Source organism: Brassica napus, chromosome A7 (genome assembly GCF_020379485.1).
Source record: "Brassica napus cultivar Da-Ae chromosome A7, Da-Ae, whole genome shotgun sequence".
NCBI classification, from domain to species: Eukaryota; Viridiplantae; Streptophyta; class Magnoliopsida; order Brassicales; family Brassicaceae; genus Brassica; species Brassica napus.
The window spans coordinates 8,750,612-8,822,700 of NC_063440.1; the positions used below are offsets into that span (position 1 = coordinate 8,750,612).

General features: G+C 33.8%; 5 protein-coding genes and 1 long non-coding RNA gene across 6 annotated transcripts; 5 read left to right on the forward strand and 1 right to left on the reverse strand.

Annotated features, from left to right (window-relative positions):
• Window positions 1–7,392: 7,392 nt before the first annotated feature.
• Window positions 7,393–7,946, forward strand: LOC125576441. Its single transcript, XR_007314798.1, has 2 exons — window positions 7,393–7,449; window positions 7,723–7,946. It is a non-coding gene; the product is annotated as an uncharacterized LOC125576441 (long non-coding RNA).
• A 7,852-nt stretch (window positions 7,947–15,798) lies between these two features.
• LOC106357863 (30S ribosomal protein S1-like) lies at window positions 15,799–18,376 on the forward strand. The gene is made up of 10 exons (XM_013797573.3): window positions 15,799–16,154; window positions 16,262–16,421; window positions 16,515–16,576; window positions 16,663–16,822; window positions 16,903–17,023; window positions 17,113–17,194; window positions 17,266–17,369; window positions 17,680–17,758; window positions 17,861–17,911; window positions 18,026–18,376. The coding sequence occupies exons 1-10, from the start codon at window positions 15,909–15,911 to the stop codon at window positions 18,107–18,109; spliced, it is 1,149 nt and encodes a 382-aa protein (XP_013653027.1). The 5' UTR covers window positions 15,799–15,908; the 3' UTR covers window positions 18,110–18,376.
• Window positions 18,377–18,730: 354 nt separating this feature from the next.
• On the forward strand, window positions 18,731–20,870 carry LOC106357864 (transcription factor bHLH77). Its single transcript, XM_013797574.3, has 7 exons — window positions 18,731–19,459; window positions 19,565–19,720; window positions 19,792–19,926; window positions 19,990–20,061; window positions 20,151–20,303; window positions 20,381–20,465; window positions 20,554–20,870. Exons 1-7 carry the CDS (start codon window positions 19,109–19,111, stop codon window positions 20,589–20,591), a joined length of 990 nt encoding a protein of 329 aa, XP_013653028.1. The 5' UTR covers window positions 18,731–19,108; the 3' UTR covers window positions 20,592–20,870.
• An 8,770-nt stretch (window positions 20,871–29,640) lies between these two features.
• Window positions 29,641–31,788, forward strand: LOC106356239 (transcription factor ORG3). The gene is made up of 2 exons (XM_013796028.3): window positions 29,641–30,929; window positions 31,073–31,788. Exons 1-2 carry the CDS (start codon window positions 30,618–30,620, stop codon window positions 31,499–31,501), a joined length of 741 nt encoding a protein of 246 aa, XP_013651482.1. The 5' UTR covers window positions 29,641–30,617; the 3' UTR covers window positions 31,502–31,788.
• Window positions 31,789–42,380: 10,592 nt separating this feature from the next.
• Window positions 42,381–45,947, forward strand: LOC125576442 (transcription factor ORG3-like). Its single transcript, XM_048736558.1, has 2 exons — window positions 42,381–44,984; window positions 45,149–45,947. The coding sequence occupies exons 1-2, from the start codon at window positions 44,655–44,657 to the stop codon at window positions 45,566–45,568; spliced, it is 750 nt and encodes a 249-aa protein (XP_048592515.1). The 5' UTR covers window positions 42,381–44,654; the 3' UTR covers window positions 45,569–45,947.
• A 1,983-nt stretch (window positions 45,948–47,930) lies between these two features.
• On the reverse strand, window positions 47,931–54,066 carry LOC125576443 (kinesin-like protein KIN-12B). Its single transcript, XM_048736559.1, has 16 exons — window positions 53,507–54,066; window positions 53,302–53,436; window positions 53,140–53,223; window positions 52,943–53,068; window positions 52,814–52,873; window positions 52,662–52,715; window positions 52,481–52,573; window positions 52,071–52,166; window positions 51,765–51,910; window positions 51,401–51,550; window positions 51,188–51,317; window positions 49,855–51,093; window positions 49,629–49,727; window positions 49,387–49,539; window positions 48,508–49,314; window positions 47,931–48,428 (listed from the first exon to the last, which is right to left on the reverse strand). The coding sequence occupies exons 1-16, from the start codon at window positions 53,807–53,809 to the stop codon at window positions 48,105–48,107; spliced, it is 3,999 nt and encodes a 1,332-aa protein (XP_048592516.1). The 5' UTR covers window positions 53,810–54,066; the 3' UTR covers window positions 47,931–48,104.
• Between the last annotated feature and the right edge of the window lie 18,023 nt (window positions 54,067–72,089).

Consider the following 72,089-nt stretch of genomic DNA (forward strand, 5'->3'; position numbering starts at 1 on the left):
AAATTTTTTGCTTGCATTTAATTATTTTTTCGTTTAAAATTGTAATGCTCTTTAGTTTTTGATTAAAAGGGAACATAATTACAGTCACAAATATGGATAGCACAGGAAAATGCTGTATTTTCTCTATTCAGTTTTATCTGTATTTGTTTTCTAAATAAGTCTTTTAAAAAAAAATATATATATATATATATATATATATATTTAGAATAGATATAGTAAAAATAAAACACAGAAATTAAACAAGGTCTATAAAATAGTCAACTTATATATAATAGACTAAATCATTTCTATAGCTCGTACAGTTCACAAGAACATCTTGTACAGACTACTTGCTCTAAAAAATGACTCACCAGAAACCATATGATGTTACACGGATGAAATGCTCTCTCTCATTTGCCCTGAAACTTAAATCTTCGCTTCCTGCACTACGCTTTCTCAGTCTTCTGTTTATTTTTTTCTGTTTTCAAACTTTTTTCTTGTTAATGAGAGCATTCGTATGTGCTCTAAGCCTATACTCGCTCTCATATTCTATTGCTGAGCAAAAGTTTGTAATACTCTTTTTTTTGTTGGTGTAAATTTAACATTTCAACAAAAAAAAAAGATTTGTAAGATAGTGTGCTATGTGAAATAGACAAACCAAACAACTTTTTACCAATTTGCACCATTATAGTTGTTTTGTTGTCTTTCTCATTTTTGATCATTATTTGTTAGCTGTGGGATAGGCTACACAAAACATTAAAGAGGAACGTAAGGGAATGAATCAGAGAAAAAAAATACGTATACTTGTTTTCAGATTATGTACCAGTCTTCTCTTTTACTATGGTTGTTATAGAGAACGCTATTTTGTTTTGTTTTGTTTGTAGTTTGAGATTTTTTTTTTCTTGATCTGTCTGTTTACAGGATAATGATTCGTTGTCTTTTGTCTTCTTCCTTCTTCAAATCTGTTTTTGTTAGATGCAACGCACTGCAAGTAATATAATATAGAAAGAATAGATTTGTAAATACCAGTTTTGTAGATATATAGTTGAACATACCTATAGGTATCCTTGTTGCTGTTAAAGCTTTGAAATAATATGCTCAAGTGCCATTTTTAACTTGAAATAAACAATTAAGAGATTGTTAATAGAAAATAAGAAGAAACCAATTTTTTTAAGTCCGTCGGGAATCATCCGGAAATTCCTAATGGTTTTCGACGGATTTAAATAAATATTTACTTTTATAAATTGCGTAGGAAATTCACGACGAATTCTCGATAAATTTAGGGTTTAGGGTATAAAAATATGTATAAAATAGGTAAAATCCTATTCGTTAAAGATCTCTGAATTCTATAATAACATTTAAAACTCCATATGATATAACATATCCTCAATATATGAATATTACAAAATTACAAAAATTAAATCAAAAGAATCAACTTGAACGTTAACATGTCATATACTTACATTAATTATTTTGGGAACTCGTCCATAGAACCATATGCTATATTACAGCGCACCTGAAACTCTCATAATCTCAAATCAATCCAAAAGTCCTTCTCTTCTACCTCAACTCCCACTACAAGAAAACAGCGGTATTCTGACGGACGTTCTGACGGAAAATGAAATCCTCGGAAAATCCCGAGGAATTTCCGAGGATATTCCGAGGAAACACAAAATTTGGTTTCCTCGGAATTTCCTCGGAATATACCGACGGAATTCCGAGGAAATATCATTCCGTCGGAATATTCTTATGGAATACCGAGGAAAATTGTATTCCTCGGAAAAAACCGATGAATTCCGAGGAAATATTATAGACGTTAGAGAGCCGTTGGGGGATTTTAAAAATTCCGAGGAAATTCCGACGAACTAGCCGTTGGCATCGGAATTCCGTCGGAATTTCCTCGGTCTGTCGGAAAGATTTCAACTATAAATACAAGCACCCCTCTTCCTCTTCATTCACTCCATATCTTCATCCTCCCTCTCACTCTCTTTACACACGAATTTGATTCATAAAAAACATGTCTTCTTCAAATTATTTTCGTTCTTGGATCGATCGACCTCATTTGGATCTGAACACGAGATTGCTTACGGAAGAATACCAACGAGGTATAACCGAATTCATGGGGTTAGTTCACCGACAACCGGAAGCAAAAACAGGTATGTTAAGATGTCCTTGTTCTAATTGTAAAAATAAAAAGGTTATTAAAGAGTGGGATGTTTGGACTCATCTATATTTGAGTGGGTTTACACGAAGTTACAAAATTTGGTATCATCATGGGGAAACTGATTATGAACATGGTAGTACTAGCGAACCTCAGCCAGCTGTTAGATTAGAAGAACCAATTAGAACAGATGTAAATTATGGTGTAGGTACTGAGCAGATGGTAAATGATCATTTTAGAGGGGAAGATTTACCCAATGCCGAAGCTAGGAGATTTTATGATATGTTGGATGCTTGAAAGCAACCATTGTACGAAGGTTGCAGAGATGGTCATTCAGCTTTATCATCTGCTACAAGATTGATGGGCATTAAGACGGATTATAATTTGGCGGAAGACTGTGTGGATGCGCTTGCTGATTATGTAAACGGTATTCTACCCGAAGATAATGTAGCTCCTGGCTCATACTACGAGGTTCAGAATCTCGTAGCTGGTCTTGGTTTATCGTATCAGGTAATAGATATATGCATAGACAACTGCATGATTTATTGGAGGACGGATGAACAGCGGGTTTCATGCAAATTTTGTGGGAAGCCTCGTTATAAAGATACGAGTGGAAGAGTTCCAGTGCCATATAAAAGGATGTGATATTTGCCTTTGACGGAAATGTTGCAGAGGTTGTATATGTCTGAACGCACAGCGCAACCAATAAGATGGCACGCGGAGCACTCAACAGATGGTGAGATCAGACATCCTTCAGATGCAAAAGCGTGGAAGCATTTCCAATCAAAGTATCCCGACTTTGCGTATGAGAGAAGAAATGTCTACCTTGGATTATGTACTGATGGTTTCAGCCCGTTTGGCAAGAGTGGAAGACAGTATTCTCTATGGCCAGTCATTCTTACACCATACAACCTACCCCTAAACTTGTGCTTGCGACGAGAGTTTTTGTTTCTCTCGATTCTCGTTCCCGGACCAGAGAATCCTAAGAGATCACTTGATGTGTTTCTTCAGCCACTAATATATGAGTTGCAACAACTATGGGCTCAAGGTGCTGAAACATACGATGTTTCGTATAAAGAAAACTTTCAAATGCGGGCAGTACTAATGTGGACAATAAGTGATTTTCCAGCATATGGTATGTTATCTGGATGGACAACGCATGGAAGGCTATCATGTCCATATTGTCAAGATAACACTGATGCTTTCCAACTAAAACACGGAAGGAAAACGTGTTGGTTTGACTGTCACAGGAGATTTCTACCACCAGATCATCCATATCGTAGAAGTAGGAATTTGTTTACGAAGAACAATAGGGTGTTTGACAGTCCACCTCCGGAAATTCGTGGGAAAGATTTGAAGACACAACTTAGAGATTTTGGTGCAGAAAGGACGCCATACGTCGGTGGACATGAGCGTTTTCCGGTAGATGGTGTTGGAAACCTACATAACTGGCACAAAAAAGTATTTTCTGGAATCTGCCATACTAGGAGGATCATCTACTAAGGCATAATTTAGATGTCATGCATATTGAGAAGAACTTTTTTGACAATCTCATGAACACGATCCTTAATGTTCAAGGTAAAACAAAGGATAATTTGAAGTCAAGACTGGATTTAGTCGATATATGTGCTCGTTCAGAACTTCATGTTGATGAGAATGGTAGGGCTCCTTTTCCCATATACCGACTTGATGCAGCGGGAAATGATGCGTTCTTTGATTGGATTTCAAACGATGTGGAATTTCCAGACGGTTACGCATCTAATTTGCGTAACTGTATCGACAGAAATGAAGGAAAGTTTACTGGCTTGAAAAGCCACGATTGCCATGTAATGATGCAGCGCCTCCTTCCGTTTGCCTTCAAGGAACTATTACCACGAAATGTTCATGAAGCAATTGCAGGGATAAGTGGTTTCTTCCGCGATTTATGCACGAGATCAGTGACTCTTGAAGGTATTGAAAATTTGAAGACTAACATAGCCGTGATTCAGTGCAACCTTGAGAAGATATTTCCTCCCTCATTTTTTGATGTTATGGAGCATCTTGTTATTCACCTGGTAAGAGAATTGGAACTTGGTGGTCCTGTGCAGTATAGATGAATGTATCTGTATGAGCGGTATATGTTCCATTTGAAGAAGATGGTGAAAAATTTAAGTAGGGTGGAAGGTTCTATAGTCGCACAGATGATCAATGAAGAAACTTCAAATTTTGCCGAGTACTACTTTCCAGCAGAAGTTCAGACCAAAAACAGAAGACCTGCTCGGCATGATGATAGACGCGAACGGGCAACATATCATTGGAAGGTTCCAGACATTTTCACAGACGTTGGACGACTTAGCGGAAAACCAAAGGACCGTCGACTTACTGATCAGGAGCGCAGTCATTTGCAAACATATTTACTCACCAACTGCGAAGATGTTCTTCAATATTATAGGATTTTCATGGCAGAAAAGCGGTTCGAATTTAGATACGCCACAGAGGACGAACTAGAAGAAATGAAGCAGAGAATTTGGTGGATGGATGTTTACTTATGTGAGTGCTGGTTTGGCCAGAGGTGAAACATTTGACGATTGGATACGCGAGATGGTCGTTGGACCAAACTTTGTTGTGAAGTCATATCCGAGATTTTGTACTCGAGGATATGCATTCACAACTCAGAAGAGGAGACGTTCGAGTACGACTTATGATGCTGGTGTTTGTTCTGCATCAGGAGATGATGTATACTACGGACACATACATGAGATTTTGGAAATCAAGTATTTGGGCATGGTTGGATTGCGCTGTACTGTTTTCTATTGTGATTGGCACGACAACACTCCAGATCGAGGTTTGAGAACAGATGCATTTGGTGTTACATCAGTAAATTCGAGACGGAAGCTGCAATATTATGATCATTTCATTCTTGCTTCTCAGGCCGATCAGGTTTGTTATATCAAATATCCCCGGGTAAGGAACAGAGATGATTCATGGGTTACTGTTACAAGACTCAACCCGAGAGGCCGAGTTCACGAAAGTTCTAAGCTGGAAGACCCACAACAACCAAGCACATCCGGCAACTTAAGTGCAGCAGAAGATTTAGGTGGAGTTGGCCTTGTAGTCGATTTAACCGACTTCAGAGAGGAAGCCGCCGTTCACGTAGAGGATGAACCAGTGATTGGAGAGTTTCACCAAGATCCAGATTCAGATTCATCTGGTGATGACGACTCGGAAACAGACTAGCGTCGACCTTTTTTTTTTAAAAAAAAAAAATATAAATACCGAGGAAATTCCGAGGGCAGATAGGTTTTCCTCGGAATTTCCTCGGAATAGATCTTGTCGATTTAGGGATTTGATTATACATTCCTTTTCCTCGGAATCTCCTCGGAATTTTCCGAGGAAATTCCGACGAAGATAAGGTTTTCCTCGGAATTCCCTCGGAAAATTCCGAGGAAATTCCGAGGAACTTGGGGTTTTAAACCGAAAACAACTTTTTACGGATTGAGTAACACGTATATAACCTTCATTAAGTGTCTTAACCAGATTATGATGTTTGGAACTAGGAACTTTGGTGTTTTACCCAATAACAAACACTTTTACGATTGCATGAACGAAAACCACACAACATAAGAGAAACACTTATACACTTTAATAAACGGTAAAGGGAATACTTACAATTATTTTTGAAATTTTGTTATTTCATGGTTTATGATCATCTATAAAAAGAATCCTCAATGGTATGCATTATAATTGTATAAGAAATGAAATACGGCGAAAATAATCGATGTTTTAAAACCCCAAACCCTGGTTCCTCAGAATTTCCTCGGTAATTACCGAGGGTATTCCGAGGAATCCTGATTCCTCGGAATATTTTCATTTAACCGGGTAAACCAAGCCGCCAAATACTTCGCGAAAATTGAATTAAAGAATCCCGAGGAAATTCTGACGGAAATATAAAATATTTCTGAGGAAATTCCGACGGATAGTTTCCGTCGGACGCCTCATAATATTAGGGCGAGCCCGATCTTCTTCCCCATTTCTCTCTTCCTCTCCGCGCCGCACAGTCTCTCCCTCTCGCGATTTCCGGCGTCTCCACCCTTCTCTCTCGCGATTTCTGGCGAATCTGCCCTAATCCTCCCCCATAATCATGTATGAACCCTATCCCACTCTCTTAGGGTAGATTTGTATAGTTTTTAAGTAGATTTGATGATTTTGGAATGAGATTTATAGTTTTTGTTAGGTTGAATGGTAGGATTGTGTAAAATCGAGTTTGATTATGTATTTCACTTGATTTAGAATTTTTTTTTTGGTTTTTATTGATTTTGTGGTTATAAAAATCGAATTTGTAATTATATATATATATATATATTCAAAACGTTTTTTGTATATAAAATCTATTTTTTGCATTTTAAAATCATTTATATATTTATTAATGATTTTTAAAATCTATAAAACTTTTTTTGTGATTAAAAATCATATATATAATATTTAAAATCATTTTTTGTGGTAATAAAACGTTTTATGTATTTTATATATAAAATATAAATTTCTATATTTATTAAACATTTTTAATATTATTAAAACTATTTTTTGTAATTATTAAACATTTTAAATATTTTTAAAACTATTTTTTGTAATGATTAAACTGTTTTTGGGATTTATTAAAACTATTTTTTTAATTTTTAAACTATTTTTTATTTATTAAAACTTTTTTTGTTAATTATTAAACTATTTATATTTTTGTCATTAAAAACTATTTTTTTTAACTATTTTTTATTTAAACTGTTTTTTTATTAAAATTATTAGAACTAATTTTTAAATATGTTTTTTTTTAATTTACAGGTCTAATGATGATCAGATCCGGCCTCGCCAGCGTCAGAGCCGGGGTGGTATGGGGAGCCAGTCTCGGGGTTCGTCCAGCCATATTCAGGATTCCGTTTCGCCCCACAGCTCTTACCATACATCTCCCTCTCCATTACCCGCTCCTGCTGCTCCCGCTCCCGCTACTGCACCCGCTCCTGCTCCTCCGGGTCCTCCGGGAGTGATGAGTGTTGTGAAGTTGGTTCGACAGCCCGGTCGTGACCATCTTCCCTATCTCACTGAGTATCCACATGGACATGGTCAAACATAGTAATTAAACTTTTATTTTTTTAACTATTTTTTATTTAAACTGTTTTTTTTATTAATAATTTGTTCTTTTTATTAGGTTCAACCGATCCGGAAACGGGATCAGCGCATGGATCAACCGTATGATGTACTCGGCCCTCGACAAGGGACATCCGACTTTCACTGACTTCCCTCCCGAGAAGCAGCATCTGTGGTTTCGTCAGTTTGCGGTAAGTATTCAAATTTTTTACTTATATTTTTTATTTATTAAAACTATTTTTTGTAATTATTAAACTATTTTCTATATTTATTAAACATTTTAAATATTATTAAAACTATTTTTTTAATTATTAAACTATTTTTTATTTATTAAAACTTTTTTTTGTAATTATTAAACTATTTTCTATATTTATTAAACTATTTTTTATTTATTAAAACTTTTTTTTGTAATTATTAAACTATTTATATTTTTGTGCTTAAAAACTATTTTTAAACTATTTCAGCAAGAATTCAACTGGAATTCTGATGATTCGCTCTCTATCTATCACCATTTTGTCCATAAAGTTATGGACAACTATGGGAAGCAGATGTACGAGTGGAAGAAGAAGTGGGAAGTAAACAAGGTAGTTTTTAATTTATTAACAATTTTTAATTTATTAAACTATTTTTTAAATTATTAAACTTTTTTTTTTTTTAAATTAAAAGGTCCCAAAGTCGATGAACGACACGGTCTGGAAGGAGTTGTGTGCGCATTGGGATAAGGAAGAGACGAAAGAAACTTCTTCCACCAACTTCAACAACCGCAGGAGCGACCGTAAAGGGAAGGGCATCTACAAGCATAACTTGGGTGCTCAATCTATTGCCACTCTGGCGGATCGCATGGTAAGTTCAACCGCTTTTTCTTCAATTATTTAAGTTTCGGAATTTTATTTTTTGTGCATTTTTTAAAATTTCTAATGTTTGTTTAATTTATTTTTTTTCAAGGCGGAAGAAAATGAGGGCGACCCGGTTGATGATCTCGCCCTAATGAAAAGGGCGTATACCAACAAGAAGACCGGCCAGATTGATGATGGTCTTGTGAGGGACGTGGTCGACCTGGTCCAAACTCAGGTGTATGACGAAGTGTCTCAGCTTCAAACCGATGATGACGATTCGACGGCTTCGACCAACTTGTCCCGGGTTCGAATCAACGAAATCGTTGAATCGGTAAGTTTTTTTTTTTTAAAGTTCAATTTAATTATTTCTTGATTTTTATTTTATCATCAATTTATATTATCTAAATTTGGTTATTTATATTTCAGTCGGTTCCAAAGAAAAAGGGACGTTTGGTTGGTTTGGGTCGTCGCTCCCGGTCGGCTGCTCCTTCTTCTGCACCACCGCCATATGTTGATCCAGAAGTTCTTACAGCTCAGCTGAAGGACAAGGATGATCGGATATCTGCGTTGGAGACCCAGATGGCAGCTCAACAGGCGGGCTATGAGACCCATAAGAGGCTGAACGAGCAGATGATGGAGATGATGAAGAGGATGTACCCGAACGAGGTGTTCCCGAACATTCAAGACCCGTAGTTTTTTTTTTTTTACCAAAAACTCGGAATGTTTTATTTAACTTTGAATATTATCTACTATGTTTTAATGTTTTATGTTTTATTCAATTTTAATTTTAATTTTAAATTTTCGAATTTAAATTTTAAAAATTTTAATTTTTTTAAAAAAATTAATTTTTTAAAAAAATTAATTTTTTCGAAATTCCGAGGGAAGAAAGTTCCTCGGAATTTTCCGAGGGACTGAAATTCCTCGGAATTTTCCGAGGGAAGAAAGTTCCTCGGAATTTTCCGAGGAACTGCTATCCCTCGGAATTTCCCGATAAACATTCCGAGGAATATTTCGTCGAAACTTCCGAGGATTGGACCATCGGAATTCCATCGAAATATTCCGAGGAAGGCGTCCCTCGGTATATTCCGAGGAACCTTCCGACGAACTTTGTGTCCTCGGAGTTTCCTCGGAATTCCGTCGGAAATTTCCGACGGAATTCCGAGGAAATATGAATTTCCGAGGAGATATTTCCGAGGACTTTTTTCGTCGGTATGTCCTCGGAATAGCGTTATTCTGACGACATACCGACGATTTTTCCCTCAGTATGCCGATGTTTTCTTGTAGTGTCCTTTTTAATCTTGTTGCTATCCAGCTACTATAGTTCCAAAGCTGTCAACAGAGCTACAATCGAATACAAACCATTTAGGGTAACCAAAATGCTCATGCATTTGATAGAGCATAATGTATTCAATACATATAATACAAAATGTATCAATACTATTAAAACAGAAGACCCTTTTTTGAGGTGCCCTCCTGTTTTGAAAATAATTACAATATACTGCCACTCACTTTATCTAAACATATGCTTTTAATTAAATTTAGTATTTTCCTAATTCTTTTTATTTATACCAATATTAATAAAGGAACACGTTACTTTGGCATAACTAAAAGCTATCCATGAGTTTAGCAATCTGTTACAAGAGATCACCACAGATTTAGATTTCAATTTTCAAGGATGATTTCTAATATACTATAAAGGTGATGAGGCATACTTTTTTTTTACCGAGTATTTCTGAGTGTTTAACGAAGATGAAGATGACGTTTTGCTTGAGGTCGTGTTCTGGTAAATCAAAGGAGGTTTCAAGAAGGTTCGCATAGTTCCGCGATAAACTTCCTCCTCCATTACTCAAAGGTACTTTTACGGGGTTTTGCTTGAGGTTTCTATTCACAGGGTTCGAGATACTTTGATAATCAGTTCTTTGGTTTAACTGTGGGGGCTGATGGTGATTTTCGACATTCAATATTCAACAACTTGATCCAATCATAGATTATACGAATAATTTAGTAGACATAAATTGAAAACTAACGTTCATGAACTAAAAATTATTTCTTCCCATAAGATGTTTTGGATCGAATAAATATGTACTTTTACCATTATCTACCAAGCACGGGAAAGCATAATGAGACACTAAACCCAGAAAAATATTCCGATCACCTACCATATATTTTACTAAATAGTTATCTTACATCGTATTGTTATTTTTACATTATGATAGGATATTGCAAAACTTTATTCCTTTTTATAGACATAATAAAATATCAATAAATAATTTGAACAATATATGGATCTTTTTTTTTGTAATCAAAACAAAATATGAATCTATAACTACCCAGTCCCTACTTAGACTCCAAATATAAACCATGTTAACAAATATTACAAAATAACTTATCTATAAATTATTCCACGATTTGGTTTTATTTATTATATATAATAATTAATTTAAACAACATATCGATCTATAATAAAAAGATAGCTACCCAATCCCTTTTTAGACTAAAAAAATATTAACCATGTTAACAAATATTCCAAAACTTAGCTATCTATAAAACCTTTTCTTTTTGAACAAAAGTATCTATAAAACTATTCCAAGAATTTATTTTTTGAACAAAAATATCTATAATATCCTTTGTTTCATATATTTTTTTATTCAGTTATGTTTAGTTTATGTTTAGTTTGTTCCAAATCTTCTATTTCCTATATATGCTGTGAAAACAAAAATTCGGTTTGTAAATCTAACCTAATACAGTAGAACCTCTATTCATTAATAATGTTGAGAATTTAAAATTTTATTAATTTATAGAAATATTAATTTACGGAAGGTTCTTTATTTAGATTTTTTTATTTTAAGGTATATTTAGTCTTTTTTTTTAACGCTGATTTATTATGATCTTACAATTATGATATAAGAAATATTACATAGACGATTCGACAACCGACAATACTACCTGCCTTATGAAGACCTACGCCTAACTGCATCACCTGAGCCGTCCTATGAAGATCCACGTCTGGCCAGATTTACTTGCACTATGTTGAAGATCCCTTGCAAGCCTTTCCTCTGTAGTCTGCATAATTGTTTAATAAACCGTTTTCTCCGGGACTTGAAACCTGGATTTCCTGTAATCTGCAATAAATTGCATAGTCTGGGATTTGAACCCCAGACCTGGGTGTAGAAGCCTTTAAACCTTAACCAATAGGCTACGGTGCTTCCACAAGGTATATTTAGTCTAAGATAAGAATAATATTTGATTTTAGTGTAAAGACATTAATTGTTATTTTTTAAAATTTGAAATTTATATTAATTTATTATATTATATTGTGTATATAATATATATTGTATAACTTTTTTTTGAACACATATTGTATATAACTTAAATGTGGTTTTAGATATAATATTACTAAATTTCACCAAAAAATATTAAGTGTTAAGAAAATATAAAGATAATTCCATTGTGAACATAAAATAAACGATATAATAATAAGTTCTTACTTATATAAAATATGTATACACATAAATTATTAATTTATATTTTTAAAGGGACTTTATATTTACATAGGATTTACTTAAAAATTATTATATTATTATTTTATCGACTTGTATCAAATTTTGAACCGACCCAAGTTGGGACCAGAAAAATTTATTAATTTATAGAGATTATTAATTTATCGAATATTAACTTATAGAGGTTATATTGTATATAGCAACTAATATATATCATAATCAGGGTTGCCAACTAATATATGATCCATTTGACCCTCGATCAAGCAAATTCTTAAAGTTGTTACTTTACAAAAAAAAAAGTATATATATATATATAATATCTTCATTTTCCTATATTCATTTTATACAATAAATATTAGTTTGTTCAAAATCTTCTATTTTCTATATACACTCGGATCACATAAAGGAAATATTACTCATTCTTATTTATCGAAAATTCTATAATGACATCTATCATGAAAATTACTAGCTTCTCAAATGTTCAACATTTGAGAACAGATCGGTGGATAATAATGAAGATTAATATCAAATCCATTTCTAACGTTTTACAAATAATTTATTCAATTTTCTATAATATTCAAAATATATGAGAAGTCTTTTTAGCTTTTTAGAAATATTTTTAGATTTTTTTGGGGGTTTTACCGGGTCAACACGTGTTGAATCACAGGTTAATGACGGGTTTTTCGGTTTTTACCAAGTTTTATCGAGTTTTTAATTAACGGATTTGTTCATTAAATCTGAACCGGATTATATACGAGTAATCGGGTTTATCGATTTTACCGTAGATTACCGGGTTTATCGGTTCGACCGCGAGTTTGGGATCAAAAATTAACACTTAACAAAGCTAAAAATTACACTTCTCATGATTATTTTTCTTATATTTTAAAATATTGAATAAGAAATTAATGTCTAATCACAAAATATAGTTTTCTTCAAAATCCAAAAATTTAACACACAAAAAATTAAAATAAATAATGTACACAAGTTTAACAAGAATGGATATCCAGTTTATAAATTATTATATTATTATTTCCAACCAAAAAATAATCCCGCGCTTTTACTCTTAATTTGCCATATATACGGGCCCATTCCAATCTAAGGTTTACAACCAAATAACCAAATTCACAACCCTCTAACATCTTCTAAGGCCATTATTTAGAGTCTGTATTATTCTTGAGCCCAACTAACTCAAAATACTCTTAAAAACCCAATCACTTCTCACGCAAATCCGTTAGGCTCTTCTTCTTCTTCTTCTTATCGCAAATCCGTTAGGTCCTCCTCCTCCTCCTCCTCCTCCTCCTCCACACCAGGTTCTGAGTTCTTCTGTCTCTTCTGATAAAATCATCTCCAGATCTTATCAACACTCCTCGGTGAGAGAGAACTTGTCCTTAAGTTTGAAATGGAGAAATTCTCTTGTAATATCCTTCACTCGAATCCATGAGTTTTCATGAACAGTAAGCTCTTCCAATGAACCAGAGTCTTATTAAGGGATATGTATCCCACATTGGAAAATCAATGGGACATTAAGTAATATATAAAGGGTTAGGGCCAATCCACTAACTGCTAATTGGTTTTAAGTTGGAAGCTCATAATAAACCCGAATCTAACATGGTATCAGAGCCCAGATCCTAATAAGTTAAACCTCTAATTAATATTAACCCTACCCGACCGGGTATATAGGTCGTAATTGACTCGCTCGACCGAGTATAACTGTCTTAAGAAGTTTCCGAGATTTCTGGCCGATAAGAGCCATCATCTCGAGGAAGGGTATTAAGGGATATGTATCCCACATTGGAAAATCAATGAGACATTAAGTAATATATAAAGGGTTAGGGCCAATCCACTAATTGCCAATTGGTTTTAAGTTGGAAGTCCATAATAAACCTGAATCTAACAAGTCTCAAGATGACCTTCAACATCATAACAAATTCTTTATATATGTTCTGGCTATAGGATAAATTATTCATTGTCCTCCAAAAAATCAGTAAAGTCATGATCTCCTGTTACTTGCCTAAAACCGGTTTTAACTGGGAAACATGAAACATCATATGAATTTTACAAGCATCTGGAAGCTCCAATCTATAAGCAACCTAGCAAAATTTTCAAGAACCTTGAATGGACTATAAAACTTTGCTGCAAGCTTCTGACAAAATACTTTTGCCGAAATGACCACAACTTTAGAAAGACCATGGATCCCACATTAAAAAAAAAAAAACAAATCTTTGGTGGCCCTTATCAGTATTTTTCTTCATGTGAACTTGATCTTTAAGAAAGTGGTCTTTAGTTTCTCGCAGTATAGTATATCTTGTTCTAAGCATAGCTTCCGATTCACTATTATTCGTAGAGCCTTCTTCATACCATAGTAAACTTGGTGGCTCCCTCCTTTAAACCATCTTGAAAGAAGTCGCATTAAAAGATGTATGAAATGAGAAATTATACCAAAATTCTGTGCATGACAAGAACTTATGTCATTTTTTTGGGTGAGTGGATGTGAAGCATCTTACGTAAGATTCCAAGGAAGGTTACAACTCTCCTGGCCGTCACTTTGAGGGTAATAAGCCGTAGTAAATTTCAACTTTGTATCAGCAAGTCTAAAGCGCACACGCCAAAATTTACTCAAAACACTCTGTCTCGATCAGAGATGATTGGTGTCTAATACCCGTTACACCTACAACCTCATCAACAAATTTCTCTGCTACTATTGCTCTGTACACACATTTTTTTAACTCATGAAGTGTGCATATTTACTTAGGCGATCAACCACGACGAAAAACCATCAATACCCTTCAAATTTTGGAAGTTATTCAATGAAATCCATTGAGATTACTAACCAAATTTGTGAAGGGAGCGGCATGTGTTGAAGCAAATCTGCATGATTCAAGGTCAAATAGTTGCGAGTCTCGCACGATGTGCAGTCAGAGACGTATTGCTTCACATTCTCTTTCATGTTAAAATAGTTGTTGAATCCACATTAGGTTTTTTCTTCTTCAATCTCTTCTGATAATAGCATCTCCAACTCTTATCTACACTAAACTAACAAGGCAAACAAGACATGGTACTTTTAACTGGAAAACTGCAGTAACAACATATACAGAAGATCAGAACAGCAAGAAATACCACACTAAGTATGAAAAAGAAAAGAGCTAACTGGTTGTTACTTCATTTCCCTTGCTTTTTGTTTGTGCACCACTTCTATTACCTTGCTAAAGAGCAAGAGCTACAACTTCAGAACCTTCTTTCTTCATAGGAGGTCCATAAAGTGCAAGAAGCACCTCCTATATGTATCTTCCTCTTTAATAGGAGTGGGCACAAATCAGATATTCCGGTTTTTGGAGGTATTTGTGATCTGATCCGTTTCGTCCGAATAATTAATTATCCGGTCCGATTCGATACGTAGCCATCAAGATATTTGATGTCACGGATATCTATAATTTGACGGATATCTGATTCGATCCGTCAAAATAAATAATTAAATTTAAAATAAATAAAAAATTCAAAATAATATAAAATAAATATTTTACTACCAAAATAAAAAATGTATTTACTTTAAAAAAAATTCTAATAACTAATATAATAAATCTAGTAAATAAAAATACTGTAAACTTATATAAAATATAATATTTATATCTTACATATAATTCTTTAAATACATGTATATACATGAATATAACGGATCAGATAAGATATTTGTTCCTAAAAATATTAGTATATGTGACTTGCTTCGTTTTTTACAGATATTGCATTTTAGTATTTGTTTTGCTTAGTAGAGATACGGATATCCAAATTTTTCGATTAGAATCGTAATGTGTAATGAATAGAATCAAAATTTACGAATATTTTGTCCACCCCTATCATTACCACACAATAAACCTCCGAGTGGAAGCTAAAGTAAACACACGCAGGGTGTGTATTCACTTAGTTCGCTGCATGGTGTCATGGTTCATTTGTTCTGTTTAGTTGTTCGTGTCCTATCCTTTGAGCTTAAGTCTCCCACTGTTGGAATTTGGTTTCTGGAGATTTTTATGTGTTCTGCCGGCCTAGTGTTTCACCATGTATTCTTTAATGTTATCAATGAAAATCTTGAGATGGAAAAAAAAAAAAAGTAAACAACAGGCAGCTTAGTCTACGTGGTTGGTGTTGTTAACAAAAGATGGGTCTGGTAACAGAGGATTATATAAATAGCTTTCGTCATCCTCAGTCATAAAGGATCAATCTTTCTTCTCCACACTCTCTCTCTCTCCCTTATCCAAATACGTAAACCATAACTTCCTTCCTTCATCATCTTCGTGGCTTCTGCTCCTCTGCCGCCCAACAATGGCGGTTTTCGGTGGAGCTAATCTTGGCTCAGTTTCCTTCTCCTCTCATCTGCTCAACCAACACTCTTGTTTTCTCTCTTGCCCTCTTAAACTCCTCCCTTCTTCTTCTTCTTCTTCTTCTTCAAATAGAACTTCTCTCCTCTGCGTCGTCAAGTCCTTTTCAGGCTCCGTAACCGCCGGTACAGATACGAGTTCCGATCAATCCCTTCTCCGGGATACCTCCACCGACGCCGGACCCCCTCGGGTGCGTTTTACTGCTTACCCATCTCTTTATTTTGATCGATAAAAAGGTTACCTTTGGAATGGAATTTAGATGCTTGTACTGATGGGTTGGTTTGTTAAATGAAGTAGATGTCTACGGATTGGAAGCTGGCGAAAGCTTATTGCAAGAGTGGTGACACGTTCGAAGGTGAAGTCGAAGGCTTTAATGGTGGAGGCTTGCTTATTCGTTTTCATTCTCTTGTTGGTTTTCTTCCTTATCCCCAGTTAACCCCTTCTCGTTCTTGTAAAGGTACTTCTTTAAGACTCTTGTTCCGTTTATGGGTTTGTGTGTTTCTGTGGAAGAAGAAGCGTTTATGGGTTTGTGTTTTTCTTACAACTGAAGAGCCTCAGAAAAGCATTCATGAGATTGCTAAGACTTTGGTCGGTTCAACACTTCCTGTTAAGGTAAAAGCCTTCTTTTTTTCATTATTCTAAACTCCATAATGTGTAATGACGAATTTGATTTAGAGGTTAAATGTGTATATATATAGGTTGTTCAAGCTGATGAGGAGAACAAAAAGTTGATCTTATCTGAGAAGTTAGCACTATGGCCAAAGTATTCACAAAACGTTAACGTTGGGGATGTATTTACCGGAAGAGTAGGTTCTGTTGAGGACTATGGTGCATTCATCCACTTGCGCTTCGATGATGGTATTACTGTATTTTGCTTTTTACCAAATTGCTTTCTTCTTCTGAGCTGTGACATTGATGGAACTATCTACTGTTGGTAGGTCTTTATCATCTAACTGGACTAGTTCATGTCTCTGAGGTCTCGTGGGATTACGTTCAAGATGTTAGAGATGTGTTACGCGATGGTGATGAGGTTCGGGTTATTGTCACAAATATCGACAAGTTAAGTTTTTCTTCTTCTTTTTTTTATTGGTTACTGAGTTTTGTTAGTCATATGTTGTTGTAATCAAATAGTTGTTCCGATGATGCAGAGAGAAATCAAGGATTACATTATCTATCAAACAACTGGAAGATGATCCTCTTCTTGAGACATTGGACAAAGTGATTTTGAAGGTAAAACACAATGTGAAAATGTGTTTTTCTGTTAGTTTGGTTTTTTAAGCGGTAATTGGATGTTGTTACAGGACAGCTCTAGTGGATCTCCTTCGCTAAGCTCGAACAATGGGGATACAATTGAACCTCTTCCAGGTCTAGAAACTATACTTGAAGAGCTATTGCAAGAAGAAGGGTATAGTAGTCAATATCATTTTTATAATTTGGAAAACCAAAAAAAGTTGTTAACTGTTCTCTCTGCATAGCATTGGCTTATAACAGTTGAATCATGACTAGGATGACCAAATTGGCTACTTTTGGATTTAATAGAATACATAGCTATTGCTGGCTGATTCTTTCATAAACGCATATGTTAAAGATGGAGATTATTAATTGCATAGTTTAGATTCTTTGTTTCAGGTATAACCATCTAAAGATGCAAGAACACTGTAAAATACATCTTGATCAATCTTTCCTCATTATTATTTCTACCTTCTAAATTGCAGAATAGAAGCTGTGAAAATCAACCGGCAAGGATTTGAGAAAAGAGTGGTTTCACAAGACTTACAACTTTGGCTCTCAAATGTGAGTTCTGTTTTGCTTTGATATTCCCCAGAAGCATAAACTATTATTTTGCTATGTTGTGGAAGTTCCCATTCTATAAAATGTTTTTTTACATTCATGCAGACGCCACCTTCTGAAGGAAAGTTTGTTCTTCTTGCACGTGCTGGAAGACAGGTGAAAAAGCTCATAGAAACTATTTTATTTCTAGCATTTGTGGCCCATAGATGGATGGTTCTTTTATTGAAGTGAAAGTAAGTATAAAACTGTTGTTAATTCAACATCTCTCAGGTACAAGAGATACACTTGACAACGTCTCTGGATCAACAAGGAATCAAGAAAGCGTTACAGCGAGTACTAGAACGCGTCCCCTAAGAGACTTTGCTTCTTAGCCCCTAAATCAGCTATATGTTCATCTTGCCCAATAACAGTTTGGGTCATCATAGGCATACTCAAGTGGAGCAGCAGCTACTTAGAGAAATGTAAAGAAGGGCAATGCAAAATTGATTTGTATGTGACACACAACACAACCTATGAAAAATATATATATGTTTGATACTCGATTCACATTATACAAATCCATTTACATACAAATGTATATTCAAATTTGTATTAATAACTAAATACACCACCATCATCATATTCAAGATCTAACCTTCAAGTCAATTATTGACACCCAAAGAAACAGCAGAGTGTTATCTGTAAATTACAGTTTTCCAATCTTTAAACTAGTCTTGTTAATTAGCCAAGAATAATTAAGCATGATAATTAAAACCAATTTGTTTGTATCTCCCTTACACATCTTTCTTGTCTCTGAAATGCACATGTTCTCCCCTCTCACTCCAATGATTAACAGAGGACAGCCTAAGCAGCCTACCCACTTTCACCATCTAATGTTCCCACATTAACATATAAAAAAGATTCTTCTTCTCCTCCTTTTGAACTGTAAAATAATTCACTTTAAAAAAAAAAAAAATTCTTTAGTTAAAAGTCTTATCATTACTTTGCCTCTAACTTTTCTCTTTTGTCATCTTCTCTTAACCTCCTCCTTCCCTCTGTAAGAAAAAGTCACTAGCCTTCTCTTTCCTCATTACTTTACCACTTTGATTGATCAATCATTCATTGCTAGCAGCTCCCTTCTTGTACCTCTGCAAATTTTCCTGAATCAGTTTCCTTTTTGAAGCAAACAAAACCCAAAATTGGTTAGCTGCTTGCTTACATTTTCAAGGGAACACTGATTCTAACAGTCAGAACACAAAGTTTGGTCCTTTTCCCTAGAAAGAAGGCAGCTTTCTGTCTTCTTCTGAAACCAGAATCTAGTTACTTGAGAATTGCCATAGATATTTTTCTTGAAACCTCCACTCAAGTTTTGAGATGGAGAATCAAAGGGAAGAAAGCATAAAGTATGTAGCTTTGGGACAGAGCGATGATCCCTTTGGCAACGAAGGAACCATTGGCGATCTCCTCGTCGGCAGATTCTGTAACCCTCAAGAGCCCATCTCACCGTATCCCCCTGGGATCCTCCGATTCCCTCCTTATCCGGGTCAATTCGGGTCGCAAGACAGCAACAAGAGCTCGCTGTTGGATCCAGATTTAGATCGAGTTCAGACAGCCAAGCCAAACTCCAGGAAGAGAAAGTTGATCCCTTCTGCTTCTGCTTCTGCTTCTGGAGGTAATGGCAAGGACTCTCCAGCTTCTTCCTCTCTTACCGCTTCCAATTCTAAGGTTTCACAATCTCTCTCTCAGTATAATAAAGTGTTCTCTTTTCTTTATGGATTCATAAGAGAGTATGTTGTTGAGATGTTGATATTGGGGAGGGTTTGTGATCAGGTGTCAGGAGAGATTGTTGGATCCAAGAGAAGCAAGCAGGATGAAGCTGGAAGCAGTAACAAGGATGATGCAAAGCCTCCTGAGCCACCCAAAGATTACATTCATGTTCGAGCTCGAAGGGGTCAGGCAACTGATAGCCACAGCCTCGCTGAAAGAGTACTAACACCTCCCCCCCCCATGTTTCTGTTCAATTCTACAATGTTGATGTTTGTGTGTTTGGTTATCAGGCAAGAAGAGAGAAGATCAGCGAGAGGATGACTTTGCTTCAGGATCTGGTTCCTGGTTGCAACCGTATAACTGGGAAAGCCGTTATGCTTGACGAAATCATTAACTACGTGCAGTCCTTGCAGAGACAAGTTGAGGTATAATCCGAGATTTTCGATGAAAATCAGTTTTAAATCATTAACTGGCTGTTTGTCTTTCAGTTCTTGTCTATGAAGCTGGCTACTATAAATCCAAGGATGGAGTTTAACCCTAGTGCTGCTTTATCCACAGAGGTAAAAGAATATCTGCTTTTTTTTTGGAGCTGGGGATGATACAACTTTGCTCTTATACGTAATGTGTTACATCTGTATGTATTGTATAGATGGTTCAACCGGGAGAGGCATTAACGCAGTCTCTATACTCAATGGCTTGCTCAGAGCAAAGACTTCCATCAGCATACTATTCTCTTGCCAAGAACATGCCTAGATTCTCAGACGCTCAATTCCCCTCCACCGATGCATTTGTTCAAGCTGAGGTAATTACTAGTTAATGTCATCATAGATTCTGGAGATGTAGACGTGCTCAAATCTTTTTGTGTGTTTTGATTTTCAGACACAGGGATTCTGGGAAAATGATCTTCAAAGCATTGTTCAGATGGGTTTTGGAGATGTTCAGCAACAGAGCAACAACAACAGCTGTAAGAGGATGATTAAGAACCTGAGTCTCTAATGAGAAAACCTTACAACCAGAGTCTCTCTTGCTAATAACTTCTTTTATGTTTTCAGGTTCTGAGCCAACACTACAGATGAAGCTTGAGCCATGATTAAGAAGGTGTTTGTTTATTGTATCTCTCTGTACATACAGAAACCAAGTAGTGATGGGTACGGAGCGAAACATGTGGGAACTAATGTTTACTATCGTCTCTTCTTTGCTTGCTTGTGCATCTGTTGATTTCTTCTCAACCCAAAGAAAGAAAAATGAGTCTCCATATTATTATGTAAAAACGACAAGAATCTTTTCTGGACCATCTCTGTATTATTTTACATCTATGTATTATGTATTGTTGCTGAACTAGTAAGAAACGGTAGTATGTTTGTCTTAATTCTTGTCGTATTATTTGAGAATAGGTGAAATTGTTTTTTTTTTTCACGAATCAGCAAATGCCGAGTTGCGAGTGTCGGTCCAGTATGGCACACACGTGTTAACATATGAGAAAACATGTTTCCTTGTTCGAGCTTGTCTTGCCAGAAAGTCTGTTTTGATGTTACTGGATCTATCCTTATAGACCACTTGTCCGTTTTGGTAGGACGCCCATAAATTTTTAAATTCATTGAGTTCAGCTGCAAAAGCTGGTCAGTCATCAAGTGTAGCGATCATTTTGACTAACTCTTGGAAGTCAGTAACAAAATAATTGCAGTACCGCTGGTGGCGAGATAAACATTTCAGATGTTAAAAATGATTAGGATTGAACTTGTTGATTTGGCTGATGATGTAACATTCTCGACCAAAATAATAAAAACAATTTTTATTCCGGACCTTTTTCATATAATAGTGGTTCTCTGGCGTGTATTCGTATTGTTTTATCTCCGAACTCAAATTTATGGATTATGTTACTATGTGATATTTAAAAGATAGAATGGCTAAAATATGAGTTGAATTTTTTTTATATAGTGTTGTTATTTAACTGTAATTTATTTAATATATAGAATGTTTTAGTTTGTTTTTCTTAAACTGTTCACTAACAAAACAATGCAATTTTTAAAGTATGTTAGCTTAAATGCACAGTAATTTTCTATGTGTACTAAGAGAAAATCTCAAACTCAAATTAATGGATTATGTTACTTTGTGATATTTGAAAGATGGGATGACTAAAGATGTGTTGAAGTTTTTTTTTCTGTATATTACTGTGATTTTTTTATTGTAATTTATTTGTTATATAGAATGTTTTAGTTTTCTTTTCTTTTTAAAAATGTTCAATTACCAAATAATGTGATTTAAAAGTATATTAGCTGAATTTTTATTAGTTTATTGATAATTAATATTTTAGTTACACCTAAATGATACAATATACTATTAATTTATCAATTTTAGACTTCATATTACAACACTTACATATGTAACTGATTTATATATTTTAGTATGTTGTTAATAAAATAGAACGTTTTACTTTGACTTTTAAATTACTTCACAAACAGATCTAAAAATTCATAACTTTCTCCATTCATTAAACTTACAAAGCGATAACAATAATATATATTACTCTTAGTTATGTAGCTGCTTCATAACTGTAGTCGCTGTCTCCGCCTCTGTCCCGATCATGGTCATAGTCATCGTCATAGTCATGATCCTTACCCAAACATCAAAACATTGTTCATCAGCAACACTTGCTTGTTGTTGCAGTGCTTTCAACATCTGCTCCCCTTATGGTACACTGCTGGAGTACGATCACTTAATTCGTAACTTAAATATTTGATCTATAGGTCGGTTGCTACATACAATAGCATTGTATATATTTAAGAACTCTGATCTATATTCATGTTTCTCAAGCCAATAGAAGCTCATGTTTCTCTACCATAGCCGGAGTATGTATATGAGTTTTCAACTGATTCACAAGCTGAAACACATCATCCCGAACTTCCGACCCAGCCCGAGACCCTAAATGACTGATTGACGGTCGGAATGCCTAGCAGAGCTGATGAGAACACTGGTGCTGTGACTGCTGTCCTCAGTTATGTCGAGTCCACTAAAACAGTGCATGTTGTTTTGATCTAAATATCAGCCAGCCTTGATATTCTCACTGATTTCAGTGCCATGTTCTGCGTATAGAGACGAAAGGATCAAGTTGCTTATCATTTCATTAATGCAGATAAGCTGGTCGGTTTTACCTTAGCTTCCAGTGACGGGAAGACATTCCAAAACTGTAAGGTTTCATCTCCTGCTCATATTTCAATCGTTTGTCCGTTAGGTGATACTGCAAAGTACAAACCTCGGTATGTGTGACCTGTCAGAGCTGCATTCTTAATCACAAAGAAAGATATAGGTTTAATTAACCACATAATTTGACAAAGGTCAGAGAGAATTATTACTTTGGAGTAAGTTAGATATTTCTATACTTTTATTTGGTTTTGAGAGAATCCGTGCGTGCTAAACAGCTTCTTACGTTCTTTGACCAAGCTAGATTGCATACCTGTCATATGCAAGAACAAAGAGGGTTATGACATTTCATTATGTAATGTGAAATCATGGCAAAACTAATAAGAAATTTACTTGACTGTAACTATCTATAAAACCTAAATGAGTATTAGTTGTATTTCGAAAACATATGAATCTATCATGAGCCCCACCACATCAGCAAGAAGCTCGTTAACATAAGGATACCAAGCAATGGCTTTAGAAGCACGCACCAAACTAAAAAAATCTTGGGTTACTTTAAGATTCAAAAACTACTGTGCACATCGTTGTAAAGGATATTCAAACTTTTAAACCAAAATATGTATTCATCCACAGTATAATATGTAATATGCACAAACCAGACGCAAGGATTGAAAATAAATTTGATCATTCATATCACTCATTCATAAGTTTTTTATTTTTTATGTTGTCACTCCAACCACAATGTTGCTCACCTGAAATATATGTGTATTTTGGTCACTTTGAAACGTTAGGGGAAGTGAAAGATCTCTGGAAATTTGTCGGGCAAGAAGACGGAGAGGAAACCTGACAAAGAGAAAACCTAGATATTGGTGTTGCTTTCCATTTTGTTTAAGTCCATCCGCAATCAAAATAATGTTTACAAAGCCCATCCGCAATCAAAGCCTAGTCCATGCAAAGTGAACAAAACACAGATTTGGCTTGCGTGTTGAGAGTGCCACGTGTCCAAAAACGTCCCTTCCTTCCCGATGATGTGGCAGCCTGTGGAGAGAGACAAGACAACTTTATTGTTATAGATTTACCAGTAAAAAGAAGCTAGTTACACAGACTGGTATTTTGGGTTAGGTTTTGAGTAAATCAGACATAAAGAAAATGTATCTATATAGGATTTGATAGACTTTCCGTTCAGATTCGAATCAATTGCCACCGGTTTTGGGTCAGTTCGGTTGCCACCAGTTCGGGGTCAGTTTGGTTATTGATGTTTGGAACCGTTTAGAACCTGAAAAACAGGTTACATTCAGTTTAGGTAACATAGTCCTCGTTCAGACCTGATGACATTATAAATACCAAAAATCAATGAAGTATTCAAAATTGAACCAGAATAACCAACATAAAACTTACTCATTCATCGAAAATGTAATACAAAAACACACAGAATATGAACATAGTTTGTCAAACATACAAATGAGAGTTAAACACACAAAAACTTAAGTCATAACAAAAATGAGAGGGCAAACACAGAAACATAGTTAATTAAAAATAAACAAAATGCTTGATAAAGAAAGTACTTAAACTCTTATCGTCTTGTACACAGAATGACCATGACCAAATCGTTTATATCCAAAACCGAACTGAAAGGTCCATTTTAGGTCGGATCGAGTCAGGGTATTCAGTTCCAGATAAAAACAACATGTTTGTTAGTGACCATATTAAATGTTATTATCGCTTGGATGAGACTGTCTTGTGTGAATGCTAGTTGATCAGTACTTAGAAGTTTGATTAAATAGGATGCTGAAAGCCAATTTCAATTTCAACATAATAACAAAAAAAATCTTTTAAAACATGGATATATGCATAAAGAGATTCATTAAAAATATGAAGTACCGGTTATGTAAAAGCCTCCATCCCGTGATTGGACTGATTGTTTATTAATATTTCTATACTATGAAGTCTGAATTTTGAAACTGAAAAGATGAATTTTACATATTAGTGAAGAAAATATTATGTGGGATTTTCATCATGATGCAAAGAGTATAGTCAAACGCAAATATCATAAAAAAGTTTAGGATGGTGGGATCAATCATGAATCTTTGGCAAGTACAATTAATGGCAGTAATATCGTACATATAATATTTTTCATAATTTATAATAACATAGTTAATCATTGTTAAAAAAAGGTTATTGGTTTATGCATTTTAATGGATATAAAAATCTCAAAGAAATCTGATGTTATTTAGCATATAATTTTAAAACCAAGTTGAAATCATTTTTTATTATATATGATTTATAAAACTTAAATTAGATAATGTGTTATTAAATATATGATTTATTAATTATAATTTTAATAATTTGTTATTTAATCATATATATTTACTAATATTAATTTTAATATTATTTTTATTTAATAAAATATATTTACTAATTTGAATTTTAATCATTTTTTATTTAATCATATATATTTACTAATAAATTTGATGGATTTGAAAGAATTTCTTTATTAAATATATAAAGACTAAAATACAAAGAAAAACTCCCAAATTTGTAAATACCAATTAAAATAGACATTCTAGATATAAAAATCAATAAGTTTTCATTAGACTTATAATTTCCATAAGAATCAGCATACCTAAACAAAAAAAGTTTAGACTTTTAAGCGTCGATAATGGATTTGATGCGGTTCACGGCATCGTCAAGCCTCTCTTGAGCACACACCACAACATATTATAACCTATAACCGTAGACTCTCTGTGAGGCCAATAAGCAGCTCCTGCAAGGTGAAGGCTATGCAAAAGGTCGCTCTCCGCTACAGGATATAGTAACCATGATGTCGAATTTTACACCACTCTCCTTAGTGGATTGGTAGCACCCACAATTTATTCTCCACATCAACTCTCACTTCTGTTCCCTATGAGGTGTTCTCCAGAGTTGAAACATACACTCTCTCCTGTTCAGCAGACTGGACATTTAAAAGGCGTTTTTCTCCCTCCCAAAATATAAGGCTCCTGGCCAGGATGGTTATCCGGAGAGTCTACTAATAATTAGGAAGCTATAGGGAATTATATGATTGATGGTGTTCTTGAATTTTTTAAAGGAAAAATTATCTGTCAATGGAATGCAAAGATCCTCACTCTTGTTTTGAAGAAATCTAGTGCTTCAAGGATCACACACTTCCGGCCAGTATCATGTTGTAACTCATATATAAAATTGCCTCAAAAGGTCCTTGCAAACAGGCTTAAGAGTGCGATTCTGACGGTGATCTCTCATGGCCAGTCAGCTTTTATATCGAGAAGAACACTTGTGGAAATTTTCCTATTAGTCACATAACTGGGGCAAGGCTATAAAGGGAAGTCGATACCAAAATGTTGTATGCTAAATTTTGATTTCAAGAAGTATTTTGACAAGTTAAACTGGGATTTTATTATGAATAAGATGGAAGCAATGGAGTTCCCAGAGGGATTCAGAAATCTGATCAGGAAGTGCACCACTACTGTGAGTTACTCGGTGGCAGTTAATGGTGAACTTTTCTGTTATTTTCATCGTACTTGTGAGCTGAGACAGGGTAATCCGCTCTCTCCCTACCTCTTTGTGTTGTCTGTCAAAGTCTTTTCTCAGATGCTAAGTGCCACCACGTGTGTGTGGAAGTCTCTATTTGTTATCACACCAACGCTATAGAGCCTGCCAAAACCATTTAGCATTCGCTGATGATATCATGGTCTTCTCAGATGGTAAGAAGAAGTCACTGGTAAGCATCACTGGCAAATTTGGTAATTTCGCAGCATCGTCCAGATTGAGTACGAACAAAGACAAAACATAACTATTCCTGACGGGAATGACCCAAAATGAAACCTTAGACATCTCGAGTCTTGGTTTCAAGTTCGGTTCACTCCATGTTCGGTATCACATATTCTAGTTGATGCACCAGAACCGCTATTGGACAAGATTTCAGGATGCTTCAATTTATGGTCTGCAAAATCGCTCTCTTATGCTGGCTGGTGTCAGATTTTGTCATCAGTAATTTATGAAATGTTTAACTTATGAGCATCTTCTTTTATCCTTCATAAAGGCTGCATTAATAAGATACAATCACTGTGCACTAAATTCATGTGGGGACGACGTATTGATCAACGCTCAACAACAAGAATCTCATGAAAAACAGTTTGTCTTCCTAAAATTGAAGGCGGCTTGGGTCTAAGGGACTTTGGTGTTTGGAGTAAAACATTGTGTATAAAACTGATTTGGATTCTTCTTGCAAAGACTGTTTTTTTTTGGGATGAATAGTTGTAATCTTATCATTTGCATAACATAAATTTCTGGAGCATAACTGAGGACAAGCAAACTTTTTAGACGTTGTGGTCTCTGCTTCGTCTAAGACTACTCGCGGCTTAATTTATTTGTACTAGCTAGAGTAGGAACATATACATCAACAAGCTTTTGGTGGGACCACTTGACTTCTATGGCACCTCTCGTTCTGGCTTTCGGGCAAATTGGACCTCATGATCTGATGAACCAACTTTTGGCTTGGTCCCCGATGTTTGTAATGATGGCTACTGTATTGGGTTCGCTCCAGAGCTGTTGAAGATCTGAAAATGTACCTAACCATGATTCATCTATCTATATGCCACTCTTAACCTTATCTTGTATACTGAAACATCAACAATGAGACTGTCAAAACGTTTTCAACCTCTCATACCTAGGAAGCTATCAGACATTGTGAGCCAATAAAGCAATATACATTCTTGGTTTGGTTCAAGGAAAGAGTAACCCGTCATGCTTTCAATTTCTGTGTTGCTAATCTGGACAGACTTCTAACTAAGTTGAGACTTGTGACCTGGGAATGAATATCTCGACACCTGCATTCTCTACAACTCTGCAACAGAGAACATGGACCATCTTTTTCTTCTCTCATCGACAGGTGAAGAAATTTGGGTCCATGTACTGCAAATACTTGGAGGATCATCATCATATGTTCCATTCGTGGTCAGCTATGCTGTAATGGTTTTCTTTAAAGGGCCCAAGAACTATCACTTTGCTGAAACGTTTAGCGCCTCAAGTGGCAATATACAACATATATATGGTTTAAACACAATCAAAGAATTCACAACAACATGATAACCCCATCTGATCTGATTTTCAAAATGATCGACTGAAGCATCCGTGATGTTATCCTTAGTAAGAGTCACAACTCTAATTTTTGGAAAGCAATGCAGTTGTGGCTTACGAATAAAATGATTGTTCTTTATTGCATTCTTCTATTTCTTGGCTTAGCTTTTATACTCTTATCCAGGTATTACATATGATACAAAAACTAAGCTAGCGAGATATCAAATTCCTAGAAACTTAAAGCCATCAGTACACAAGATCATACTCTGGAGACTAGCCGGCTTAATTGAACAAATTCTCCGGAAGCTTAAACAAAACATAATTAACAAAACTTAAAAGAGAACCCAATAACAAAAATTAGGTTAAATTTATAAGACACCAATATCTATAAGCACATCTTTCCTCATCCAGTAAATCCGCCACAAGAAGCAAACAACAACACACATGCTGATCAAACAGATTTAGAACCGTGAGACAAAAACAGAAGAAATGAGATACGGACAGAGGCAAAAAAATAAATTTTCAGATCTAGATCTATATCTACAATCATATAAGCTTCAAACTTGAATAAGATGCATAAATACTAAAATGAGAATAAAATAAATAAAGTCGACCAACGGTGACTTGGATAGCCGGAACCGTTAGCCGGAAACGCGATTTAGATTAGAATTAAGTTAGAGAAAAGACTGAAGAATTCTTAAAGAGAAAAATAAATGTAGCTCTTTATTAGGCCTACTCTTTATCTTTTTGTAAAATCTATTTCTAGTTTGATCTGCTTATTTTGTAAAATTTTACAAACCATTATCATTTTATATGAAATTCAACTTCTTGGAAAAGAAGTTTAGCTTATTTTGACGAAGTAAAATATGAAGAAAAAAACTTGTGTAGAGAGTTTTGGTTTCTTTGGCTTGGTTTAAAACATATTTGACATAAAATAAAGATAATTTACAGGCCGACAGGTGTAGCTTTCAAAGTATTATATTAGTTTTGAAATATCATGGTGTAGACATAGAAGGCATCAAGTTGATCTAAATATTAATAGTTTGTTGTTTTAAATACTAACGCTGCATTTATTTAAGGTAAAACATATTAGAATTCAAAATGCTTATGTATAGGCTTACATCATCCAAAATATTTGGACCCCCAACGAGAAATTACTAAAAATATCATATTAATAGTATCATTTTTCATATTTAAACTAATTATTTTATCTTCGCTTTAACGTAAAGCAAAAAATATTTATAATTCTAGAATTAACTAATATAGATTTAAAGTTTAGAATTGAATGGTCAAACAGAGTTTTTTGAATGTAAAATTTAGGATTCTAATAAATATATAAATAAAATTTCAAAAATATAATTTTTTTTAAAAATAGTTTCAAAAATATTTTTTATTAATTTTAAATAATTATTTATTATATATATAGAGAACAAAAGTATAAGGAAAAAAATATTTTTGAAAATATCTCTTATTGATGATAACATGAATAATGATATCAAAAAAATAATAAACATGAAAATTTCCCCCAAGTCATCCTCTACGTGATTCCACGAGCCGCGAACAATTTCTTCAAGCTGAGTCGTCTTTCAATGTATAAATAATATTCTCGTTTTTGTACATCTCACTGGATTCTTAATTTCTTATACAAATATCTCCTTTAGTTTGTCTGTTTATAATACATGTGCGTATATTTGCCCTAATTGTAAATTTAGTTTTTTTTTCTTTTCAGGTAAAACATAAAAATTACTAGTATATATTTTTTTTCGTAAATTCATGGATTTCAGACAATTTCTTGAAAATAAATTATCTCTATGCATATCATTATTTTTTGACATAAATTTTTTTAATACATTTTTAAACATAGTTTTTGTTTTTGTTTTTTTTTTTGGAAACACTAAAAAACATAGTTTTTGTTTACTCGATAAATATTTTTTACTAATAAACGAATGTTCAGTTCAGATCAAGAAAATGGTAGTGGTGTATTCAAAAATATAATATGGCATATTAAAATTTTAAGTTTAATGTATGTAGATTAATATAGAAAAATTCAAAACAAAACATCATTTATTAGCTACACAAAAGGTATTGAAACAATTATAAAGACTAAGACCATCTTCGCTGCTTTACTTTATTTTTTTCTCTAAAACAGAGTAACCCTATAGTAGAGTTGGATGTTGCTCCAATGGTACTCTATTTTAGAGTGAAAAATAAAGTGATGAACAAAAAATAAAAAAAAGTACTTTATATATAGAGTAAAAAATAGGTTTACACTATTATATAGTAGAAAATATAGTATCATTGAAACTTTTTTACTCTAAATTTTATTTTAGAAGAGAAAATAAAATGAGGTTGGAGATGCCCTAAAGCATACTGAAGATCATAAATTGTCATAAATATTAAAAACATGTTAGTAAATTGTAAATTAAAAATGTTATCTAAATCAAAACATTTTTATGCCACACATATTTTTGTGAATCAAAGAAATTATATACTTTTCTTATAGAAAAATATTTTTTTTAAAAGAAAAATACCGATAATTAAAAAGTGTATTTTACAAAATTTAACTAGTTTTTGTCTAAAAGTACCTGCCCCTGATATGACCTTATCAAATGAGATATGAGTGAGGTATATGCTTATAAAAAATGTGATTCCTCATTATAGTACCTATTACGTCGACGTATAACATTTCAAAAATCTTATAATTTCTTAACTTCAATTTGACAACAGAGATTTATTTGATTATTTTGTCGGTCAATATAATATCTATATCTGTCTCTATATATAGGTCAGTAATATTCAACCTATAGTTCAGGACATCCTCCACCTAAATCCTCAACAGAAGAAAAAAGCTTTAAAAACTGTCTTTAGTCTAGCAAAAATGCATGCATTGGGCCCTCCATTATTCCCAAACTGTGGATGGGTGTCGAGAGGAGAGTATGAGAGCTACAACCTCATCGGAGATAACCATAAAATCGGCACGTTTCTTGATTTTCCGGTACCGAAGACGTATGGAGTGGTTCATCATCAGACCAGCTTAGGGGTTTCTGTTTCGTCAGAGGGAAATGGAATAAATAACAATTCGGTCGTGATCAAGAAGCTAAATCACAATGCTAATGAGCGTAACCGTCGCAAGAAAACCAACTCTTTGTTCTCATCTCTTCGTTCATGTCTTCCAAGCTCAGATGAGCCGGTAATTAAGTAGCTAAAATGTCATCTGAATACATTTCATATCAAAACCAATCACCAATAGTTAGCTTGGTTACTCTATTTGGTACCATTTAAAAGCATCTAATGAACCTTTTCATTTTTTCTGTTTGTTTTATTTTATTGCAGAAGAAGCTAAGTATTCCTCAGACGATTTCGCGGAGCGTGCAGTACATACCGGAGCTGCAAGAGGAAGTTAAGAAGCTGATACAAAAGAAGGAGGACCTCTTGTTGCGAGAATCGGGTCAAAGAGAACGTTACGCTAAGCCAGAACCAAAAGTGGCTGCTAGTTATTTCTCCACCGTTTTTGCGACTAAGCTTAGAGATAACGAAGTAATGATCCAAATCTCATCGTCCAACATTCGTAATTTTTCGATATATAATGTTTTGAGTGGACTAGAAAAAGATGGGTTTGTTCTCGTTGATGTTTCATCTTCGAGTTCTCGAAGAGAACAACTCTTCTGCACCTTGCATCTCCAAGTGGACAAGATTGATAATTACAAGCTAATTTGTGAAGAGCTAAGTCAAAGGATCTTGTACTTGTATGAGGAATGTTGAAACTAGTTTAAATAAGAGAGATTTGTTCTTATTTCGTTTGAACTGTGTCGTCCATTCTATAGATAATATGTCATTCTTGACTAAAGCCTTGTCTACTTCTAGTCGAGTTGCTTTCTGTTTTTTTTTTCGGAGCCAGTGATCGATACTAATAGACTGGCCACTACTTCGGTATTACAGCTATGAAATCCAGTTTTTCATATACACTTGGATTTAATTGATGTAAATACTCTTCTGGTGCAAACTTCCTAATCTTTTTTTTTTGGAAACACTAAATTCCTAATCTATTACTTCTACTTTTTCATATTTATATCTCATTTGTAACAAAAGATATATTTATATATAACAAAAGATATATAAAAAGATTTAACTGAGTTTTGGTGTATTAATGTGAAAAGAAAAAAGTGTGTTCACAAGATTCAGTGAACTTGACAATTAATAAATGGTCCCGCTATTTAAAGACTTAGTTTAAACAATTAAATAAATGATTAATTGTTGTAGATGGGCTTCCTTTGTTCAACAAATCTCACCATATATTAAGGTCGATCCAAGAAAAAGGCATGCCGACATTTAAAAACAGATCTCCCCTATTTGAATGATTTAGTAAGAGGTAAATTATCAAGTAACCTAAAAAGGTATATAAACAAAGCTCGCCGTTAGAAGAAAGACGCACAAAAATAGCCAAGAAGAATGGTTTTCTTGCTTAGGTCTTATGGATTTCACAGTTCAAAAGGTCAAAAGAATCTTCCCGACCTTCTTCTTTTTTTTTTTTAATCAACAGCATCTTCTCAACCTTCTAACTGAATCCGGAGACTAAGAACACTTTGTAATAGTCGAACTTAAAATCTAAATAGAGTGTCCAATTACATCCACCAGCGAATTCACATTATCCTCAGATAAATCAAATTCTATTGGAGATATATAAGTAGAGAAGAACGCTTAAGACCGATTTCAAACTAAATAAAAAACAAATAAATAGAAAATAACATTACTTTCATAAAATGCTTTTGCAAAAGTTAAAAGTAATACTGAATTTTATGTATTACCGCCTCTTGGATATTATAAAGTCATGCAAGTAATAGACTATATTAATAATATTATTATTATTAAAAAAAAACAAATATTGTATGTAAGCAAAAGTTCTGTGAAACAAATACATTTGCCGGGTTGAGTCTCGGCCTGTAATTGGACATATAAGCTTTCTAGTCGGATACAATTTGTGGTCAGACCAAACTTTAGTTACAAAAACCCCTATCCGATGTTCATCCCATATAAATTATACTCCATGATATAACATGAATACAGAGAGAGAGAAAAAAACGACAATGTTTTTGTTTAAGTTCAACATGTTCTTTTATACAGAACTCAAAGCAAACTATCTACAAACGTGTAGAAGAGTTCAATGATTTTGTGAATATTATGTCATGCTTGGAAATAGGCACCAAAGCTATGTTTCAAACATGTTTTTAGAAGTTTGTTGTCTTGCTCGGAACGGACAAATGGACATCAATTTTTCAGGTAGGTGTCATATTTTCTTTGAAATTGAATAAGATATAGCTTGTTAAAGGTTAACGTGGAGATCCAGAAGAGGAAAGGAATAGTGTTGCTGATGAGAAAGCCGCAAAGAAAATATGGAAGAAGATGTTTAAGACATTCCAAACATCTGTTAATAACTATTCTTTCAAATAATATGAATATAGTATCCTGCACCCTACTGCTTATTCTAAGAAGCAAATGCTAACACCAGATTCAAGCTGCAGAACTATAGCTCAGAGCATCAAGAGAGTGAGAGGTTGAAGAACATGAAAGAAAGTTTGTTACTAATCTTCAACTTAACTGTAAGAATCTGCTACATATTAATCTTATATAGTTAGTTTAATTGTTACTTAACCTGATAACCAGTGTAAACCAGTTAACCAAACTACACATGATAATACGTCTCCCTCAAGTCTTCATCTTCAAAATGTCTTTTCGGGATAAAGATTTGACAACGACATATGTTATAGTAAAGAATGATAAATATCTGGATGATTCGTCTTGGTAAGTATATCAGCCAATTGATTGTTGGTAGAGACATGAAATGTCTTTAGCTTCCGAGCCTTTATTTGACCTCAAATTGTATAACAATTAGTGTCAATATGCTTTTTACGTTCATGAAACACATTGTTCGTGGCTACGGCCTATGTGAATCGCAGCCTTATTATCACATAATAACTTGGCTAAAGTTGTCACTGTAACATGAAGGTCCACGAGTAATTGCTGCAACCAAATGAACTCACAAGTAGCAAGAGCTTAGATACGCTGCTACTGCTCACAACAAATTGTTTCTTTGATTTCCAACAGATCAAAGGAGTTAAAACGTACACACAAAAATCTGTCACAAAGCAGTGAGTGTCTTTGCCAATAGCCTAGTTTGCATCCACAAAAGCATTCAGACAGAGCTCATTGTCCGCAGCATACATCAAGCCTTAACCCGGATTGTTGTTGATATAACGAAGAACCTTATATGCTGCTTGTAATGATTATCAGTAGGAGCATAAAGAAACTGACTCAAATGATACTGTAAAAGTTAAATCAGATCTCGTTATAGTCTAGTAGAACACAATCAATAACCTCTCTATATACTGTTGGATTATTCAAATGTGTGCCAAGATCTTTAGTGAGATGTAAAGTTGGATCCGTATGCATAGAACTTAGTTTACAACCCAACATACCCAAATCTTCCAACAAATTTAGTGCATATTTGTGTTGGCACCCAACATACCCAAATCTTCCAGCAAATTTAGTGCATATTTGTGTTGGCACACTGAAATTCCAGCTGAATTCCTTGATATTTCTAAACCATGAAAGAATCGAGAAGGACTAAAGTCTTTGATCTTGAATTCAGAACGTAAAAGAGCTTGCAATTGAATCAAATCATCATCATCATCACTAAATGCAATCATGATATCATCCACATATACCAAAACAACCACAAAAGATAGAAGAGGAAACTTTAACAAACAACGTATTATCAGCTGGAGATTGGATGAAGTTATATATTTCCCAAAAACACATAAAAGAATGGCTTGTGCCTTTTTCGAGAGGCTTATTTTAAACCATACAAATAATTTCTAAGGCGGCATACTGGATATGGAGGTAAAACCACACTTTCAAGTAGTGTATATCCTTCTGGTATATATATATATATATATATATATATATATATATATATATATATATATATATATATATATATATATATCTCCTCATCTAAGTCACCATGCGAAAAAACATTAGACCCATTCATTTATGTAAGTTTCCATCCTTTTTGATGAAGCTAATCCCAAAAGAAGTTTCATGCTAGTCAATGAGATAAAGTGTTTATGTAATCAAGAATTTCTTGCTGCATAAATCCTTGAGCCACCCCACATTATTTATACCTCTCCACAGTACCATCACCATTGTATGTAATAGTGAAAATCTACTTACACTCAACCACATTCTTCCCCAGAGGTAATGATTCCGAAGTTTTATTTTTCTCAAGAGCATCAAATTACACATTTATTGAAGCCTTCAAATTTATCAGATGTAATGGCTTGACGGAAGGACTTAGGCTCAGTTTCAAGAGTATAAGAAAGAATATAAGAGTGAAAAGTTTAAAGTGATCTTAAAACAAAATTGAAGAAATAGAAAATGGTGTTTTACAAGAAGTGGATATTAAAAAAGAACAAGAAATAAGATAATAATGATACTCAGACGGATAACTAGGAGCCTTAGATGTTCATTTGGTATATCGATAGGGCATAACTAACCACATATTCATGTGGAACTTAACTATGTAATGTATGTGATGTATATGTGCAGTGGAAGATGATGAGTCAACATTAGGCAAAGGAGATGATGATGACAAAGGCATAGTCTTAACAAAGTGCAAGGAGCATGAAATAATAAAATGGTATTAGGAAACATATCAACTGCCTCATAAATGTATAGAAATTTTTTGTCCTTGGTAGTTGAGAAATTAACAATGGATTAACAATAAAAAAAAAATTACAATGAATTTACGACAAATATTGGTTGTTATATAGCACATATGAAACATGTTTTCATCTACCATCTCATATAAACTGTTCGTTAGTCGTTACTTAGTTGTAAAACAATCCATCGTAAAGTTCTCGTACAGTTACATACAGTTACAACGGTTCTATGATATATGATTTATAAATTTACACATTCATTCATCCTAAATTTAGGACGAAGTTACAATGAAATATTTTCGTTGTATATTTATTTCGACTTTATGACGAACTTTATTTTTGATGTAAGTGCATCTTAAATTCGTCTCTTATTTACGATGACTCATATTCGTCGTAACTAATTGTATAGGTTTTTTTTATCACAAAAGTAACATTAAAAAGTATTTATTAATTAAACAAAATTAAGAGATGTATATTTGTAAAGAAATGTATTCAACCGAGAGTTTGATATTAAAATGATAAATTCATTTTTAACACATGAAATTATAATCTTATCTAAAATCTAATGTTATTGATTTTGTCGTCATGCAATGTTGAAATTCATTGTTATTGAAAATATTTTAAGGTGTGATTTTTAATATTATTCTAGTGATTTTGTAGTGTTTTGGTAGAGCTTTTTGGCTAAAAAAATCAATTTTTTTTTTAATTTTTAGATGAGATTCTAGAACAATATTAAAAAAAAGTTATTAAATTAACCTAAAATCATAAGTAATTAAATCGAATGACTTCAAATCTCTTCACATTGTAGTGTTTTGGTAGAGCTTTTTGGCTAAAAAATCAAATTTTTTTTTTAATTTTTAGATGAGATTCTAGAACAATATTAAAAAAAAAGTTATTAAATTAACCTAAAATCATAAGTAATTAAATCGAATGACTTCAAATCTCTTCACATTCTAGATTGGATACACTCACCCGCCCCCCCCCCCCCCCCCCCAATTACCATACATCCTAAACCCTAATTTCACCTCCTAAATATTAAACCCTAAACTCTAATCACTAAATTGTAAATTTAATTTTTTTTTATTATTTAATGAATTTTATTTGAAGATTTTTTCTTTGTGCTATCTTTTGTTTTTGTTTTTTCGGTTGTCTTTTTTCTTAATTTGTTGCTCTATTTTACATCGTATCACAGGGATAAGGTGTGGACGTGGTGGTGGGAGAAGAGGAGGAGGTGGCTATGGTGGTTCCCGTGAAGATGTGGACATTCTAGTGGAGGAAGAGGCTGCCATGAAAAATTAGGGGAAATGGGGTCACTTTAGAAAATGTTTTTTTGTTGGTCTAAGCACTTTAGAAAACATTGGGAACTTTTTTTATACATATAGAGAATTTTGGAATATTTTGGACTTGAAATGTATTTGTCTGATGTCTCAATCAGAGAAACATAATTTGCTTACATTGATGATATAAAGTTGACTCTAGATCGATAGTGCCCGTACATGATCCACAGTTCTTAATTGAATGAAAACTAACGTGGCTAACATTTATTTAAATATTATTCCATTGAGATGCTTCTCTTTATTGTTTTGGGGTCAACAAATAACTACAGCTAGAAGTCATCATGTTTGCACTGTGTCGATTATCGAAAGCCCAGCATATATTTAAACTTTTTTTTATTATAACTGATAACAGGTTAAAATATAGATATGTTGTAAACGTGAAGAAAAACAACGTCAAAATAATACGCACCAAAACTTGACATTTTCGCATTGTTATTTACTATGTGGAGCCCACCGTCACTATGCACACACAGTAACTTTCTCTTTTTCACTTCTATATAAACGATCGTTTCGATCAATTGTAATACACCATCTCTTCTTCCTCTTATAACATATTCTCTCTCGTTATTATCTTATATCAGTAGTATCTCCTTTCTGCGGGTATAAAATTTCGCTCTTAATTAAATTTCTCTATACTATAAAATTATAAGTTATTTCATAACACGTTATCAGCACGATCACTCTGCGATTCGGTAAAACTTATATGTATCATATTTACTCTGCTATAATGGCCGGTATACCGCCTATATTATTATCTATAATTTTATAGTGGTTGTTTTAATTATTATTATTTATCTATATTAATGCGGGCGGTATGTCGCCTCGTTAATAAACCTTGATTGCTAATTACACTATAATTATTGGCTTGGCTGTGCCGCCGCCTAATTTATTTAATCTTATAATTTTTCTATCACCATAATATGATTGATATTTATTTGTTTATTATATTATTGTTATTATATAAATGTTTGGTCACCTATATAAAATATTATGAAATTTACGGAATTTGGTTGACTGATTATTACAGTATTTTCAGAATAATTTTCAGTTCATACGATTTAATCCCAACGGTCACAAAGAAAAAATTTCAAAATTTTTACCCTTTTCAAACGGCTATGAACAGTATTTTCATCTATAAATATACTCATTCTTCACTCATTTACTTCATCCAAAATATTTCATCTTCTCTCAAATATTTTCAAATCGCCACATTCCGGTTTTTCATTGCAAGAAAGATGATTCGCATATTTTTGGTTTTATGTGCAATTTTAATTTTTGCTTCTATGGCCGGTCTTTTTATTGGAGAATTTGCTCCTGAACAATTTACGCTTAATGTCGGTTTACTTTTCTATGCATTGTTTCTTCTTGTAATTGCGTGTATTATTAATATAAATGGTTCGTTCTAAAAGTACGAAATTCTAATAAAACATATTATTTTGTGTTTAGAAATACAAATGGCAAACATCGAGAAACTTCAGTTCCCGGCTCTCAAAATAACTGGCGAAAACTACGTCGGATGGGTCACGAACGTGAAACCATATCTGGTGATGAAAAAGATAACCGAAACGATTGTAATCGGTAACAAATCGCCGCCCGAGCATATAGCCGAGGCGATAATCTTCCTGAAGAAGCATTTAGATGAGAATCTAACGCACGACTATGCAAGCGTCGAAGACCCAGCTGAACTGTGGCAAGCTTTAAAAGAAAGGTTTGATAACCAGAGACAAGTCAACCTCCCTCACGCTCTAGAAGAGTGGAAAAACTTGAGGTTCCAAGATTTTCAAAAGGTTGAGGATTACAATTCCGCTGTCCTGAGGATAGTTTCACTCCTGAAATATTGCGGTAACCCTGTCTCTGAGGAAGAAATGATGAATAAAACATACAATACTTTCCACAAACAGCTTCACTTCCTGCCCGAAATATACAGAAAATGCGGGTACACAAGATTTTCTGAATTGATGGTTGCGCTCATGTTGGCTGAAAAGAACAATGAGCTCCTGATCAAAAACCACAATTCCCGACCTACGGGAGCCAAGGCATTTCCTGAAGTGAATGCTACGGCGATAGAAAATTCGGAAAGGAGGAACCAGACCAACCGAGGTCATGGTCGTCGTTTCAACAACAAACGTGGAAAAACTTACAATCCCAAATGGAAGGGATCTAACAAGTGGGTTAGATCCGAACAAGTTTCTAAGGGTAAAGAAACTCAAGGGGATACCACCCAGAAGCGTGAGACAGTGTGTTACAGATGTGGCTGTAAAGGACATTGGTCCCGTACATGTCGTACTCCTCCACGTCTCTGTAAGTTATATCAAGAGTCCACGAAAGGCAAAGCTAAAGAAGTGAACCTCACTGAAAACTTTGAAGGGACATCGTACCTCGATGCCTCCGACTTCGCAAATGAGCTGGACTAGATTACTCCTGAAGAGAACTGAGATGCTTATAATAAGACTATTGAATAATTTTCAGTATTGTCATGTATAATTATTACATTTCCTGTTTTAAACAAATAATGATGTTTTAACGTCACCTTAATGTATAATTATTGTGTGTTTCCTTATATGATTATTATATGAATGAATTTTATGTTTTTCTTTTATTAATAACAATTTCAGAAATGGATCGAAATACTAATGGAGCAAAATCCAAGAAACGGATTCGTGAAATATGTATACCAGATAGTGGAACAACACACACTATTCTGAAACAAAAGAGATATTTCTCTAATATAAAACCGACAAGAATTGTCGTCAATACAATATCAGGTCCTGCAGACGTGATTGAAGGAACCGGTAAAGCAAACTTTACGTTACCGAATGGAACAAAATTTTCCATAAATAATGCTCTATATTCTCCGAGTTCTAAAAGAAATTTGTTGAGTTTTAAAGACATATATCTTCATGGATATGACACTCAGTCTGCAACTGAGGATGGAAAGAAATACATGTATGTAACTTCTGAGCAATGTGGCAGAAAACACATATTGGAAAAGTTTCCAGAACTTCCTTCGGGACTACATCATACTTATATCGATGAGATCGAATCAAACCTTGTGGTAAAACGGAACCCAGAAGAGTTCACATTATGGCATGATCGTCTCGGCCACCCAGGCACTACAATGATGCGTAAAATCATAGAAAGTTCGCATGGTCATTCACTGAAAGTCCAGGAGATTTCTCAAGGGAATAAAATGACATGTGTTGCATGTTCTCTAGGAAAATTGATCGTAAGGCCATCGCCAACCAAAATCGATAAAGAATCACCAAAGTTCCTTGAAAGAATTCAAGGCGATATATGTGGACCTATACACCCACCTTGTGGACCATTCCACTATTTTATGGTATTAATTGACGCATCCAGTAGATGGTCACACGTTTGTCTATTATCTTCTCGAAATATGGCATTTGCGAGATTTCTAACTCAGATAATCAAACTGCGAGCACAGTTTCCTGATTATACTATTAAAAGAGTTAGACTAGACAACGCTGGTGAATTCACATCCCAAGCATTCAATGACTATTGTATGGTAACGGGAATTGAAGTTGAACATTCGGTTGCTCATGTTCATACGCAAAATGGTTTGGCTGAATCTTTAATTAAGCGTCTGCAATTGATTGCAAGACCATTGATCATGAGATCAAAACTTCCAACCTCTGTATGGGGACATGCTATTTTGCATGCTGAAGCACTTATTCGGATTAGACCGAGTGCATACCATAAGTATTCTCCACTACAGTTAGCGTTTGGTCGAGAACCAAACATTTCCCATTTTAGAATATTTGGTTGTGCAGTATATGTGCCTGTAGCACCACCACAACGTACAAAGATGGGACCACAAAGAAGATTGGGAATATATGTTGGTTGTGATTCCCCATCAATTATACGATATCTCGAACCACAAACTGGTGACGTCTTTACGGCACGTTTCGCCGATTGTCACTTTGATGAGAAAGTATTCCCAGTTCTAGGGGGAGAAAACAAAAATGTAGAAAATGATATCAAATGGAGTGTACCTTCGTTACTATATCTTGATCCTCCTACTAAAGAGTCTGAACTAGAAGTTCGACGAATCATGCATTTACAGAGTATAGCTAATCAGCTACCTGATGCATTTGCGGATACCAAAACGGTAACTAAATCTCATATACCAGCCGCGAATGCTCCTGCTTGTATCAAAATAACAAATGAGCAAAGAAAGGCAGACGATACACGAGAGTCTAAAACACGCTTGAAGCGTGGCAGACCTACTGGTTCTAAGAATAAAAATCCTAGAAAACAAAAGGAAGTCGAAATAAATGACACACCCAAAATAGCGGAAAATATTTTGGAAGAAACAAATAATGAGGATACTGACAAAGTAGAGCATCATGAGTCAGAAAAGAATCATGAGATTTCTATCAACTACATCCATAATAAGAAGATATGGAATAGAAATGAACAGGATGATGTTGATGATGCTTTCTCATATATTGTGTCAAGTGAAATAAATGAAGAAATCGATGATCCAGAACCAAAATCTGTTTATGAATGTCAAAAGAGATATGATTGGAAACAATGGAAAGATGCAATACAAGCTGAACTTGATTCGCTTAATAAACGAGAAGTGTTTGGATCTATTGTACTCACACCTGCAGATGTGAGACCAGTCGGGTACAAATGGGTTTTCGTTCGAAAACGAAATGAGAAAAATGAGGTTACGAGATACAAAGCTCGTCTTGTGGCTCAAGGTTTTTCTCAAAGACCTGGAATCGATTATGAAGAAACATATTCTCCAGTTATGGATGCAATCACGTTTAGATTTCTGATGAGTCTAGCCGCTGATAAAAATCTAGAGATGCGTCTCATGGATGTTGTTACAGCTTATCTATATGGATCATTAGATACTGATATCTACATGAAAGTTCCTGATGGTTTTAAAATGCCAGAAGCATTAAATTCCAAACCTAAAGAGTTATGTGCAATAAAATTGCAAAGATCATTATATGGGCTAAAGCAATCTGGACGTATGTGGTATAATCGTCTCAGTGAGCATTTAACAAAAGAAGGATATGTGAATGATCCTATATGTCCATGTGTTTTCATTAAGAAAACAATGTCCGGATTTGTAATAATCGCGGTATATGTTGATGATCTTAACATTATCGGAACTCAGAAGGAAATACAAAAGGCATCAGACTATCTCAAAGGAGAATTTGAGATGAAAGATCTTGGACAAACACAATATTGTCTTGGCCTACAAATAGAGCATTCACAAAATGGTATATTTGTGCATCAATCCACATACACTAAAAGAGTGTTGAAACGATTTAGGTCACTTAATATTGAAAGTGATCCATTTCGACCACCTGAGGAGAAAGAAGAGATACTTGGTCCGGAAGTACCATATCTAAGTGCAATTGGAGCGCTAATGTACCTTGCAAATTGTACACGGCCTGATATATCATTTGCTGTAAATCTTTTGGCAAGATTCAGCTCATCTCCAACTCGGAGACATTGGAATGGGATTAAACATGTTTTTCGTTACCTCCAAGGGACCATTGATTTGGGTTTATTTTACCCTAAAAATTCAAAAGGTCAAATGATTGGTTTTGCAGATGCAGGATATCTTTCAGATCCACACAAAGCCCGATCGCAAACGGGATATGTTTTCACGATTGGAGGCACTGCTATATCTTGGCGTTCTCAGAAACAAACGCTCGTGGCTACTTCTTCAAATCATGCTGAAATCATCGCACTCCATGAAGCAAGTAGAGAATGTGTTTGGCTAAGATCAATAAGCCGACACATCTGTTCAAGCAGTGGGATTGACGGAAATACAGAGCCAACTATCCTCTATGAAGATAATGCAGCATGTGTTACTCAAACAAAGGACGGATATATCAAAAGTGATAGAACGAAGCATATTCATCCAAAGTTCTTCTCATACACTCAAGAGCTCGTGAAAAAGAAAGAGATTGAAGTAAGATATGTCCGATCATGCGACAATGCAGCCGACCTTTTCACAAAATCACTTCCGACTGCGGTATTCAGAAAACATGTCCATAACATTGGAATGCGTCATCAGAAGGATCTATGACTGCTCATTCGAGGGGGAGCTTACGTAGTTGTACTCTTTTTACCTATGGTTTTTCCCATTGGGTTTTCCTAGAAAGGTTTTTAACGAGGCAACAAAGACGTTAAGCAAGAAGCGATAGTGACACTGGTCTCCAAGGGGGAGTGTTGTAAACGTGAAGAAAAACAACGTCAAAATAATACGCACCAAAACTTGACATTTTCGCATTGTTATTTACTATGTGGAGCCCACCGTCACTATGCACACACAGTAACTTTCTCTTTTTCACTTCTATATAAACGATCGTTTCGATCAATTGTAATACACCATCTCTTCTTCCTCTTATAACATATTCTCTCTCGTTATTATCTTATATCAGTAGTATCTCCTTTCTGCGGGTATAAAATTTCGCTCTTAATTAAATTTCTCTATACTATAAAATTATAAGTTATTTCATAACAAGATATTAATCATTGTTCATGAATTTCTATTAACTATTATGTGATGTTAAGTGATTATTCCTAAATATTTATATAACATTTTCTTTGATATAGTAGTATGACCCCTGAATCATAATAAAACTATTAAAAAGTTAAATTGGGGATAGATATTACAAAAAAAAAATTGGTTTTAATATGTTTATATAATATTCTTCCACCTGAAAAAAAGCTGCGATTTTTGGAATATAGTTTTTTAATATAATAACTTAACTGGTAATAAGTTTTGTATTTAATTTTTTTTAGTCGTATGAAAAATATATAAATATATTTGTAATTTTTTTTTGTATTTAAAAATTTTGTAGGTAAAATGAAACATCATTTTTTTTAACATCAATTTTATTAAATATTAAGAAGAGTTTACATAGTCATTATGCAGTAGAGATGATACTGATCTAGGGATGTAATAATAATATTCAAATAAATTCAATGTATCTATCTTGGCTAACTTGTCTGCCACTCCATTGCCATCTCTGTTTATCCAATTGAATTCGACCTCTTGGATTTTTCCTGCTCCACCATCTTGCTTCTCTAACCCAGTTATATAAACCAAACTGCAATTTCCTTGATTGTAAGTTATCAATCATTTTCTTGTTATCACCTTTGAAGATCACCGTAGTATAGCCTTTTATCCAACATTGTTGCATAGCTACTAATATATTCCGCTTCCAACGGTGATGAGACTCTATTTCATTTCGCATGCCCTGCTCCTCTATATTCACCATATTCACCACGTATCACCCATCCCATCTTACATTGGGTTATAGTTGAAGTAACATAAATTGTAAAAATTATGAAGCAATTGTAAGACATACTAAATAATATAAATTGTCATAAAAATTGAAATCATATTTAGTTTTATATTGAAAATACTATCTTAAATCGAAACAAAATTTGTTGGCTAAACATCACTTGTATGACTTTTTCTAAACAAGAATATTTGTTTTCGAAAACTGATACAACTTGTATTTTTTATCAGTAAGCACCTGCCCCAGATACCAGGCCTACCTTATCAAATGAGATATGCGTGTGGTATACCGTATATGCTTGTGGTATATGCTAACGAAATGAGATTCCTGATTACAGGTCGTACGGGTTGTACGGCGTCTTAGAACACTTAAAAATTACTTGTAATATAGTTTGTTACCTTTGATGTGACAACATAGATTTATTTGTTTATTTGGTTGGTTAATACTATCTCTTTATATATGTGTTGCAGGTCAATCATATTCCACATATATTTCAGGACAATACCAACCAAAAAAGCTTCAATAGAAAAAGCTAAAAAAAATTGTCTTTAATCAAGCAAAAATGTGTGCATTGGGCTCTCCATTGTTCCCAAACTTTGGGTGGGAGTCAACGGAAGAGTACGAGAGCTACAACATTGTCGGAGATAACAATAGCAAAGAGTTTCTTGACTTTCAGGTACCGAAGACGTATGGAATGGTTCATCGCCAGACCAGCTTAGGGGTTACTTTTTCGTCGGAGGTAAATGGAATAGACAACAATTCGATCGTTATCAAGAAGCTTATTCACAATGCTAATGAGCGTAACCGTCGCAAGAAAACCAACTCTTTGTTCTCAGCTCTTCGTTCATGTCTTCCAGGCTCTGATGAGCGGGTAAGTAGGTTACTCGGATACGTCATCTTAATATGTTTCATATAAAACAAAATTAGCAATGGGTTGGCTTTTGGATTTTTTACTACGTAAAAGAAAATATATGTTTTTTTTTTTGGAACATAAGAAAATATATGTTATCCCTTCACTTTTCTTTTTGCTTTATATTTTAGCTAAGTAATCCTCAGACGATTTCGCGGAGCATGCAATACATACCGGAGCTGAAAGAGCAAGTGAAGAAGCTAACACAAAAGAAGGAAAACCTCTTGTTGCTAATATCGCGTCAAAGAGAACGTTACGCTATGCCGCAGCCAAAGGTGGTTTGTAGTTATGTCTCCACCGTTTTTGCGACGGAGCTTAGAGACAACGAAGTGATGGTCCACATCTCATCGTCCAAGAATCATAATTTTTCGATATATAATGTACTGAGTGGACTAGAAGAAGATGGGTTTCTCGTGGATGTTTCATCTTCAAATCCTCGCGGAGAACGACTCTTCTATACTTTGCATCTTCAAGTGGACAAGATTGATAATTACAAGCCAATTTGCGAAGAGTTAAGTCAAAGAGTTTTGTTCTTGTATGAGCAATGTGGAAACTCGATTAAATGATATTTGTTCTTGTTTTGAAACTTTTATATAAGGCTGTTGCACTTCCATTTGGTTCACGCGCCCGCAAACGAGCACCATATCGTAGATAATTTAAATTTATTAAATGATGAATTTTAAAGCTAAATTTAGAAAAATAAATAATTATACATTTCAGCTGACAAAAAAAATTATAGATTTATTTGATAAAACTAAACATTAAAGATTTGATAATATTTATTTGATTAAACTAAAACTTATATATAAGTTAATGTTTAAATAATTAATACAAAAAGTGTTTGGTGTAGCAGTTAGTATGTTCTTATGTGTCCATCAGTGTGAGAGTTCGAACCTCCCAAAAAAATAAATTTTTTGTTTTACAAAATTTATCCAAAATGACGTTGTTTTGATAAATTAATAACGGGTTTGACGGTCAATGTATATAATGATGATTTTGAGCGTTTATCAAATAATTTTTAATTTTACAAAATTTATCCAAAATAACATCGTTTATTAACACCTTTGATGATTATATATATATATATATATATATATATATATATATATATATATATATAAGTACGATTTTGAGAGGTCATGTAGTATGGTATGGAATATGCACGATTAGTATTTTTTAAATTTTGTTAGTTCAGTATAAAATACACACTACTACAAAATCCAGAAAGAAATAGGCAGAACGCGTAAAGTTTAGGTTGAAATAGACCCTTTTACCAGGTATAATGAGATGCAATACAATGCAATGTTGACAAATAATAATTAGAAATGAATATTTTTATTATAAAAACTTAGTTATTGATATTTATTTATTAGTAATATTAAGGATTTTTATAGAAAATAATACTTTCAAGAATTAAAAGATAAAACGCAAAAATAAAATAAAATTGAGGATTAATGTTGGAGCACATCCCCTGAGGGTGGTTCTCCCTCAAAATTTAAGACTAACTAGATTTTGACCCGCGCAGGCGCGCGGGTGTATATTTTGAAAAAGATGTTGATATTTGTTTTTCATGTAATTATTAGGATTTGGAAAAATGAATCCGAGGAACATAACCGATACCGATCCAAAGATATAGTACCAAACCCAAACATAAATTGATTAAATATTCTAATTATTCAAAATTTTGTTATTTAGAGAACCGAATCTGATCCGAACCGAAGTATTTGGGTATCCGAATTTATCTAAAAATAGATTTATATACTTATATATATTAATTATTTTTAGATTTAACGTATATAAAACATCAAAAATGATACTTTTAAATTGGTTTAAATACTTGAAAATATATATAGATAGTCAAAAGTAAATATCTGAAATAGTTAAAGTATACTCAAATCACCAAAAATACTTAAAATAATTATTGATTTCGTATCCAAAATTTTAAATCAAGCCAATTGATATGTTAAGCTTAAGTATTATGGCATATGTTATTCAAATTTATACGTAATATATTATTTTATTTATACATTTTGAGAAATTTAAAATATATAATGATTTAAGACTTTAAAAATAATTTAAATTAGTTATCCAAACCCAAACCAAACCCGCAAAGATCCAAATCGAACTCAAACCAAAATTTAGAAACATTCTAATAAGGCTGAAATCTTTGACCCCGAAAACTCAAAATACAAACGATCAGAACTAAACCCGTATGGGTATCCAAAAGCCCATCCCTAGTCATTATTATATATTGTATTTTATCATCATATAATTAATCGTATTTTATATGTACCATCATATAAGTAATCATATAATTAATAGTATTTTATACATATCATCATATAAATAATTACATATATTATATTTTTAAAACTTAATATGAAATATGAAAACCATAATTTGAGTTGGTATTTCAAATTGGGCTTTGTATTATATTTTTCTTATATATATTGACAATATTTTTTTATAATGGTTATTGAAAAATAGTTTAGTAAAAATCCATTTTTGAATATATGTATATTTTTGAATCAATTTTTGATATAAATCAAATTTGAATTATTATTTTGATTTGAAATATGTATATAAAGTTTAAATTTTGTTTTATGGTTAGTTTAGAAAAAAAATTTTTAGGGAATTAGATTGACCCATTTTGGTATATTTTAAAAGTGGCTTAGATAACTTTCAATTTTTTAAAAAAACATAAGCCCATTACTTTTTTTTTAATACTACTATCCTTGTTTTCAAACAAAAATATTTTTTTTAAAAGACTGCAATCCATGTTTCCAAACACTCCAAATTTTTAAAAGTCCTATTCAAGTCTCCAAACACTCCAATTTTGTACTTGAGTTTTAATAAGATAGATGTTCTATTTCATTTTGGTGCTGATAGATAAAATTTTCTTAGAAAGACGTCTTTTGGTTTGGGATATGGATGAAAACAAAAAAGTATTAACTGTGAAATGAGTTTATAGGATATTAGAAGTACAATGAGTTTGCAAACTTCAGTTCTGTAATCTCACAGAATCAGATCAGACACACCCAAACAATGTCTTTTTTTTTCCTATACACATTACAGGAAAAAAAAAACAATGTGGAAAAGAAACTAAATGTTGCATCGGTCATACCCCGAGAACCAAGAAGGTTCGGCGAGTGTTGCCAACTCTGCGTCTTTCTCATAGAATGGCTTGAATTCTTCTCTCCATTGCTGATCACTTTCACTCGCTGATGGTTCCACAGGCTCATCATATTTAGCGACATCATCACCATGAAAAGAAGCTTGCAAAGATTCTATATGATTATGTGACTCTGCAATGTGTTGTTCTTGTTGGTTAAGAGTGCTGATTCCAGTTTCTTGTTTTTTCTTCTTCAGTTTATCAATCTGTTTATGTGCTTCTGATGCTTCATACTCTGCATCCCTTGCCCGTTTCTGCGGATACACAAGCCAGAAACATTAGGCTAGAGTTATATGATAATAGTACTGATACTATAATGTTTTAGAACTGTACCTGTGCAATTTTCAATCCTTCTTCCGCTTCCTTAAGTCGAACAAGTAACTCTCCTGCTGCTTCAACAGCTTCAGCTGTATCTCTTAGCTGTGACTGGAGACTCTTGTTCTCATCTCTAAAGTATTGTGCCTCTTTTTCTCTTTGCACTTTCAAAGCTGAGATTTCTGCAGCAAGTGCGTTTATGAATCTGGACTCTGCTCCCTTGACTCCTGCTCTCGCTGCTGCTTTTTTAACATCGTCTATTCCTTCTCGGATCCTCCTGTGCCTTGCAAGCAACTGCATATGTTTTTCTTCCAGGTCTGCGTATTGTTCAATCATCCGTGCATGTCCTTGCATTGCCATCTGCATTGCTTCCGCCAACTCTTCTGCACATCTTTTCTCAGTATCCAGTTCGCGTTTCTGCTTTTCCATCAGCTTCCTATTGGCATCAAGCTCAGTTCTTAATTCCTCAGCTAGAGAGATCCAGTTACTCTCTGCTTCATTCCAACGTAGTCTTTCCTGTTCTGATAATGTCTTCTCAGAACTCTCCTCCATTGACTCAGGAATGGCATTAAGTTGCGGAGCTTGATTGGGGTCACAAGTGTGCGTCAGCTTAAGCAGAGAACCTCTTTTCCGAGATGATGTAAGAGATGAGTCAGTATAACACTGTAGCTGCGCCTTTAAATCATGAATCTCTTCCAATAATACTTCTCTTTCTCCCATTTCACCATAGAAGTTCTTGAAACTTTCAACCTCTTCTTGCGCTCTTTTCAACTCAATCCTCGTCTCCAATACTTCGGGGTGGTTCTCATACATGTCCTTCAGAAGCTGCAGTATTATATATGTAAGGAAAAAGCTCTTCAATAATTTTCTAATTAATGGAAATCCCCGAAATATTACCTTATGCTCATGCATGAGAGATGCGAATTCTTCATCGAGGAAATCATCTTTCGATAACACGCCGTCCATGAGGCTTTCAAGACGAACAATCTTGTCCTCTCTTGTTTGTCCTATAATGGCATTGCACTCTCTCTCATGTTTGTACTGCTGCACCTGTTCAGTTTTCGATAAATGAGAGAGGCTCCCTTTATATGTAGAAGGTAAATAAGCTAACAAAACCAGAACATAAAATAGGATCATACCAGCCGATTAAGCTGTGATATTTCAGAGGCTTGCTTAGTGCAGAACTCTTCCAGAGCCATTTCTCTTCTTATAGACCCTGCTAGAACCTTTTCCACTGCCTATACGGTGCAGAAAATTCCCATTATATCGTTACACTTTATAGAGAAAATGAAAGATTATTAAAGGTTACACTTTATACAAAATGCAGAACGAAAAACAAAAACGATTGTAAAATGAAATTCTTACCTTAGGAACTTGGAAAATGGACTTTTCTGAAACTTCTGAGTTGTCAGCAGGTACTAACTGAAGATTTGAAAGATCACTTGTTTCGTGCGCATCACATTCTGCTATGCATTTGCATTTACTGCACAGTACTTCTTTTGAATTCTCTTCCGCTATTATATCAGCTTCAGGATAAGTTTGCACACCTACATCAGCCTTACTTAAAACTGTTGAAGGTTTGCATTCTAGAGCTCTGTAAGAAAACCCGAATGTTGATCGCCTCTGAGCAGTACTCTGGCGATAAGAGTCAAGAATTCTCATGCCTCTGTGGAGGCTAGCCGCCAATTGGTTGGTTGGCACAGGAAAAGCTCCACTTTTATGTGTAGACATAGCCGAAGAAGGTCCCACAGTTTCTGTAGTTACCTGGTTTGCTCTCTCAATATCTTTTTGTGATGCAGTGGACATTGATGATGTCCTCAAGCTTTTCCTGCTATTTCTAACCTTGGGAGAGACGCTCTCAGTGGGAGTTATTAGTAGAGGAGAACCATTTACTGGATCTATGCTGAGGCAAGGTGACCCAGGATTTTCTGAGAAGTGATTTGTATCATCTGTAGCATCAGCTACTGATGCAATCCCAGAAACAAGAGCTCCTGGAACCAAGTCTTGGCAGGATAGAACGTTCTCCGCTTTGCTAGGTGAATTTTCATTGTTTGTGTCACTAATACAAGAACCGGGGGAATTGGTTATCAAAGGAGTCTGTACACTTGAACCATGATCCAGAGTTTGCACGGCTGTTGGGATGCCAGTTTCTGCCACAGTTGACGCACTATCGGTAGTAACTGCCCCGAAGTTCTCAGTTTGGCAGCTTACATCCTCCATGTTAACATCTGCATCCTCGGGAAATTGATTTCCTGTAGATTGGCCATCAGATGATTTAAGGTGGGAGTTGTTGAAATCTTCGTCCTTCAGGGCCACAATTTGTAAGGATGACTTGATTTTCTCTACTCTGCCCATCTCTTGATTGTTCTCCTCGGCAGGTGGAGATGACTGCAAGCCTATTTGAGCACAAAGCCTTTCAACGGCCTCCTCATCTATTTCCATTTCAGTATCCCCATCATCATCTCCATGGGCTAAGAACTTTGGATGACTCAGGCCAAAGCTTCTTAACAAACTCATACTTCTTCGTGAATTCCAGGAAGTGGTATAAGCTGCATTTGGGTTGGTTGGGTTGTTTCCATTGTTCTTCACCCTTTGCAGTTCCTCCTGCATAGTTTACATTAGAAGTTAATTAACATTTGTATAATTATATATATATATATATATATTTTTTTTACTAGGTGATCAAAAGAATGCATACCCTAAGCTGGCGAATCACTTCCCGCAAGAAGTTTACATCATCCTGCATTACTTCATTCACAACTGCCTTGTTCTGTATGGCCTTTGCACGCTGAGCAAATCTCAAAGTACTGAAAGTTTCACTTCTACAACTGCAATGTATTATGCAATTTAATTTGCTAGAAAGTGGAGGATAATATAACTTCTGAAAATGAGATTCAGGTTCTTAATTTACCTCTGCGAGGGAGAAACTGCACAAACCATAGCTAATTTTGCATTTCCACCAAGAGACTCTTGCAGTAGAAATGTCAGCCTGGAATCTCTGTAGGGTATGTGCCTTTGCTTCCCTGTCTGTGAAATTTCTGCGAGAATATTGATCAAATTCCTGCAAGTAAAAACTCGTATAGTTAACATTTAAATACACTCTCAGTTTCAGATTCAGCATAACTTAGAAGTCAGTAGATTCTCAACTAGATACGACCCCCCATTTTCAATTTGTGTTGAAAAGACAGATTCAAATATGCTACACCCATCAAACATTACCTTAAAATGCAATATTAAATGGAACAGAACAATCAACAATGTTATTCTGATCTTACCCAAGTTGAGAAAGTGATCGATTGATATTCCCAGCTTCTTTCAAACGTTCTCCTGCTGCGCCAGTTGATTTTTGTCTTTCGGAACCAGCCAGATCAACAAGATTTATTCTACTTGTTTTGAAGCTGCTTAGACCATCTGCAGCATTCTGTTACATTACAATGCTGTAAGATATCGATTCCCATACTATTATAACAAACAATGAACTAAAATACTGCTAGACTAGTAAACATCTCAGCCTCATTGCCTAGCTTAAAAACCTTAAGTCGTCAATAAATGTGAAGAATTTAATAAAGGAGACAGCCCACCTTGCAGTGGGATTCAACAATACAAGTGAACACACAATGCGACCTTGAACTCTCAGCATTTACACTTGTTGCACCAGTCCGTCTGTTTACCAAGCCCTGCACCAGATTCAAACGAAAACATTACTAGTGGAATACTTAATACAGAGAAACAAAATAGGTCAGACAATCTATATGCAAGACTCTGACATGTAGTCATGTTCTTTTTGACATTATATTTACGTAATACTGTAACAAAGTTAAAGTTCAATAACCAGTCTTTGATAGAAAACACCTCTTTAAAGTTATCAATAGATCACACCTGTAAAACTCCAAGTTAATGTGTACGTTTTGAGCAATCACTCTAGAAAATTTCAGATTCGAAAGTGATTATTTTCCAAAGAGGGACATGAAAATGAGAGGGTACAACAAACCTTAATCAGAAGCTGTGACAAATCCTTCAAGTTTTTCACGTATCCCTTAGTCAAATTGTCAACATAAACACCTAACTTGACATCTTCTCTAATCTGGTACAAGATTTAATTAAAAAAAAATGAACACAGATTATTTTTCCTTAAAAACGTAAATCAAGTAAAAGTTGCAAGTTCTTTTTACCATCAGATTCTTTTGGCTCGGATCAAGAAGATCCGTTATTTGCTCGTTGTATATCTGCAATGGAAGATGGCAAAGAGAAACGTAAGTATCAGGCTCAGAGAAATGAAAACACCAAACAAACCAACAACTAAGGTAGCATCCACTCATTGAACCTCTAGAAAAGAACAGCGGCACTGGTAACTGAGCTGCCTATCAGCATGCTTCACTTGCTCCTGCAAACAAAAGAAAACAACTTTTTAACATGCTACCTCTTTGTGCAAGCAAACAACACCAAGCATCACCTCACTGATACGAGCGAAGAGCAGTTCAAACACACGTGGAGTCAAACCTCTTTGGTCACCACTCAAATGCTCTTCAAGCAATCCGTTTGCAGGACCCCACATGGTATAAGTCTTCCCACTACCAGTCTGTTTCAGAAGTTAAAATCACAATCATCTGCAATTCAAGCCTAGAGAAACATTGAAGAACAATAGTTTACCTGTCCATAAGCAAAAACAGAACTGTTAAATCCAGCAAGACAGTTTTCTACAAGAGGGGCTCCAACAAGCTGAAAGATTTCATCCTGCAAAAAGAAGACAATAAAGAATGATAAGGAATTGTACAACAAGTTCACCTCAATCATGAGAACTAAAATGCTTACCTGTGTTGACTCAGGGTCAGCAATCGAGTCGAAAGTGAACGTATGCTCGTTTAAAGTGAGGGAATCGCTGGAGATCTTCTTAACAATCATCTCCTCTTCCTCGCCTTTGCTTGGAGGCTTCACTCTGACTATAACCTACAACAATTGACATTTCAGCCAAACAGAAACGAAAACCTTCTAAAAATAGAAGCTAAGCTTAAACTACCTTTACGCCAGAATCGGAAACTCCACCAGATACTCCGTTGTCCGAGGCAGCTTCGGCGCTGAGCTTCCGTTTGAGAGGATTAGCCGACGGCGGACGCGGAGGACGCGGAGGAAGCGGACACTTCATTTTCGCCGGAGACGACTTGTAATCAGGCGGCAGCGAGTTCAGATCTGGAGGCGGAGCGTTCTCTTTGGCGGATCTGGTCTTCCTTTGGGGCTTGGGTTTAGACGAGCTAGGGTTCGGCGATTGCGGCTCTCCGACGTCTCGCAAGACTGCGTTTCTTGGCATCATGAAATGTTTCATTCTCCGAAAAGAAGAGAAGAGAAGAGGGGAACAGTCTGTGTTCGGGCAAGGCAACTACGAAGAAGGGAAGGAGAGAGAGAGAGAGAGAGAGCCGTTGATGGTGAAGAATTTGAATTTCTAGATTTGTTTCTCACATGGGTGGGTGTATTCATCTCCCTTAATCTCTGTGCTCGAAATCCAACGGTGAAGACAAACTTAGGGAGGGCCCATGTTTTTATATTATTTTTCTCTTCAGATTGATTAGTTGGGCTTACGATATAAAGCCCAATTAATAACAACAATTCGAAAGCCCAATATGAACGTTTTTTGTTGTCAACCGATTTCATTAATAAAGCCCAACGGGCCAGTACATTCGGTGGCAGTTACACGAGAACCCAGCTGAGCTATAAAATATTACAAGTCCACCTAAGGCAGTCGTTTGTTGCTTGATGGTTGAAAAGCTTGGATCAGAGAGCATTTTATGAAAAGTGTCATTCATACTCAAAGTGGCAAAATCTCGGGCGCCATGAGACTTCCAGCAGGTGCTTTCTGACTGTCGCCTCTTCGCCAATAACTGGGTTCATGCTTTCTGATGGAAGCCTCGATGGTTCCATCTCCGACACCAAATTAGACATCAACTCTTCTATCTCTCTCTTCCTCTTTCTCCAATCTTTTTCTTCCCGTGATGAAGAGCTTGCCCCCTTCTCTGGTAAACTATGACACAGAGAACTTTGATTCCGCCCCGCTCAAGATCGACAGACGGACTAAGCTAACACGATATTACCCTCATAAGACTGAGGAGATCCATCGACTAGATAAGACAAAATGAGGTTTTGAATAAAAACACTGAGAGCTGTCTCCAGGATCCGATCAAAGATACGTTCGGATCTACAGTGTTAGGTACGTGGGCACGTGCCCCCTACTACTTTATAAATTTACTTAGTTATCTATATTATCATCGAACTTTAGCAGAACGATTGGAAAAGATGCCCCTGTTTAATCTTAGCACTTGCAGGGTTCGAAGCTCCATCTTTGCTTATTTTTCTTTTAGCTGTGTATAATTAATGTGTCGTCTGACACGTTTACTGTACTTTTCTTTAGCTATTATAGCAGCATTTTTCTATATTTTGTTTTATTGCTAATACTACTCTTCTTATATTGTTAGCATATCTTTTCTTTATTTGTTTTTCATAGTTTCTATTACATTTTCACGTTTAGATTTCAATTTGTTTTGAAACAGATTTCAAGGTTTCAATAGTAGACATTCACAACTGTTAGTAAATGAACAATTCTAGTCAATATATAAATAATAAATAATCCATCATTTCAATTTAATATTTAGAGTTTAGTTCTCTGAGGTATAATGACCAATAATATGTACGACATTGACATAATGTTTTATATATACGATAAAATTTGAAGACCCTCTTTTCTATATATTTTCAAATTAATTGTAACGTGTTGTAACTAATAACATATTTTAAAACTATGTAATTTTAAAATTTAAAACGGGTTGAATAAAAATAATGCTATTGTTGTTTTCACAGTTTAAAGTTCCTTATCTTTTACTATTAACAGTTTAAAATATTTAATATTTTTTATATTAATCTAATATTAATATTAATTATGTGCCCCCGTCAAATAATTAGTCTGCGTCCGCCACTGGATATGTACTTTATTGATACTCATTCCCTGAGTAAAGCAAAGAAGAAGAGTGAAGCGTCAGTCATTCGGGATTGAGAACCAGTGCCGGCCTTGAAAATATATAGACCGGAAGCAAGTAAAAACAAATAAGGCCCATTCATAAGTTGTTTGTAAATGATATATATATATATATATATATATATATATATATATCAAAAACTATATATGTATGAAGAAAATAGCACTACTGTCAATCGAATTCGTCACCTTGCGTTCCAAAATAACTATGTTTGCCACTAGACAAGCTAAGAATCTTTGTAAATAATTGGCCGGAATATTTCTTTAAAAAGCGAAGGCCGGAAGCTTGAGCTTCCTCTGCTTCCGGTCAGGGCCGCTACTGTTGAGAACACATCAAAAAGAGATCACCAAACGAAGATTTTATTCCGACAAACGAAAAGTACAAAATCAATCAAGATGGTTGCAAGATATTATCTCATCCTTTTGAAAGATTGATATGCCTTTAAAAAGAATGAGATGAAAAGAGAAATCTCTCACTAGAGATAGGAGAGAGACAACCTTTTGATTTGCTATACGTTTTTACTATTTGTTCTTTTATTTTACTAGCTCGTGTTAAAGTTTGGTAATACTTTCAGAGTTAATGATATTTTTTGCAACTTATTTAAGTGAAATTGCTCAAATATAACAACGTAATATTATAGGAGACATACTTTCGACCTATAGATGATGAAGGCTTCAGAAATGATTTCCTTAACCTAATCAAGCTTTCTGGCCAGAGCTGGTTTCAAGCATAGTAAGATAAAAAAAAGCACAGTGAAATAAATATTTACAAACAACGTCCTCAAAATATTAATTGTTGATACACATATATATCATTCGGCTTTCAAATTATTATGAATATATTAGTTTAGTAATTGTTTCAGATCCCATAAATCTAAGGACCAGTCCGGTTTTTAGCTAACCTAATCATTGGCGATTTAGAAAAATCCTCAACGCTTCAAAAATCTTCTTCACGCTAGTAATTTATACTATATAAAAGTTGAGGTTGTAAGCCACTAAAGACGTTCATGTAGGATTTAAAACTTCCAATCGTATTATAAAAAATCAGCATTCTAATTTATTATTTTCGAAAATGTCAATATTTCAAATATCAAATAAGGTAAAATAATAAAATTTAAAATATTATAAATGTACCAACTTAGTATCTATAGTAAATTTTCGAAACTTAACATAAATAATTATCCAATATAATAATTAATTTTTAATTTTTTATATTTAAAATAAATAGAAATAAATATCAAATAAGCTATCAAATATAGTAACTAATTTAAAATGCAAGACTTTAAAAAAATTATAAACTAATACAAATAAGGCAACACTAACAAAATTAAAAACAATATAAATGTGTTAACTTAATATCTATAATAAATTTTTGAAAATTAACATAAATAATAATCAAATACAATAATTTAATGAGAAATCCCCCCCCCCTTTTAGTTATTTTCACGAAAAATAGATTTGAAGGAGAAAATGACCAAAAAAAGTTTTATAAAGAGTAAATATACATTTATACCCTAGGGTTCACTAATCTAGACCTAGGATTTAGAGTTAAGGGGTGGAATGTCAAAATTTTAAAAACTAAGATTAAAAATTTCAAAATAAAAAGGGTTAATTTTGGTCATTTTCTTTTTTGAGTGCTATTTTGGTGACAAAAACTTAAAATGGCTATTTGAGAGAATTGTCCTTAATTAATTTTTTTAAAAAAATATGTCAAAATAAATAGAAATCAATATCAAATAAGCTAGAGTAACAAAGGTTAAAATATTATAAATATATCAACTTTATATCTATTATAAAGTTTCAACATTTAACATGAAAAAAATAATCATATAGTAATTAATTTAAAAATGCAAGACTTCTTAAGAAATTATAAATTTACAACACATGATTTCCATATAGGATTTAAATCACAACCAGAATTAGACATATCATAATCTTAATTTTTTATTCATAAAAACGTCAATATTTACAGAACTTTTTAATTTAAAATATAACATAAAATGGAAATCGATATTAGATAAGTTAAACTAACATAATAAATAATGACAATTTGAAAAATTACTTAAAAATGATAACATATTATCTATACAATATAAAACTTGCGGCTATAAGGTATTGAGCACGTCCACATAGGATTTAGAAAATTCAGTCAAAATATGACAAATCATCATTCTAATTTATTATTTTTGAAAATGTCAATATTCCAAAAACATTTCTTTCAAAATAAATAGAAACTAATATTAAATCAGGAAAAAGAATAAAATTAAAAACCTTATAAATGTATTAACTTAATATCTGTAATAAAGTTTTAAAACTTAACATAATAATTATCCAATACAATAATTAATTTTAAAATTTTGTTTATTTAACATAAATAGAAATCAATATCAAATAATCTAGAGTAACAAAAGTAAAAATATTATAAATATGTCAACTGTATATCTATTATAAAGGTTCAAAACTTAACATGAAATAGTTTTTGAATATAGTAATTAATTTAAAAATACAAGACTTTTTAAAAAATTATATACTAATATAAATAAGGGGGGATTTGCCAAAAGTGGCTTACAACTTGATTTTGAATATAAAAGTGTACCCCAATTATGATTTTGAATACAAAAGTGACTTAAAACTTAAAACTTGATTTCACAATTATGATTATCATCAGTTGGGTAGAATTTGGGTATGTTGGTCTGATGATGTCGAGATTGTTCCAGCGTCGATAAGTGCACAAATGATATCTTGTTGGGTCAGGATCAAGAGTTCGGGGGAAATAATGCTGGCTTCTTTTGTCTACGCTTTTAATCATGCAAATGACCGGAAAGTTTTATGGAGGGAGATGGAGGCTGTAGCTGCTTCTGCGGTGGGAAATGTGTACCCTTGGATTGTCCAGGGGTATTTTAATGTGATCCTCTCATCTGATGAACACTCACGAGGCACTCATCTAGGAGCAGGTAACAGTGCCATGAGAGATTTCCAGGATGCTGTCAGGTATTGTGGACTTACTGATCTAGCTCAAGTGGGTTCGGTTTTCACATGGATAAACCGTCAGGAGGAGAATCCAATCAGTAAGAAGCTCGACAGAGTTCTGGTAAATAGTCAATGGCTATCTGCCTATCCGGTCTCTTTTACTACGTTTGAAGCTGGAGGAGTATCTGATCATTTAAGGATTTGGACGCAACTTAAACCTGCTGAGCCAACAAACCGGAAGCCGTTCAAATTTCACTCATGTAACTAATCATCCACAGTTTCTAGAAGTTGTTGATCATAAATGGAACTCTCTACCGCAGCTTCATCACTCTAGGTTAGCTTTGAAAATGTTTCATAGCAAGCTCAAGGGGTTAAAAAGTGCTCTTAGAGAGCTGAACAGGACCATGTTTGGGGACCTTCCGACTAGAGTGAAGCAAGCATTGGAGGAACTCTGTTCGAAACAAACGGTGGCTACTGAATTTCCCTCACCTGAAGCGTTTGAAGAAGTTTCGGCAGCTTGGGAACACTGGCCCCATATATCTGGTATCGAAGAGCAGTTCTATTTTCAGAAGTCAAGAGTGCAGTGGCTGGGTCTAGGAGATCGTAATAACTGTTTTTACCACAACGTCTGTCAAGCCCGGACATCAAAGAATGCTATCAGGAGGATAATAGCAGCTGATGGTAGGGTCCTAACGGACTTGCAAGAGATAAAGGGTGAAGCTGCTTTGCATTTCGAAACCTTCCTCAATAGCCAACCGATCAATTTTGATGGGGCCTCTATGGAATATATGCAGGAGGTAGTTGAGTATAGATGCCCTACTGCAATGGCAGCGGAGCTTGTTAGGCATGTTCAGAGTGAGGAAATAAAGCAAGTCTTATTTTCTATGCCGACAAATAAGGCTCCTGGGCCAGATGGGTTTCCGGTGGAGTTTTACAAGGCAGCTTGGCCTGTTGTGGGAAAAGATTTTATTGTGGCGGTTCAGTCATTCTTCTTATATGGACTCATGCCTCGAAGTACAAATGAAACACTCCTATCTTTAATTCCCAAATCAGCAGAGGCTGATCATATGACTGACTATCGGCCTATTTCTTGCTGCAATGTCGTCTACAAAGTTATATCTAAGATTCTTGCCAGGCGTCTCAAGGATACTTTGCCATCAGCTATTGAGAAGAACCAGTGTGCGTTTGTTAAAGGTCGTCTTCTCCTTGAAAATGTTATCCTCGCCACAAAACTAGTGAAGAATTATCACAAGCCGGGCATCTCCACTCGTTCAGCCATTAAACTTGACATATCAAAGGCTTTTGACACAGTGCAATGGTCATTTATCGAAGCTACTCTTAGAGCCATGGGTTATCCGGCTCTTTTTGTTACCTGGATCATGAGATGTGTGGACACTGCTGCCTTCTCAGTCTCGGTTAATGGTGAGTTGGAGGGTTTCTTTTCTAGCTCCCGGGGAATCAGACAAGGCTGCTCTCTTTCTCCGTACCTGTTTGTTATGGTCAGCAATGTCCTATCCAGACTCCTTAATTCTGCGGTCCTTAATAGGCGTATAGTGTTTCACCCACTTTGTATGCCACTTAAGTTGACACATCTCAGCTTCGCTGATGATATTATGGTATTCACAGATGGAACTCCTTCGTCATTAGAAGGTACTATTGAAGTCTTTGACGAGTTTGCTACAATATCAGGTCTATGCATAAACACAGCAAAGTCCATTGTATTTGCAGCTGGGAAAGATAAGCAAATGCTTCAGGACAAGGCGCTCTCTGTTGGTTTCTCGATCTCAGGTTTACCGGTTAAGTATCTTGGCCTGCCTCTTACAACAAAAATAATGTCTAGACACGATTATGAGCCTCTTCTCGCCAAAATTAGAGCGCGGTTTCAGAGTTGGACAAGCAAGTCATTCTCCTTTGCCGGTCGTCTTATGCTAATCAAATCTGTTATTGCCAGTATAACAAATTTCTGGAGCTCCGCTTTCTGCTTACCTAAATCATGTATGGACGAGATTGATAGCATGTGTTCTGCGTTTCTTTGGAGTGGTTCCCCAACTGATACTACTAAAGCAAAAGTTCTTGGAATGAGGTCTGCAGGCCGTTCAAGGAGGGAGGCCTAGGGGTTAGAAGTATCAGCGAGGTACAAATGGTATTATCTCTTAAGCTAATATGGCGTTTGTTTGATGGTAATAGCTCTCTTTGGGTGGATTGGGTGAAAACCCACCTCCTACGTCAAGAGTCTTTCTGGGATATTAAGGATACTGGTTTAGGATCCTGGGTTTGGCGGAAACTACTGCAGTTGGGGGCCACTGCAAAGCAGTTTATCAGAATAGAAGTTCACAGTGGACAGAATGTGAGGTTCTGGACTGATCTATGGCATCAGTTGGGCAGATTGATAGAAGTTGTTGGAGAAATTGGTACCCAAAAGCTTGGTATAGCGAGATCAGCCTTGGTTTGTGATATGAGGAATGAGGGTCACTGGAGGTTCAGGAGGTGTCGTGACAGACATATGAAGGACCTTATTCAGGCAGTCGAAAACCATAAATTCGAAGAAGAACAAGTGGGCCAGGACGTCATTATATGGAGGAGGAATGATACTAATTTTGGTAAAAGCTTCACTACCTTTGAGACATGGAAACAAATCCGTCTTCACAGTCCAGCAGTACCATGGAGTAAGGTGGTTTGGTTTCCGCTGGGTGTTCCAAGGTTTGCTTTCATCACCTGGATCGCTGTAAGGGACAGGTTGTCAACGGGCGATCGCATGCGTGCTTGGGTACTTGTTCAAGGTTGTCTATTTTGTGGGGAACCAAATAAATCAAGGGATCATCTCTTCTTTGCTTGCCCATATACTTATACCTTTTGGATAGAGGTGATTGGTACATTGTTAGGTCGCCCTCCTGAACCGGACTGGGAGAGCACTCTTGTGCATCTAACAACTCATGGGTTTGATCGGCTTGTTTCTATTCTTTTGAGACTTACTTTCCAGACAACAATCTACATGATTTGGAGGGAGAGAAATGACAGGAAACATCTCAAGAAGCCTAGACAAGTAACTCAGCTAGCGAAGTTGATTGGAAAAACAGTGAGGAATCGCATATCATCGGTAAAATATTCGGAGAAGCCAGGCCTGCGAGGATTGATGCAACTCTGGTTTAGCATGCATACTTAGGCTTTAGTTATTTTTGCCTCACATGTACTTAAATATTCTTTTCATTGATGATTAATAAATTTAACATTTCATAAAAAAAAAATGTACCCCAAAATCAATCAAATGCAAAAGTAACCCAAAAGCCTATTGAAATTACAACAGTCTCCTTATGAACAAACAAAAAACATGTATTCAGCCTTCTCTATGATGACTTCTTTGTAAGTCTTCTCGTTCAGTAGATCTTAAAAATAATTTTATAATTTTATAAAAAATATTTTGATGGGAAAAATTGAAATCATGTAATAATAAACATTTCTCAATGATATAATTTAGTTCATCTGAAATGAAATTATTTTCAACGTAGATGAGTGAATGTATATTGGCTCATGAGTCATTGGTTTCAGGTTTGGTAACATATGTTATAGTATTGTATGTATCTTTAGGGCTAGATTCTGAAATCTTACCTTCATTTTTTTTTCCAAATCGACCCATATATGTTTAGAACTATCTAATAACTTGATTTAAACACTTTCTAAGTTTCTTTTAAGTTTAAGAAAGTGTTTTTGCATAAATCGATTTTAGGGTCTGGAAGACTCACATAAGACTTAAAAAGAAGTCTTCTGACACATCCCGTCTAATTTTAGTAGAATTTATGGTTCCCGCCTAAATTTTTTACAAAATTAGGTTTCTCGCCTTAATCAAAAGTCTTCCATAAGTCATCTAGGAATCTTCTAGAGGAAGTATTCTCATGGATTAGATCTTAAAAATAATTAATAAATTTTATGAAAAATATTTTCAAAGGGAATAAATCAAAAATCATGTATTTAATAAACATTTCTAAAAGATGGAAATTTAGTTTTACTGAAATTGAATTATTTTTAACATAAATTAGTGAATGTAGATTGAGTCATGATAGTCTTTGGTTTAGGGTATGGTAACATGTGTTATAGTATTGTTAGTATTTTTAGGGTTAGATTTTGAAATCTCATCTATTTTTTAAAAAATTTGTCCTATATGTGATTAGTGACTATTAATAACTTGATTTAAATACTTTCTAAATATCTTAAAAGTTTAAGAAAGTGTTTTTTTTTTTTGCTTAGTTATTTGATTATAGGGTCTGGAAGACTCACATAATACATCCCAAGAAGTCTTCTGACATATCCTGCCTAAATTTTAGTAGAATTTAGGGTTTCCGCCTAAATTTAGAAAAATTTAGATTTCCTGCCTAAATTAAAGTCTTCCAGAAGTCTTCCAGAAGTCTTTTAGGGAAAGTTTTCTCATGTATTAGATCTTAAAAATATTTAATAAACTTAATAAAAAATATTTTGAAAGAGAAAAATAGAAATCATGTATTAATAAACATTTTAAAATGATAGAATTTAGTTTTACTAAATTTGAATTATTTTTAACATAAATGAGTAAATGTAGGATCTAGAAGACTTTCCAAGAAGTCTTCTATTCCTAAGAAGTCTTCTATATCAAATATATTTAACTTAATTGGAATTTTTGTCTCCATATTTAAAGAAAATTTACACATTCTCTTTTTTCCTCTCAAATGACTGCAACAAAAATATAATGTTTCTCACTCTAAAACTCTCCAACCTCTCTCTAATCTCTTTGAACACCAAGACACCAAATTTAAATCCTTTTCTCATTTTTTTCTTATGTCTTCTCACAAATTTATCTTATTTTTGTGATTTTTTATTACATAGTTCTCATCTTTCACTTATTCAAAGGTAGATCTATAAATGTTGGATATGTATTATTGTGTGCTTTATATATTAAATTCTAAAAAGCTATAGATTCAACATATTGTGATTGTTTTGTTTATTATTTAAGCATTAAAATTATATTTTTGTAGTTTACATCTGTTTTGAAACATTTGAATGTTTTTGAATTTGCAGGTTTTTCAGATCTGAGACTGACGTTGAAAGACTTCTCAGAATACTTTCGGAATACTTCTAGACAAGTCTTCTAATGTATTTTATGTTAGAAGACTTCCCACGAAGTCTTCAGAAAGTCTTCTGCCTAAAGTGGTACAAATTTTGGATATGTATTTTTTGTGTTTTATATATTGGATTCTAAAAAGTTATAAATTCAACCTAATGTGACAGTTTCTTGTTTATTATTAAGCATAAAAAATGTTTTGAAGTTTTCTTTGTTTTGAAGTTATTTGAATGTTTTTGAATATGTAAAATTTTAAGATCTAATTCATACTTTGGAGGAATTCTCAGAAGACTTTTGGAAGACTCTCAGAAGACTTCCCAAGAAGTATTCTAATGTATTTTATGCTAGAAAACGTCCCACGAAGTCTTCAGGAAGTCTTCAGGAAGTCTTCCAAAGTTTTATGCTCAAAGTTATACAAATTGTGGATATGTATTGTGTGTTTTAAATATTAGATTCTAAAAAATTATAGATTCAACCTAATTTGATTGTTTTATTTATTATTTAAGCATAAAAAAATATTTTTGAAGATTTCTATGTTTGAAGCCATTTGAATGCTATTGAATATGCAGATTTTTCAGATATGAGTTAGAGTTTGGAAGATTTCTCAGAAGACTTTTGGAAGACTCTTTGAAACTCTCGGAAGACTCTTGGCAGACTTCTTGAGAAGTCTTCTAATGTATTTTATGCTAGAAGATTTCTCACGAAGTCTTCGGGAAGCCTTCCAAAGTCTTATGCCCAAAGTGGTACAAAGGAATGATGTTAAGTGGAGACCAAGCTTATCTATGTTGAGGGATGATATCTAGTTCCATGTATAATAGTTTTGTTTATGGTCTGTTTTATGATTTGTATGTGCACTATTTTGCTGTGAATTCTTTTGTAAACTTAAAGAAATGTTATTCAAATTTTTTTTATAACAATTCTACCCACTCATAACAAAACACAACAACACAAAAACTTAGTCAAATTTACTAAAACTAAAAGAGAAGACTTCACAAAAAAAACTTAGTCAAATTCACAAAAGATCAAATTTGAATTTTAAATGAAAGTTGAGTTTTTTTTTAAATTTCATGTAAGTTAAAAATTATATCTTATGATCTAAAAAGACACATTAAACACACGACTTGATATTTTTGAAGTTACTTAACTCTTTTGAAAGTTAACACTTATGAGGGAGACTTATAGAAGACTTCTCCGTTTAGCTAGAAACATTATTAAACATCAATGTTTGTAACTTCATAATTATCACCAATTAAGTTATGAATTCGACTCAGTAGTCCCAATATTGACTAATAAACATGAATTAGCAAGAAGATATTAAAAATTCTTTTTAATTTTGGATAAATTTGAAGTTTAATAAATATTTATGTAGAAGACTTCTTTTGAAGTCATCCATGGAAGACTTTAAAAGAAGTCTACTCTGTGTAGACTTCAAAAGAAGTCTTCTGTTTATGTCATTTTTGCAATTGCAAATTCACGAAGAAATATTTCTTAAGAAGTCTACTCTAAAGAAGACATCTTCGAAAGTCTTTCTTTGTAAATATTTGCTTACTTTTGAAATTGATTTTTTTCGAAATTCCCAGAGAAGACTTCTCGGATAACATGTTACTTTTGAAGTCTTTTGTTTAGGTCATTTTTGAATTTTGTAGAAGTTTTCTCGGATAAATATGTTACTTTTGAATTTGAGCAAAGTTGGTCAGAATTTTGACTTTTTGTAGAAGACTTGTAGGGAAGTCTACCTAGAAAATATTTCAAAAGAAGTTAAACTAACATAATAAATAGTAACAATTTGAGAAATTACTTTAAAATGGTAACTATTGTAGCAGGATGGAAAATCAAAAGCCAAATAGTAATACTAACAAATAAAAATTATATATTTTAAGTATATAGTAAATCCAAAATATCTTATATAAATTAAAATGGAAATTTCATGCAAAATAGTTAAAGTAACAAAAGCATCTAAAAATAAATTTACTCAATCCATAAAATAAAAAATTTCGATATGTGAATTATTGGTGTGACCCATAAATAGTTGTCTAAATTTTGAAGAGTTTCTAACATCCTAAATTAAACGTACTTCGAAAGAAAAAAAGAGGAACTGAAAAAGAGATTAAAAAATGATTGCTTCAGCTTTTCCTTGAAAATGATCTTAGAAAATGTTTTAATAAGAACAAAATTCTGTTTTTCTTTACTTTGTTAAAAAAGAATAAAATTCTTGCTATAGTGATTCACTTATGGGGGAAGCACGTAACATGGAAAGAGTGGGGGTACTTCTGGGCTTTGAGTTGATCAAAAGTACAAAAAAAAATTATTTAGTCATTACCAATCTAAAATTTAATAAATATTATATATCATGTTTGACACAAATTTTTGGCAGGCAACAACAATCGTACCAGCTAATATATGCTTCTATGAGGCGAATGTAAAAGCGGGTGTAGTCTATAAGATTAAGAACTTCTTGGTCATCGAATACAAAGCAAGTTCCATGGTGACTTCTCAAAGGTTCTTAATCCAATTCACTCAGTAAAGAGTTTCCTTACATGTAGAACATGCTGACCATGATACTTTGAGTCAACAATTAAGGATTTGTTCTTATGTTGAGTTTATCGAAGTGGTTTACAAGAACCGGGACCTATATGTTGTCCATATAAAATATACATGATTTTATCATATGATGTTTTAATGATATTACTATTTCATGTAGACGCGCATTGGAATCTGGTTCTCATCAACTATGAGAACTTTCGACTACCTGACTGCTGAAGCTACTGGTATCACCAATGGTGTGATTAATAATAGAATAAACGTTTATTTGAAATTAAAAAAGTAAGCACATCTTTCTTTGTGTCCATAGTTCTTCTAATCTTAGATACACTCTTTATTTGTTGGAATTGTGTGAGCCCATTTTATTTGTTGGAATTGTGTGAGTCCATGTCCAACTCTATATTATCCGATTAGTATGATATTGTCCACTTTGGGCCTAAGAGGCTGACCCGCATGGATTTACTTTTCGGCTTCTTCCAAAAGACCTCGTACTATTAGAGTTGGACATCTTTTTATATATTATACACTCTTTGTCTAATTCTCCAATGTGGAATTTAGTTTGTTATCTCACATTCTCCCTCTCAAACTAAGGATCACATTCATCTTGTGTTCCACAACTGACTTCCAGAATCTTTTGACTTGATCTCCGTCACACACCTCTCATTCCTAACTCATAGGATACCATTAATCTCTCGAAGGGTATATTGGTCTTTTGCAGATTTCTCGTCAACTGCTCTGATATCAATTGTTGGAATTACGTGAGCCCATAATTATCTGATTAGTACGATATTGTCCACTTTGGACATAAGAGGCTGACCCGCATAGATTTACTTTTGAACTCCTTCCCAAAAGACCTAATACTATTAGAGTTGAACATCTATTTATATATTAGACATTCCTTATCTAATTCTCTAAAGGGAAACTTAGTTTGTTATCTCACATTATTCATCAGCTGGGACTAATTGTTCCTGTTACTCTTTGGGATAATGTTGCTGCCAAAAAAAAAACTCATGAAAAGTGTTGACAAAGCAGCTATTGTGCCTCTCGCTACAACAATGAATCCAAAAACATTCGAAGTTTCTAATCTCAAAACACATAACTATAGTTGCCTACTATTCGTTATGAGAGTATAATATCTCAGTTAAGAAATCATTAAGCCATTACAATGAATACAACTTATTAAGACATACCACCATTTAATTTCTTATTGTATCGTGTAGACATATTCGGTTTGTTCTCCACTGCTTTCACAAGGATTTTTTGTAAGGATATTTAACCACCTAGTGATTTTTTGACATGGTATATACACTCACACGCATCTACGTCACCATACTGCAGTTGTGTTATTTAATATAATAATTATAATTGGTATAAATTTATGTTATGTGTGGATATTCTTAGTGACTTAAAATCATTTGAAACAAAATATAATCATCCTAACCTTCCACCATTTTATCACCAACATTCTATTCAGGGGTGGCAACTAAACACAAGTAACTATTTTAATTTACTATTTTCAAAGATATTGTTTCTTTCAGAATAAACAAAAATCAATATAAAATTTTGTAATTGAAAAATAAAAATACTAAAAGGGGATTAACTTGATATTTGAACAAAATATTAGAAAATTTAAATAAGAATTTCTAAAGAGGAAAAATATGTCTTAAATGAATGATCTTAAAATAAAATCTATATGACTTTAAATACACATAAATTATTGAAGTTAAGTCGACATAACATCAAGAGTGTTTACATTATAATTTAAAACACCAGTAAAAATATGTCAAATAACATTTTAATTTAATAATTATAAAATATCAAAATTTCCAAACAAATATATATCTTTCAAAATATAATGAAAATAAATAACAAAAATATAAACCAACAAAGCAAATATGATTAAAAGAAATTAACTTTATTTGTGTATTAACTTTATAAAAAAAATTGGAAATTCAACATTAGAACTTTACTAACAAAAACAAATAGTTTTAAAGAGTGCAAAGTTTAAAAATGTCAAATATTCAAAGAATGATATATGCAAAAATACAATAGAATCCAATGTAAAAATTAAACTAACAGAGTAAATATTATCTTATAAAAATAACTTGAGATTTATAAATTATTATAATTTTAATATCAAAAGAGTTTAACAGAACAATAACTATGTGCACAAGCTTATTTACGATAAGTACTATATGCTTTTGAGAATGTTCTCATAATTTAAGAACAATAATAAAATATGGCAAATAATAATTATGTCAAACTTATTCAAAAACACCAATTAAAAATGCCAAAAAACTATGCTATTCAAAGTGTTTATTTATCATAGAAATGTTCTTATACCAAATTTAATGAAGCAAACTAGTTAACATGAAAAACATTCTCAGAAAATTATATCAAACATATATATGTCAAAATAATGTTTAAAATACAAAAGATATATATGTCAAAATTATTTATTATAAGTATTTTTTATTTTAAAACTATTGGTATAAATTTAAAAATCATCTAAATTATGATTAGAGTGATTAAATATTAATTAAAAATTATGTAGGGATCCTAATCAATAAAATAAAAAATAAAATTATGAGAACTTCAAAAAATTTAAGAAAAAATCTCAACTTTATAATAGATATGTTGTCTAATATATTTGATATCTTATCGTTATTATTTTAAAACTATGCAAGCAGTTATCAAATTATGTAATAGGTTTCAAATGATCTTACAAATTTCATGTTAACCCCAAAACAAATATATTATTTATAATACCAAAATAATACATATTCAAATAAAAATAAACTATAACCTATTAAAATACATTATAAAATCATGCAAGCTTCACTACCGTAAAATTACTAGATCAAGTAAAATATAAATTTAATAATATAGCTTCTCTATTAGTATCTCAAAAATTCTTAATGTTGGTTAAATTTCATTATATATATTCTAATTTTTATATTATCTAACAACAATTATTTAATTTTAGTTAAGGTTAATCAAAATATTTACAGTAAAATTTCTGAATATACAGAAAATAAATAATAGTCTAGCCAACAACATAATAAATGAAAGGGAAGAAAATTTAATATGCATTCATCAGCATAATATTATGATATCTAACGGTACTAATCAACAAAGTAATAAAAACAAAATTTATAAACTTATAATAGTTAAGAAAAGAAAATATCAAGATTACAATGAAGAGAATTTGTACTCCCTACACACCAAATATCTCCTATTTGCACTCCATACCCTATATCCCTCTAATTTTCTTCCCTCCATCATTACCATTTTCCTTCATTTGTATGGTATCCCATCTTTGTAAGTATATTGAGCTAATTTGCTCCAATGAATATCCGAATTATAATAAATATATAATAACATGTATGTATTGTAAAAAGATAGGTAAAATATACAATAAAATTAGTTATAATAGTATAGACACAATTTATATGCATTGAGCAATCTTTATTATAAATAAAAAGTAAAATTTATATTTTTATGATTGTATTAATACAAACAAATATATATTAAATAGTAATTATTTAAAGCGTAAAATTTATAAAAAAAATATAACAATAAATAAGAAAAAAGAACATCATTAAATACATTTTAATAAAAATAAAATTTATACAAATCATCTATTTTATAAATTGTTATAAAATTAAACTAAATTATTATAAAATTAGATAAAATTATTAAAACAGACCGCGAGTATTAAATCTAGTGTCAGAATAAAAGAAGGGGGCACCTTATCTTTGTAACATAACAAAGTTTTTGCATCCCATCTCATAAAAGGTAACAATGGTATGAAAATCTATATGGCACCAAAGTTTTCGCGTCTCATCTTGTAAAAGGTAACAATGGTTGGTACCAAATAAAGAAGAAGAAGGTAACAGTGATCTAATTGGACACCTATATGGCACCAAAGTTATAGCAGATTGGACTAGTCTTATTTTTATATACCAAAAGCCTACTTTATTAAATTGTTCTAAAATTGTTCTTGGTTTTGTAAGATAAAATGTAGCATGTCTGGGCCACATACGTTTTAGTCCATTACAACATATTCAATCTTAACACATGCATATACACATGCTTCTGTTTTTATTTTTCTTTTTCTTTTATTTTTAACATTAAATTTAATATAATCAATCCAAAATAGAAATAACTTTCTGATTACAAATCCGGCTCGAACGAAAACATTATAATATTCTAATATTTTCTAACTAGCTTCGCTCGACCAATCACTCATGGTGCGTTCCACTAGATAGGGTCTAAAATCCTAGAGTATTGGTTATTGTTCTCAACCTTTGACGAGAACCATGAGATGGTAAGATTGACATGGTTTCTCGGATCTCGGGACTTCCCATGTTGTCTCTAGTGTAGCTAGTATTCGATGAATTCACCGAGGCTTGTCACGATCTATGAAGCGTTAGACGAATATGAGAAGAGAATACATAGAAGCACTAACCTAAGGACGGGTGCCCTTACACTGCCTGCATAGACTCAACTTCGTCCCCATATAACCAAATCAGAAAGAGGGACCCAAAGATCACCCAGCCCAAATTGGAATGCAAAAAGTTGTTTTGAGGAAACCGCTGCAACACAAACCGTTAATTTCTCAAAATCTCGCCAATCGCCACAATCGAGAACCAAAAGCGATTAATTTATTATCATCAAATGATAAATCCAGTGACAATGGTACATCGATCCCAATGAAAACAGCGCAAAAACCAATAGGCTTTGTCGACTAAGCTTCAAGGAGGACCAGTTACACATCACCGGGAAGAGGAGAGACAATTGTGAAGGAGAACGCAATACCATCAAACAAGCCATGGACAACTTCTTCGACACTGCGACACTGAGCATCTCTGCAAGCCAAACACCAAAACCACCGACACACGCCTGCGGTTGTGTCTAATCTTGAATCCGAGTAATGAGACCACCAAATCTCTCAAGGCGTAGCTGAAAGGTTGCGGGAACGTAAGACGCCGAGGATAACATGATAGACCCACAAACATACTGCCGTTCAGCTTCTGCCAAAAGAAAGCATCCCGACGAATGCACACCGGATCTGAAGCTTGAACCACCCTACCCCCTTCATGTGATGCCCACTCTGCAAGTAGCTTAAGGGGCCACCTGTATAACCCCAAAGAGCTGACTACACCTACACCCACCGCACTGCAAGCCACGTTGAGATTCCAAGAACAAGTCCTAGACCGGCCTGGATCTCCTCGCAAAAGAGACGGTGTCGAAACGAGACTCCATATCCAAGACCACAACAAGATAGAGAGAGTGGCGAAAGTATAGTGAAGTAAAGACCAAAAAAAAGCTTGAGAGAAGAATGTTGCCGGAACGAAACATAAATTCAAAAGAAAGAATTACTTCGAGAAAGAGAGTCACTTCTAGAAAGAGAGTAAAGTAAAAAAAAACTAGACAATAAGTTCTCTCTAAGTAACTAATGTATATTTGACTTTTATGTAGCACAATAATATATGTGATACCGTGCACAACTATCATTTAGTTGCAAAATTATCAAAATTAATAAAACCGTTAGGCAAAGATTAATAAATTAGAGATGTAATCTGGGTGAATAAGTGATTTGGAAGACAAGAAAATCATAGGTTGTGTTGTGGAAAAGATATGAAACGGACAGCTTGTAGGGCTGATACAACCAATTTGAGCTAATTATTAAAGATAAAGTTATAAACAGAAAATCTAGTTGTCTTTTACTCTCTATCACTGTTTAGTGTTCGTTTTTCTTTTGTCGGTTTGTCATTATTGTCATGATTATTATTTTCATTCTTGACCAAATTTACATATACGTGGCTCAGTCTGTATATCAACTCATGTTTGTAAATTACAATTGATATGATTGTCCATAATATAAAGAAATGGAAGTACTATTCTTCTGGATAGTTTTCAGTATCTGAATCGTCAAAAAAGAAATTCGAATAATTAAGGTACTGAAAGCCATTC

Coding starts and splice junctions, on each gene's coding strand:
- LOC125576443 (XM_048736559.1), bottom strand. CDS start 53,809: ATGAAACATTTCATGATGCCAAGAAACGCAGTCTTGCGAGACGTCGGA. Junction 52,874..52,942: donor TCTTCGCTCGTATCAGTGAG/GTGATGCTTGGT, acceptor TTTTGTTTGCAG/GAGCAAGTGAAGCATGCTGA. Junction 51,318..51,400: donor GCAGTTTCTCCCTCGCAGAG/GTAAATTAAGAA, acceptor AATACATTGCAG/TTGTAGAAGTGAAACTTTCA.
- LOC106356239 (XM_013796028.3), top strand. CDS start 30,618: ATGCATGCATTGGGCCCTCCATTATTCCCAAACTGTGGATGGGTGTCG. Junction 30,930..31,072: donor TTCCAAGCTCAGATGAGCCG/GTAATTAAGTAG, acceptor ATTTTATTGCAG/AAGAAGCTAAGTATTCCTCA.
- LOC125576442 (XM_048736558.1), top strand. CDS start 44,655: ATGTGTGCATTGGGCTCTCCATTGTTCCCAAACTTTGGGTGGGAGTCA. Junction 44,985..45,148: donor TAAGTAGGTTACTCGGATAC/GTCATCTTAATA, acceptor AGTAATCCTCAG/ACGATTTCGCGGAGCATGCA.
- LOC106357864 (XM_013797574.3), top strand. CDS start 19,109: ATGGAGAATCAAAGGGAAGAAAGCATAAAGTATGTAGCTTTGGGACAG. Junction 19,721..19,791: donor GCCACAGCCTCGCTGAAAGA/GTACTAACACCT, acceptor TTTGGTTATCAG/GCAAGAAGAGAGAAGATCAG. Junction 20,304..20,380: donor ATGCATTTGTTCAAGCTGAG/GTAATTACTAGT, acceptor TTTGATTTTCAG/ACACAGGGATTCTGGGAAAA.
- LOC106357863 (XM_013797573.3), top strand. CDS start 15,909: ATGGCGGTTTTCGGTGGAGCTAATCTTGGCTCAGTTTCCTTCTCCTCT. Junction 17,024..17,112: donor ATTGTCACAAATATCGACAA/GTTAAGTTTTTC, acceptor CCGATGATGCAG/AGAGAAATCAAGGATTACAT. Junction 17,912..18,025: donor TTGCACGTGCTGGAAGACAG/GTGAAAAAGCTC, acceptor AACATCTCTCAG/GTACAAGAGATACACTTGAC.